The sequence below is a fragment of the Equus przewalskii genome, chromosome 4 (assembly GCF_037783145.1).
Source record: "Equus przewalskii isolate Varuska chromosome 4, EquPr2, whole genome shotgun sequence".
Classification (NCBI taxonomy): Eukaryota; Metazoa; Chordata; class Mammalia; order Perissodactyla; family Equidae; genus Equus; species Equus przewalskii.
The window spans coordinates 13,811,937-13,881,134 of NC_091834.1; the positions used below are offsets into that span (position 1 = coordinate 13,811,937).

General features: G+C 41.8%; 3 protein-coding genes across 5 annotated transcripts; 1 reads left to right on the forward strand and 2 right to left on the reverse strand.

Moving 5' to 3' along the window:
- Positions 1-24,465: 24,465 nt before the first annotated feature.
- Positions 24,466-27,505, reverse strand: C4H7orf25 (chromosome 4 C7orf25 homolog). Of its 3 annotated transcripts, none has more exons than XM_070617188.1 (3): positions 27,245-27,388; positions 26,418-26,696; positions 24,466-26,318 (listed from the first exon to the last, which is right to left on the reverse strand). In XM_070617188.1, exon 3 carries the CDS (start codon positions 26,295-26,297, stop codon positions 25,032-25,034), a length of 1,266 nt encoding a protein of 421 aa, XP_070473289.1. In that variant the 5' UTR covers positions 26,298-26,318; positions 26,418-26,696; positions 27,245-27,388; the 3' UTR covers positions 24,466-25,031. The 3 variants fall into 3 exon arrangements, with proteins under 3 accessions (XP_070473289.1, XP_070473287.1, XP_070473288.1); XM_070617186.1 differs by having other exon boundaries at positions 26,437-26,696; positions 27,245-27,368; XM_070617187.1 differs by lacking the exon at positions 26,418-26,696 and having other exon boundaries at positions 27,245-27,505.
- Positions 27,506-32,318: 4,813 nt separating this feature from the next.
- Positions 32,319-42,715, reverse strand: PSMA2 (proteasome 20S subunit alpha 2). The gene is made up of 8 exons (XM_070617189.1): positions 42,556-42,715; positions 39,735-39,811; positions 38,599-38,731; positions 37,004-37,126; positions 36,191-36,272; positions 33,872-33,945; positions 32,688-32,745; positions 32,319-32,600 (listed from the first exon to the last, which is right to left on the reverse strand). The coding sequence occupies exons 1-8, from the start codon at positions 42,594-42,596 to the stop codon at positions 32,484-32,486; spliced, it is 705 nt and encodes a 234-aa protein (XP_070473290.1). The 5' UTR covers positions 42,597-42,715; the 3' UTR covers positions 32,319-32,483.
- MRPL32 (mitochondrial ribosomal protein L32) lies at positions 42,683-47,377 on the forward strand. Its single transcript, XM_008543653.2, has 3 exons — positions 42,683-42,966; positions 44,440-44,621; positions 46,821-47,377. The coding sequence occupies exons 1-3, from the start codon at positions 42,807-42,809 to the stop codon at positions 47,073-47,075; spliced, it is 597 nt and encodes a 198-aa protein (XP_008541875.1). The 5' UTR covers positions 42,683-42,806; the 3' UTR covers positions 47,076-47,377.
- Positions 47,378-69,198: the final 21,821 nt, after the last annotated feature.

The window sequence follows — 69,198 nt, forward strand, 5'->3', positions numbered from 1 at the left end:
TCTCAGCAGCATTGGCTGGTCATACAAAGAAAAAAATGAGGCAGATCTACAGGTGGGTTGTTGACGCCTGGTCCCCTTCTCCTCATGACTCTCAGGAGATGCAAAGCAGCTCCTCTTCATAAATTGTCTGGCACACCCAGATCATGGTCCTTAAATACCATTTCTCACCAAAGGAACCAGGAGTCCAACGTGAGCCTGGGCCATCTTGCCATACCAACTAGCAACAAAGCTCTCGGTGATGACTAGGATCATGACAAAAGGACCCAGACATCAACCTGAATAAGCCCCCACCAAGCAAAGATACCACAACTGCAATGGATTGAAATACATCAAATATGTTTAAATCCGTGAATTCATAATGACAACGAAACAACAAAAACCTTATGGATCACCTTTGTTGGATACTAGGGAATTCACACATTGTTGAGGAAATTGGTAAATAAAGAGAAATCCTCAACCATTTCTCCTATCTTTTCTATGCGATTTGAACCAAAGCTAGCCATGTAGTTGATGAGGGGTAATGTCTCTTTATAGACGTATTCAAGCTGATAAACAGAAAAAGAATCAAGGTATCACTATTTTGCAACTGCTCAGTACTAATGAACCTAAGTAATGATCTGATAGGTAATCTGCATCTAACCAAGCCTATAAGTCTAAATTCTCAACTCACAGGAATTATAGGAAGTAGGAAAATGTGAAATAACACCGAAGTCAACAGCAAGATCAAAAGTGTGGGAAATCCTCCAGGATGAGACAGGCCTGGTTTATTCAACAACAACAAAAAGAACATTTGGTTCATAAAAGATGTAGAGAAATATTATTATACAACATACGGACTATATGTTGACTGTGATTGAAACATACAATCAAAAAATTTGCAATTAGGGAACTGTCAACACTGACTGGATATTTGATGATATTAAGGAATCAACGTTAATTACTTGGGTGGGACAATAGTATTGTGAGCATCTTGTCCTTCAGAAGTACATAATGAAGTATTCAGATGAAATGAGAAGATTTGGTTCAAAATAACATTGAAGAGAGTATAGTTGAAACAAGATTGCCCAGGTATCGATAATTACAATTGTACATGATTTGTATGAATAAGTAACGATATATCAGGTTCACTGTGCTATTTTCTCCATATATGTTTGAAATTTTCAATAATAAAAAAGTTTTAGAAAAGCTCAAGGCTCCTATAAAATAGCATCTTTCTCCTCCTTCGAAATGTGGGGACAAGTTATACTTACTGATCCTGTAAAATAGAACATATGCAATCTGGGGCTTATTTGCAAATTTGATCTTTTTTTTTTTTTTTGAGGAAGACTAGCCCTGAACTAACATCTGCTGCCAATCCTCCTCTTTTTTGCTGAGGAAGACTGACCCTGAGCTATCATCCATGCCCATCTTCCTCTATTTTATATGTGGGACGCCTGCCACAGCATGGCTTGCCAAGCGGTGCTATGTCCACACCCGGGATCTGAACCAGTGAACCCCGGGCCACCAAAGCAGAACATGTGCACTTAACTGCTGCACCACTGGGCCAGCCCTGCAAATTTAATTCTTCAGCTGTTACACACAAGCCATTTCCACAAGGGAGTCTTGCCATGTCTGCATTGTCTTCCTACATAACTTTAAACTGACACTAATTTTTAGTGACAAGGGCCACCTCACACGACCAGATTTTGTGATCCTGTCCGAGGGGCTATCCATTTGGTCAAAACGTGGTCCGAGTCCTGGCTCCTGGGCTATTAATATTAGAAGGACGAGTGGACGATGCAAAAAAGGCTTAAAGCACCCCCATGTGGCCAATACGGGTTACAACAAGCCGTGCCTTCTTAAAGCACAGAAGCGCCCTGGCGCCTCCTTATCCCTTTGGCCCAAAGAGGCAGATGTAGCCGGGATGTTGTAAGAGCATTTACTCTGCAGGTCTGATACGCTCTTAAGTGTTAATCCAGATCTCCCATCCTAATAGCAATGAAAAAGAAATTTCCAAAGAAATTATTCTTCTTTGGAAGGGAACAACAATAAAAAATCTTCAATAATAATATTTCTAAAAGGTTTGGATATTTTATGTGTGTCTATGGTCCTAGGTGCCAGCTTTTGCAAATGCCTTAGGTGATTTCCACTAAACTCTTTGACATGTAAAAGAGTGAAGACACTTTGTTCTGTTTCATAATAAATTATTGATGCATCCAAATACAAAGAGAAGAATCCTGGAAAATAAAGAATGTAAAGAACTTGACTTTATTGGAGAGCACAGCCATCCACATAAATGAACGGGGGGCCTCACACAGCAGAAAGAGCCCAGGGCTGGACTGCAACAGAGAAAGAGGGACCGACCACTCCGGACTCAGTCTTCCTTCCCTCTGCCCCACTGCTGGCTACAGAGGCAGCGAGTGACAAAGACTCTTTGCTTGACCAAACTTGACCACACTGACTTGCTTGACCAAGTCAGGTTCCTGAGACTTCTCCTTGACCCCTCGGTGCGCTTCCTTATAAAATCCAGTTTTAGCACAAAATCTGCTGAGTCATTTTAACAAGAAATCCAGACCGTCAACATCTGATCAGATTCCTCACCCCCCACCATCCCCCAGGTTGTGTCTGATCACCCTGGCCTGCCTTCAGCAAAGATCCTAACTCCATTTAGCAAGAGTCCCCCCTTACCTTAATGTTTCTTCCTAGTAATTTTCCAGCCAATGCCCCCGACCCTGCCCCTTGGCTAGAAATCCTCTCTTGCCCACGCTGTATTCTGTACTATACTGAGGTCTCTTTTTCCCTGTTGCAATAGTCCCGAATAAAATCTGTCTTTACCACATTATCTCCTGTCCAGCTCTAGTTTTTCTTTGACACGAGCACCTCCTTGTAAATTGATCTGGGCTAACAGCGGCTGCCCCACCTAAAGTGCTGCTCCCCTCGGGAAGCAGCTCACACCCCATAATGAAGAAGAGCACAGAGACCTGGCCCCCCTGCCCCGTGTGTGGCACTTCTGCAGGGCTGCCCCTCCTCAAGCCTCAGCTGTGACCGTATCAAATTTTAACTTGTTCCTCTACCCAATCCTACTTCTTCCCCTCCCCCATGATGTTGACCCCCCAAGGGCACACCCCAGTAGACCTCCTCATCCACACAAACCTCCATCTCAGAGGGAGCTCATCCAAGACAGCACAGAGGGACTAGAGTTGGGCTCTAGAGGCCCAGGAGCCTGGTGTCCTGGGGGCATATGTGAGACCGTTATCTCCCTGGGCAGGGTCTCCATCTCAGTGGGAGTGATACTCAGATGTAGTTTCCTATAAGAAGTAAATTGGACTGTAGGGGGAGTGAGGGGTTGGTTAGCCGGGTGCCTAGCACAGAGAGAGCAGCTTAACAACTTTCTTTGCTCTTAAACTATTATCGTTATGGTGCTGATGGTGACAATAATAATGATGATGAACGAAAGTTAATGGCTTAATGTTCCACCTCATCAGATTAACTATTTCTGTTCTTTTAAAGCTTGACCTAACCTAGTGGTTCTCGAGCTGTGATGTGTAGCAGAATCACTGGGGAGGTGAACGGCCGGGGGAGGGGGCGCGTTGCTTGTGACAAACACAGATCCTAGGGCCGGAGAGCCTCTTTTAGTGGATCGAGGACAACCCCAGGTGAGAAAATGGCCTCAAGTATACGCCCTCCTCCAGCTGAGGCTGCCTGAGCCCACCTACGGACTCAGCTGGCCCCAGGATCTGTTCCTCACCTTAATCTGAAGGGATCCAACTGGTACTTCCACACTGCCAGCCAACAGCTGAGCTTGGGCTCCATTCTAGAAAGTGGGCTTCTACATTATTCCAGATCATAGGATACAGTAAAGAGAAAACACACTCATTGCCCACATAGGTAGGCATGGGTAGGGACAGTAAGGGGTACCGTCCCTCAGGATGAGTATGCTCATTCCCCGGGATCCAGAAATCCCACTCCCCAGGATGTACCCCCAAGAAACTCTCGTGGGTCAGACCTTAAGCACACCAGGATTCTTATCCTGTTAGCGGAGGTCATGGAAATTGGAGGCCACCTAGCAGTCCATCACAGGAGAATGAGTAAGTAAACATGACAGATGCATTTGGAAACAATAACTCAAATGTCACTAAAGCAACACGGATAGTTGTTTAAAAAAGTATTGAGTGGAAACAGTAGAGACCAAAACAAGGGCTTTAGCATAGTTTCCTAGAAACTCACATACATGCCAGACAGCACAATAGAGTTCATGAGGATCCTTGCGGACCACTAGAATGGTGATGTGGGAGGGAGGGAAAATCAAGTGAGGATGGGGAACAAGGAAGATCACTCATTCATTCACTTCTTCACACGGACCAAGGATGAGAATGAATGGAGGAGTATCATTAACACAAGTCTCTGTGTTTGCAGCTGGAAGGAAGGGAAGAGAGGAGGAAGGAAGCAAGGATAGAGGTATTGGACCCAAAATACTTGAATCCCACCACAGAGGTGCAATGGGACTTGACTTAACCTCTCTGATCTTATTTCTCCAGCAAGAATGGAGAAATACTCTCTGTGCATGACTGCTGTAATTATTCAGTGACTCCGCCTCTGAAAAGCATCTGGCACAGGGTAGGAGTCCAGCATTCATTCCCTCTCTCCCCTTCTGAGACTGAGCTGCCTCCTCGTGGTCCTGGTTGCCGGGTCCTTGCCTGGCTAGGCCACCCAGCGAGACTGGGGACAAGCTCCTCCAGGCATGGTCTACTGCCAGGAGTGGGTGGTATTCAATACGCACAAATGACATATGACATCTTCTGCCGCTGAAATGGAGTGACCTCTGCAGGATGCCCCTTTGCTCCAGGCCTGTCAACTGCACTTTAGAGCAACACATGGCAAGGTTGCCTCTTTACAGGGTCCAATTCAAACTGCATCAGAATCATCTGATTTTAAATGTAGATTCCTGGGTGTGGAGCCCAGGAGTAAACACGTGTAGCCAACTCTCCAGAGGAGTTTGATGTACTATATAGTTTGAGAACCAATGTCACAGGATGGAAAGGAGAGAAACAGGCTAGAATTAAAAACATTGGGGTTTTTGCAAATGTTTGAAAATATTAATTTTGCAGGTCATTATTGATAAGAAATATGTCCGGATTAAAATGTCACATAAAAAGTAACACAGGTCCGCAGTTCCTTATCCGAAGTTCTGAGACTCACAACGCCCTTAAAACCACGTAAGCATAATTTCACATGGCCGCAGAACATGGACTGGACTGAGAAAAAACTATTAATACATGTTACATGTCCCACTTAATATGACCATATGTTTCATTGCTGAAATATTAATGTGGTTTTTTTTTAACAAAGTGCTGCCCAGACACCACTAGGGGGTACGTAATGCACACTGTAATGCCTTTTCCTAAAATCCAGAATATTCTGAAGTCCAAAATACATCTGACTGCAAAGGTTTGGGGTATGGGATTGTGCGCCTGTTCTAGGAAAAGAATAGAGCATATTGGTACATAATTTCTTGTTCTGGGTTCTTCCCATTCCTTGGGAAGGCTCTGGGGCCCCCATCCATGGAAACACGCACCTGAGCTTCGCCTTGATGAGCCCTGCAGCCCAGATACCTCATGGTATGTTGATTCCCTGTGTTTGAGTCTCCAGAGAGAAACCAGTTTATTAGGGCTTTCCCAACATTTCCCCAGAGCTTATCAACTTTCCTCGGCAGCAAGCGCTTTCTACAAAGCCAGTGGAAGCACAACCCGCCGTCCTCCAGTCTGGCCTTCTCAGACCCACAGAGCAACAGTGTCATGTGGGGCAGAGAATGCGGGGCTGCGAGGCAGCAGACCTGACCCTTGCTCAGTTCTGCTCTCAGTCCTTAGAGAAAGTACAGCCTCCTGGCCTCCATCTCCTCCTCCATGATGATGCTGCTTATCATCAGTCCCCAGGGTTGGGGATGAGGCACGCCCAGCCCCAGACCTGAGAGTCGACTAGTAAAGACAAAACAGATCTGTTGAAACGTGTCATCTGTGCTTCTAAAAGGTGCATAACCTCCCAGGTGGAATCAGGAGAAGCTAAGAGATGAAATAGATGACCCAACAGAAAAGAAAACAGACTCCAGCTAACCTTGAGAAAGGCTGCGTGAACCGAAGGAATGACAAGTAGAAAAGCCAGTCAGGGTGCCAGATTTGTCTTCTGATCCTCTCCAGGGAACAGCATGAGTCGTGACAAGCATCCAGTTAACTAGGGATCCCTCGTTCCCAGGACTCCTAGGGGTCCTGGGCTTCCTGGGTGTCATGGCCTCCTTGACACCAAGCAATCAGCTGACGAGAGCCCTCTGGCGAGCTTGACAGCCACAATCTTTGATAAAGACTAGGACTTGAGCGTCCCTGGGTGTCATCGTTTTCTTGTGGATTTGTTTATGGCAGTTCTGCCCGTGATGGAGATGAGACAAAATGTACAGATCTACAGAGTTGAGACTCAAACCCAGTGCTGGGCCTCAAGCCCCCTGGGGCCAGGCTGCCTGAACCATTGCTTCAAAACAACCCATGTTTGTCGGATTTTTCAGTGCAGTTTCCCTGGCCTTCCCCAAGGCCTCACTGTGTCAGAACTTTATTTATTCGCTTCAGTTTTCCAGCCAGAACAAGATCTGCTTGCCTCGGAACGGAGACTCAGTAAAGATGCTTTTTTCTTTCCAACACCATAAAACCAACCAAATCGTTTAGGAAGATTTACTTGGGACAATTTCTTCACAGTTTGTATCATATCTTTGGAACAACGTTAAACACATTGTAGGCACTTAGGAAAGAGTTATTGGCTGTTCATGCCTGATTTCAATAATTTTTGCATTTTCTGTGTCTGTCTCACTTCAATTTTGTAAGTGAACCTCTTCGCCCAAAAGCTCTGTAATTTTTCCTGCGAGGCCACATCACCACTTGTTCCCTACCTTCCTTCCACCCTCAGGAGAATCTGGAAATTATAGAATGTTTTAACTTTTTTTTCCCTCAACTGTCCCACTATAATTTTTTTTCTGATGCTTTGTGACACAACTTAAGGGCTGACCACCCAGGCCCTCAGTGATGTTGGAGAGTTAATTGGGATAAATTTAATTACTTGGTGTCATCTGGCCAATCTATGAACAAGAACGTTAAACCCGAGAAAGATGACACACCGGAATCCCTTAAAAGAAAATGGCGAGCAGGCTGGGGGTGTGAGAACCATTGAGGAAGAACCAATTAAAATTTCCTAAGTCAGTCTGTAAGGTCTGAGTCACTTTCTTCTAAATCTGTGAAATTTCCAATTTGCTCTCAACTTCTTGAATAATACCTCGATTCCCTGTACTTTGTAGAATTTAGCATTTTTCTTTTCACCTCCTGGAGCTGGATATACCTACTAATTTCAGTCCCTACTGACTGATGTGACCAGGATTTTGGGGTGACTCGCTTGGATTGTCTGCCACAATTCGCACGTGCGCCTTATAGATCAGTGGCTGTCTGCATACATACGGCAGTTTAAATGACCCCCCTTCTCTCTCCGAAGCCCAAGAGGGTCTCTTCCCTGTGCCCCACCCTGCTGCCTATCTGCAGACTCAAGCTCGCCACCACCGTCCTTGCTTGTCACCATCCTTGCTCTTCTCTCGCCCTAATCCCTGGGTCCTGGGGCAGGCACTCTGAGTCTCCCGTAGGCTGATCTGGTAGGAAAAGGGGTGAGGAAGAAAGAGAGAAGACAATGACAGGACAGAAGGAAGGGAAACCCTGCCTCTATTTGCCTTCCCTGACCGCCACCACTTCAGTGCTGAGCTCAGAAGCGGCCAGGAGGAGAGAGGGGAGGGAAGCAGGAAAGCAAATAGGAGAAGCGCCCACAGAGAAATCCCTCCCTTGAGCCCTATTCTATTCAGCGCCCTCTGCCTGCTCCTCGCTTCCACCTGCTTCTACCTCTGGAGCCGGGCCAGGCCAACCCCGGGCTCTCAACCAGTGTTTGGACATGGAAGTACCCACCCCTCTTCCGGGGAGGTATTCTCGGGCTCCCAGTTCCGATCTCTGATGTCTGAGCACCATCTACAAATGAACTTTTGGAACACAGTGCTTTGTAAATAGAGACTATTTACATTCCACCTTAAGTTTCTGGTATGCATATATTTATACTTCTGTACTAAGTAAAACTTTTCTCTATCATATGTTAAATATAGCTATTTGAGTTCATCAGTATAATTACTTATATCTGAAGACAAACTCAAACATTTTAACCATTTTCCTTATTTTAAAAACTAACTCTTTTTCCTATCTATATTTTTATAACATTTGGGTAATTTTATTGTTAATGTTATTAGTATTAGAAATGTGTGAATTACCATATATACATATATACACAGTGATTCTCATATATATGAAATTTACATAGAAATTATATATATTACATACAATATACTTTTTACAAATATAGTATTAAACATCAAAGACAAAAAACTGGAATGAAGTAATAAAATGTTAACAATGGGAGTAGAAATTATGGGATATTTCAAAGCTCTTTCTACCTTCTACAGTTTCCAAGTTTCTTCTTATAACACATATGACTTTTTTTTGGTCTACGGTAGAGTTGTCTACAGTAGGAAAAAATTCTAGCTAATTCTTAGAAAAACAAACCCTTGTCTACACATACATCTCAAGTAATAGAAAGTGTCACTTGGTGAAGTCTTACATTCCTGATGAATTTTCTGATTTAGAGACACATGTACATTTTCATCATTTCTGAAGCATGTATGTGTTTTGAACTCAAAATTCTCTGTAACACAAATGTTCCCATCCCGCCTTGGTTTTATCTGTCTTCAGCAGAGCTGTATTTGCAGAAGGCGGTGAGAATGGAGTGAGCAGGAATAGGGGAGCGAGTCGCCAGTCCCAGCAGCATGACTGAGGACCCTGTCACTGTGGGGTTGTCACTCACTGGCCCAGAGCTGCAGCTTCCTCACCTGAAAACTGAGTTGGACAGCCCTGAGCCCTCGGTGCGTTGCTGCCAGAGCCCCGTGTCTGTTAAACGGCGCCATCTGACCTGGTCACCTCTAGTGCAGCTGTGACTTCTCTGTCCCTTTCGCTGAGAAATGAACTAATTCTAGGGGACAGCGCAGAGACCCTGGGAGTAGACAGTACCTTCAAGAGGCTTTGAGAAGACATTCAAAGCACAAAAACCAGAAGAGCTGCAGAAGGTAACAACGTTCTGTGAAACAAGGGACTTTGATGGGTGCAAAGGAGAGAATGGAGAAAGGAAAAATGCACTGGAGGAACACTTGCTTGTCTTCTTTCCCAAAGCAGTGGGCAGTTGAAGGAATAAAGAGAGTATTGCACAAAGCAGTCCCCGATAAGACCAGCGACACAGGCAGGGCCATGGCGTTTGGGACAACGAGGATAGAACAGTGGCTGGCAAGCTCCCGGCTGAAGTTCCTGAGAAGCCGCTCAGGACGTCTGGCGCAGCTCCTGTTTCCTCTCAGTGAAGCAGAGACAGCTGTGCTCAGACAGGAGCCTGAGGGACCGTGCGATGGGGGAGGGTCTCCGGTTCATTTGTAGGTGGAGAGCTGTGGCTGCTGTGCCCGGCTCCGCAGACACCCTACTAAAATATTGTGATAAGAAAGCCGCTGGTAGGGATGCGGCTGTGTGTATTTTCCCAGGTGTTAGATGGGATTAGAGCAGAGAGAAATGTGAGACCTTTCGGTAGGACACACTGGGCTGGTCAGAGCATGGACATCGCCACTCAAAGAGTTAAAGGGTTACTATTATGTCTACGGAGCAAGACAAACCCCCCAACAACTGAGATCTTCTAGAAGGATCAGATGCACATTAGGGGCTGGTGATGTCAACAATAATCTTTCAAAGGAAAAATAAAGTACTCGTAAACCAGACTCCCTCACTCACATATCCTGAATCCGTAACCCAGATGGCTGATTGGTGAGCCATTTCACAGTGCCCGTCTTCATGCCCTTTTCAACTTTCCTTTGGTTTATTTAAAGATGTCTTGAGTAACCTCTTAAGGAGGAGATTTCTCTGACAGAATCGGCATGATCAGCAACAATCTCACAGGCTAAGTGACAGCAAGATTGGATTGAATAGATAACAAAAGTTTCAGCAAGGAAATCAAAAATGGTTTGGGTAGAATGCTGACTCTTTGCTCCATTCAGAATTCTCACGGATTCTTTCAATGTATGTGACAAAGCAGCCCGTCTGGAATGTTACCTTCCTGAAATATTTAATGATCACGCAAATGTCTATTAATTGTTACAAATTTTATGGAAAATATATTGCTACTTTGAGAGCAGACAATAATGTTTTGAATTTCTTAATGGTATCTAAAATTTCAGGGAAAGAAAAGATAAAACTTTCAGAAATGGGAGTCCACTGGGTCTGGGGATGGTGGGGGGAGTTGTTTTCAGAAAGGCTCTTACTTTATCCTTGTTCAGGCCTCGTTATCCTAGAGATAAAGGTCAGATGTACAGGGTCTTCAGTCAGCACCACGTGATGGTGAAACCCCCCAGAAACGACTCTATTTACATAACACAAAAATCTTCTCTAAAAAGGAAAAGGCACACTTCTACAGGAAAAAAACAAAATTTTTTTGCTGTGAAGAAATTGGCCCTTTTCCCTAGGATGCCTGAAGAAAGGTTTTTGCAACGGACATGATTCATGCCCAAGATATATGTATTCTAACTGGGGGGAGAAACCAAATTGCTAAGCAATAGCTACAATGCTTCCCTCTTTTATAATGATAACGTCACATGTGAGATGAACGTATAGAGGGATGTATAACCGAACAACTGACAAAAAATACCCTTGAGGGGGAGAGTAAAAGGGAACTTTCAAGGTCTTATTTTACCTGTTTCTGTTTCTCTGTCCATTTTTAAGCTTTTGTAATCAGAAAAAAAGGGAGGATAAAGATTTTTAAGTTGGAATTACTTTGAGGCCCTCTACACTATGGGCATTGGAAATAGGTTGAGTTTGAAAATCTCATTTCCAAGTACAGACTTGCCCACACAAACGAAACTAGCAGAGGAATCTGCCCACTAAGCATTTAGGCTAGAAAAGCTTGGCCCTGCGTGGAGGTACAGAAGGTGGACACTGCATGGCAAGACCCATGTGCTGGGAGGCTCGCTCCTACCATACCTCTGCTCCCAGCCCTGCTGTGACCATGCCGTCACCCATCAGGCCAGAGGGACAGCCATGGCGGTGGGGAGAGTGCTAAGCTAGGGAAGGGGCAGGGGGGCTTTGCCAGCAGGCCTTTGTCAATAGATTCATTAACTGGAGAATATTGACAAGCTGCCCAACTCTTGCCTGCCTAAGAGAGTCATGCCATTATCAGCCTCAGCTCCCCATTCTATGCCCTTATCCAACGCTCCATCCCGCTGTCATCCAGCCTCCCCTGGGCTAACTGGTAAGGTCTGCCCCAGGAGACCGGTTCCAGGGAAGGGCAGCAAGAAGAGAGAAAGGAGAAAGCAGAGGAGAGCTGAGATTGAAGGAGAATGGGAGAGAGAGTGAGAGCCAGTGGAGAAAGAGCAGAAGAGAGGAGGGTGAGGGTGGAGCATGGAGAATGAAGGACTGTGGGTTGGCCATGTGTGAAAGAATCGGGGAAGGTCAGAAAGAGGTATTCACAGTGCTTCAGGGTTGAAGAACTGAATTCCTTCAATGTCCTCTCTTGTGATTCCCGTCCGTTGGACTGTGCTTCTTTAAATGCGTGTCTCTGACCCTGGGCCGTTGCCCTCTTGGGTTGCAGAGGCAACAGGATCCAACAAGACTCAGGAAGGGTGTGAGGGGCGTGGCACACAGGAGGATGAGCCTGCTGTCCTTGGAGGGCAACCCCATTGCAGCAGATGAGGAAACGCTCTGAACACTGGAGGTGGCCTCAGGAGTGCTACTAAGGCAGGAGAAATTATTCACTAGATTTGGGAAGAAATATCCAACTTAGAGAAGAAGTGGGAATAAAGACTGAGCTCAAAAGATACACCTCATCTATCTCCCTCACACCCCTGCCTTCCGGACACATCCTCCCAGACAGGATAAATTTGGAGGTGGTTCCCTCATGCCCCACTAAGGAAAGGTGGAGGGAAAGGTAGATGATGAATGATTGCCCGGGCTGACTTAGGTCACAGACGTTATGAACGAAGCACGATATCAATTATCAGCTGCCGGAGCAAGATAATTCCTGGCAGCCATCCCTCTCGCCTACCATTGGTATCTATAAGTCCCTAGTCCAGCACCTGAACTGAGTTGCTGCCAAATTTGAATATGAATTTTTTATTTCCTACTCACAGGGAACTCTTTAGAGAAGCTGACATTTTCAGAGCAAATGAATTTATGTTCAAGACCTCAAAAAGTAGTGCTTTTACATTCTAGTTGACTTTTGGCTGCCAGACACCTTAGCTTTCTATCAACCATGTTTTAAAATACTGTAATGAGTGCTTGCTGTGTTGTCACATAGAGACTTAGCGTCTGAAAACAGGTGGTTGTCCATAATTCTTAAAATGATTAGACTTAGGCTTTGGACTTACAAGCCATGGGCTTCAGGTTCCACTCAGTATTAACTCAATATTAACTTTAGTTATCTCTCCGAGCATCAGTTTCCTCATCTACAAAAAAATGGATAAAAATAACAATTCACAGAGCTTTAGTCAGGATTAGAGGAGATAATGGACAGGAAATTGTCTGGCACTATGCCCAGCACATCCTGTTGGTTTTCTTCCCTTTCACATTATTAATTTGCTTTGCAAATCTATTTTCCCCCCTCAACAGTGCAATGAGCTCTAGATGAGATTTTAGAATCATAGGTAATTTTAAATTATTGGAGTATGTATTAATTAGACTTTTAATTATTATAATTACTTATTGCAATCAATAGCAAATTGCATAATATCAAATACTACCTCCTCTTCAACACACACACACATCAACTCAGATGCTCCTATCCGATAGTCTGCTCTCACTCCCTGGTCTGACCATAGCTTCAGCAGTGGTGTAGCCCGGACCTGTTATAGCATGACACGTGATCCTCAACTCTGGTGCTGGCTTCAATCCTACAGCTGCCTCTGAACCCGAAATGCAGACTGCACCTTCCTGAGAGGGGCTACGCAGACTTCTAATGGCCAACACCTCTTTCTCGTGATTAAAATACGCAGGAGCAAAAGTGGGAGAGCATGAAGGTGGGGCGAAGTGGACAGTCATGAGAATCCCATCCTCCTCTGCCTCTGGTGCCTCCCTGAGCAGCCAGCCCCACGAAAGTGTTGGGAAGAGAAAACCTGCGGAATTATAGCATCGGTTTTTACATTGAATGAGATTATTTTTGTCACTATCATTTACTAGTAATTTTTTTTTTTTAGTTTAAAAATTATAGCTGAAATCAGGACTGTGGCACAATGGCCATTACCAGAGATTAAAAACTAAATGGTCTGTGTCCAGTTTCCAACCTTGTGTAGATTCCGTAAGTGCTAGAAACCAATTTTTACAGGAAAAATATACAGTTTAAAATGGGGCCTTGCTGTCTTTGGATTATGCCCCACCTGTCATTGGTCTGAGCAGAGAACAGGCCCTGTTCACCAAGCCTGTGACAGGATCAGGCCCTGGATGGGCACAGCTCATTTGACCCCCACTCCTCCGGGGAGTGGTTACCTCTGTCACCTACACCTGAGGAGATGGGGTCACACAGGAGGCAGAGGCAAAATGCCGACTTTCTGGAAGCTCAGCTTCCCTCATCCATGGTGAACTGGGGCTCCATCCAGGGCATCCTAGAGCAGCACCAGCGAAGACGCCCTGATCCCCTGGCCTGCGCCCCCTCCTGGCCTTTTCTATAATTGCCATCCTGCCAGCCACCTCTCCTCTCATACCCTCTGACCTCACCCGAGCTCTTCTGTGTGAGAACTAAGTGAAACTTCCAGATTTTTCTGTGGTGATGGAACTGGAAGAAATCTGAACTTTTACTTACAAGTCTGTTCATGCATGCAGCAACATTTCAAAATGGGTGGAGAAAACTAATACTAAAGGACAAGAGTCTCATTAAATGCGTCTAATCTGACTCAATTAGCTGCCATGTGCTTCAGTTCCAATCGATTCCTCACACTTTCAAACATTTGCCAAAACACTGAGGCATTATTTTGAGCCTTTTGGGTTTAACAGCTCTGATTTGGGTGGTATCAGTAAAGGGGGCAAGGTAAATTTAATCTTTATTTGTCTTTGCCAGCTTGTATTTTGCTATGCTGATTCTGAAGTTGAAAACTTTTTGTCGTTCTCTACTTTTCCACTTGGGAGTTCATTGATAAGAAAATTTATTCACTGTGACTTTGTTTCTTCCTTAATGAAAAAAAAGTTCATTCTCCGTGTTGCTGGCCTGTCACAGTCCCATCCCCGGCAAGGCACAGAACACTTCAGTCACCTAAACCACTGTCTGGACAGATTTGAGCAAGGAAAAGCAAGGGTAGTGAGGGAAATTGTGGTGAAATTTAACTGTGTTGGGTTGACTGCCGTATATTTCTGTTGATTTCTAGATGTAGCAAAGATGATTTCTTTTCCTGAAACTTTCAAATACCAATGCTGGTTTTATGGAAGACAATGCCTTGATTTAATGTATCAACTGCCTTACAATGCACAGATTTGACAAATTCATTAATTTCCAGACCTGGTTATCTGATCACCTTGTATCGATACTTAGAGCTCAAGAGCAGTTCTTGCCAAAGGGAGGGAAGAGGGGCTTGCTTTAATCGGATCATTGTGATGCAGGCAGGATTCTTAAGGGAAAGCAAATTTTTCCTAAAATAGCTTGTCATTGTCCCTTTTCTCTTATTTAATTGCCTTGATTTAAAAATGGGATAAACTTAGCAGAATGAAGAAAACAATCTAATATAGAGCCACGTGTCACTTATTTTTCAGAGTTATTTCGAAGTTTGCCCCGTGAGAACATAAGTCCAATGCTTACAGAAGAAACAACTTTCCACCTAGCCAAAGCTCAGCAGATGATTACACTGTGGTTACCGAGCCAGTTGAAAATGAAGCAACCACGGAGGGACCACTGCCCTCTCTACTGAAGAGACCAGTCAAGAGTTGATCTGGGAATCAGACATCAACAATGTTACTAACCTGGATGACAGCTGCTCGGAGTCCAGGGACCCCACTGAGGAAACACCAACAACAGACCTACCTGGGGATTCCGTCGCCTGTGAGCACACTCTGCTCCCTAACTTTACGTGGAGACACTTGGTTGGCTTTCCAGCTCGAATTTTGCTTTTGTTTTGATTAGCTTATTTCTGTTGGTTTTCCCTCTTCATTCATGCACTTTTCTAATCTACCACTCTGCTTGGCTCCCATCTTATCCTCGATAAAGTGGAAAGAAAAACAACCACTCTGCTGTAGTGAAACCATGGCCCAACTCAGTTCTCAGAAATTCAAAAATGAGTACAATCTATTAGCATCTCCCATCTGATTTTCTTCCTGCAGGATTTTCTTTAGGGTTGTAACCTTGTCCCACTGTCACATTGTTTTCTTTTGAATCAATGTTCCGTATTCTAGAAATCACATGGAAGAGTATGATATGTTCCCTTAGTTCGGTACACATTGTGCAAAACAGAAAGAGAAGGGGAACAGCAGAGAATGCACAGACACCCTCCTAAGCCAGTAGAACAAAGTTTACTTTCTGGTCCCAACTCACGCATTGCCCATTTGTTTCTTTCATGGACTAAGATCACAAGAATCTTCAACAGCAGAAATGCCAGGAGGACTAGAATCTCACCAGATGGTGGTATTAATAATGGAGCAAACTAGAACTGACGACACAGACATCAAGTCTGAAAATGACACAGGGAATATAAATATTGTGAGATGGTTCCCCCCTCCCAAATTCTGCTTATGTACCAAAAATTTTCACTTCCTTCGTATTATTCATGGTAAAATATGGAAAATAGAATCACACATCACATCCAAAAATGCTCTGCTGGCAACACTGTATGATTCACTCTTTTTGTCATACATCTCTTTAAATAATAAATTGATGGTTATTAAAATCACAGAATATTTAGTAGGGGCTTATTTTACTTGTACCAACACTTCGATTGAGAAAAGGATTTAGGGTGGCTTATGAGGTAAGGAAAAAGGATAAACAAAGACAAGAACTTCAACTAGAATCAGAACTGAAGTTGGTCCTTAAGAATTAAATGTCACATAGTTCTCCTTGCTTTCTCCAGGTGACCTTGGCAGAGTAGGGGGCTTCATCATCCCTCCCATCACTGTCTTCCTCAAGGGCTCCAGTGTGTTTGGTCAGAGGAAAACTCAGAATCAGGTGAACAGGTGGCAAGCGGCATATGTGCAGATGACCAGTCTTGAATCTGGGGACCAAGATCTATCTGTACACCTAGGAGTGCTGGAACTGTATGCCATCAGCATTGAAACTTCCCCCCACATGCAATTTACCTGCCCACAAAAGTTCCAGCCTCCCAACGCCACACCTTCCGCCCAAAGTACACACAGACACAGAGGAAAGGTATCCCAAACCGGTGTGCTCTTCATCACAGAAACAGAAAAGAGACTTCTTTAAAAATTGTTAGCACTCCTGTTCTGGGCAGTGTATGGTCATGGAGCGTCCATTCTCAAGCCTCACATGGTCTTCTACTTGCAATGTCTGAATTATTGCCAGAATCATTACCAGCAGTTAAGGGAAGGGGAGCAATTATTTCAGGATTCAGACAATCAGAAGGAATTGGAATTCTCAAAATGAAAAGTAGTTGAGATGCAAATTGATAGAGGGTCAAGTGATGCGAAAGAAAAGGTTCCAAAAGTTTGCGCATGTGCACACGTGTGTGTAGCATATATATTATATATATATAGTATAGTATAGTACAGTATAGTATATTTATTATAAATGTTATATTGTATATTTGCAAATGTACAAATTATTCCAAAACCAAATAATTAGCATGAAAATTAAAAGCAATTACATATAAAAGGTACAGGAAGTATAATTAACAAGAACTGATGGTTACTAGGCCCTTACTTTGTGCCAGATTCTGCTTTAAATGGTGTACATACGGTATCTTATTTCATTTTAACCCTCACAACAACCTTATGAAATAGATACTATCTTATTTTATGGATAAGGAGGCTCAAGCTTGGTGAGGTGAGGTTACTCGCCCAGGGCTCCCACAGAGAGGGGTAAATGAGGAATCAGATGAGGGCCTGCCTGCTCCACGGCCAAGGTCTAAGCATTACGTTGTGCTGCCTCCCAGTGGGAAGAGCTGGTAACTAGCAAACTGAATTCTGGCTCTGTGACCCCTTCGTTTCTCTAGAACTGTTTTCACCTATAAGATGGGTTGGGCAAATATGACCTCCACAGTGCTTTTTATCTCCAGCATTCTTAATTGCACGACGGTTAGGAAAATACATCCATGTCACAAATTGATTCCTAAGTATCCTGATCTCATGAAATGGAGAGCAATTCATTCAGCTGGATTTATGAATTGTATGTTAGGACTAATTAGCACGATCACATCTTAGTCCTGAGAATAGAATTATGGGGATATACATAAAGCTCCATGAGGACTGGACCTGAGACGCCCTCGTTCACCTTTGCCTTCCTGGCATCAGGAACAGTGTCTTTCACATCGAGGGGCTCACAAATGACTAGTGGATCCTCAGGGGTTAATGTCAGATCATGAAACCATCTCTCTACTCGCCTTGTTTGGAAAAAGAAAAGAAAAACTTGAAACAATGGAGCCACGACTGAAGTTGAAGATAATTCATTTAGTTCTCTCTCTCTGTTTTATAAGTGATTAAGTTAGGCCTGGAGAGGACATTTAGGAAGGGAGGAAGGAGGAAGGGAGGGAGGGAGGGAGGGAGGGAGGGAGGGAGGGAGGGAGGAAGGAAGGAAGGAAGGAAGGAAGGAAGGAAGGAAGGAAGGAAGGAAGGAAGGAAGGAAAAGAAACTATGAAATGAATAAAAATGGATTTATGTTGGGGTGGAAAGAAAGATCCAGAAAGAATACTTTTCTGATGACTTTTAATATAGTTTTTACTCTTTTTTTTCCTGCTTTTTTCTCCCCAAATTCCCCAAGTACATAGTTGTATATTTTTAGTTGTGGGTCTTCTAGTTTTGGCATGTGACCACCTCAACGTGGCCTAATGAGCAGTGCCATGTCCGCGCCCAGGATCCAAACCAGTGAAAACCCTGGGGTGCCAAAGCCGAGCATGCAAAATTAACCACTCAGCCATGGGGCCGGCCCCTAGTTTTTACTCTTGAACTACATAAATGTTATATATATTAAAGAATAAAACTGTTTAAAAAACACTAAAATTGATAATAAACTCATACCCATGAACCTAACTATACATCAAATTAGTCACATAACCTCACAAGGAAAAAAATATTTATATGACTTTAAAACAGTACTTTAACCATATATCCTTATGGGATGTAATGAGAAGAAGAAATGTTTACATTCATTTAGGGACTTTATTGTAATCAGTAATATTAGTGTTTTGAAAAGTTTTCATATATATCATAGTATAAATCAAACAAGAAATTATGTTAGGAAAGAAGATTTGCAGAGCAAGAGAAAAGAGTTTAAAATTAATGTTAAGCAAAAATCTTACAATGCTGATTTGAGTTGAAGATACCGACATAATTAAGTACTTTGAAACATATAAACATTTCCACCTTTGTGCATTGAAAGGCCAGGAGAAATGACAACAAAGAATTGATGAGTAGGCTTCGCCATCAAAATTTTATTTTGAAATGCCATTGGCTATTAAAGTCTCCTTGAAGAAACAGCTGATTCCAGATCTCTCCGGTAGGAAAGTACAGGTAATTCTGAGAAATCTTGTTTGTTCAGAAAAGAAGAAAGCAAAGATAACGGGATTATGTCAAAAGGACACAGGGACTTCGAAGGGATTTCTACCAGTCAACATCCGCAGAATTAAAACACAAGAATAATAACTAAAAGGGCAACATGAGAGATCCTGTGGTGATAAAAATATTCTATATCTTGATATAATCAATGTCAATATTCTTATTGTGATATTATACTATAGTTTTGCCAGATGTTACTGTAGGGGAAAGTGTGTAAAGCGTACCTGGATTTTCTCTGTATCATTTCTTACAATTGCATGTGAAGTTATAATGATTTCTATTTACTAATAATAGAGAAATTAAGAAAACAAACTCATTTACAATTGCATTAAAAGACTAAAATACCTAGGACTAAATTTAACCAAGAAGGTGAAAGATCTGTATGCTGAAAACTATAAGACATTGATGAAAGAAATTGAAGAAGTCACAAATAAATGTTAAGATATTCCATGCTCATGGATTGGAAGAACTGACATTGTTAAAATGTCCATACTACCCAAAGCAATCTACAGATTCAACCCAATCCCTATCAAAATTCCAATGGCATTTTTCACAGAAGTAGAAAAACCAATGGTAAAATTTGTATGGATCCACAAAAGACCCCAAATAGCCAAAGCAATCCTCAGAAAGAACAAAGCTGGAGGCATCATTCTTCCTGATTTCAAACTATATTATGAAGCTATATTATTCAAAACAGTATGGTATTGGCATAAAAACAGACACATAAATCAATGAAACAGAATAGAGAGCTCAGAAATAAACCCACGCATATATGGTCAATGAATTTAAGACAAAGGAGCCAAAAGAATATACGAGGGGGAAATGACAGTCTCTAATAAGGGATTTTGAGAAAACTGGACAGCCACATGCAAAAGACTCAAACTGGACCACTATCTTACACCATACACAAAAATCAACTCAAAGTGAATTAAAAACTTGAACTTAAGACCTGAAACCATAAAACTACTAGAAGAAAACACAGGGGCTAAGCTCCTTGACATTGGTCTTGACAATGATTTTTTGGATTTGACACCAAAAGCAAAGAAAACTGAAGCAAAAATAAACAAATGGGAGTACATTAAACTAAAAAAGTTCTGCATTTCACAGGAAATCATCAACAAAATGAGAATGGGAGAAAATACTTGTGAATCACATCTCTGTTAAGGGGTTAATATCCAAAATATATAAAGAACTCAAGAACAAAAGTCTGATTAAAAAATGAGCAAAAGACCTGAATAGACATTTTCCAAAGAAAACATACAAATGGCCAACAGGTACATGAAAAAGTGTTTGACAACACTAATCACCAGAGAAATGCAAACCACAATGAAATATCACCTCACACCTATTAGAATGGCTATTATGAAAAAGATAAGAAATAACAAGCGTTGGCAAGGATGTGGAGAGAGAATAGAGAAGTCTTACGCACTGTTTATAGCAATGGAAATTGGTGCAGTCACTATGGAAAACAATATGGATGATCCTCAAAAAATTAAAAATATAACTACCCTATGATGCAGGAATCTCACTTCTTGGAACATACCCAAAGGAAATGAAAACAGGATATTGAAGAAATATCTACATTCCCACGTTCATTGCAGCATTATGCATAATAACCAATATATGGGAACAACCTAAGTGTCCATCAATGGATGAATGGATAAAGAAGATGTGAGGTACACACACACACACACACACACAATGGAATATTATTCAACCATGAGAAAGAAGGAAATCCTGCCATTTGCAACAATATGGGTGGAAACTGAGGGCACTATGCTATATGAAATAAGTCAGGCAGAAACAGACAAGCACTACAGGGTATCATTTATATGTGAAATCTAAAAAATAGTCAAACTCATAGAAATAGAGAGTAGAAAAGTGGTTGCCAGGCGCTGCGGGTGGAGGAAATAGGGAGAGGTTGGTAAAAGGGTACAAATTTTCAGCTATAAAATGCATAACGTCTGAGGATCTAATGTAAAACATAGTGACGATAGTTGCTATAGTTAATAATATAGTGAAATTTAGTAAGAGAATAGAACTTACATGTTCTCACCAAAAAAATAAATATGTGTGATACTGTGTTAATTAACTAGATGGGGGTTATCCTTTCCCATGTACACATATATCAAATCACTACGATATACACTTTAAATATATTACGATTCTATATGTCAAATATACCTCAATAAGTGAAAGAAGCAATCTGATAAGGCTGGATGATTCCAACTATATAACATTCTGGAAAAGGCAAAACTATGGAAGCAGTAAAAAGATCAGTGGTTGTCAGGGGCTTGGAATGGGAGGGAGGGATGAGGAGGCACAGAAGATTTTTAGGGTAGTGAAATACTCCGTGATACCTGTGATATCATGATGATGGATACATGTCATTATACATCTGTCCAAACGCATAAAATGTACACCACCAGGAGTGAACTCTAACATAAACTATGGACTTTGGGTGATTATGATGTGTCAATGTAGGTAGGTTCATCAGCTATAACAAATGTACCATCTGGCAGGGGATGTTGATAACGGGGGAGGCTATGCATGTGCCGGGGCAGGGAGCATACGGGAAATCTCTGTACCTTCCCCTCAATTTTGCTATAATCCTAAAACTGCTCTAAAAAAAAAAGCCTTATTTTAAAAATAAAATAAAATGAATTAAATTATTATAACAAAAAGAGAATAATAAGTGTAATTGATTTGGGCACATTTGAATACTGTCATGCATCCCATAATGACGTTTTGGTCAACATTGGATCACATGTACAATAGTGGTCTCATAAGATTAGTACCATACAGCCTGGATGTGTAGTAGGCTACACCATCTAGGTTTGTGTAATACATTCTATGGTATTCGCACAACAATGCAATCACCTAACAACGCATTTCTCAGAATGTGCCCCTGTCGTTAAGCAATGCATGACAGTATGTAATTCCTAAGTCTGATACGGTACTCACAAATAGAATCTCTTTCCAAAAAATTCACTGCTGCTATTGGAGGTGACTATTACACCAACCCCTTACTCTAAAAATCACTTGTGAGAGGAGGAATTAAGGATATATCCTGCCACTCCAGAAAGAGCTGTATTACATGGGAACCACATGGCCTCAGTTCATAGGGGAAGCTCTTTGTAATGGAAGAATGATAGCTAATAAGTGTGAAGGAAATGGCAGTTAGGGAAATCATCATTTTGTCATTCTGAATGAAATAACTGATTCAGATTCAACGCATGCTAAAATCACGAGGTGAAAAGGCAGTGAGGAGCTGAGTATTCACATTGGTACAAAAATATTACTTCCTATTAATTTACTAGTCCCAAGGGGAAAAACATAACTTTACAATGGAAAGCTCTGGCTGTCACCACCTTATTCACGGGACAATACTTAACATCACTAACAGTGGAACAACCAGATATTATACGGTCCCTGGCGTAATTAAAATGAGGAACACAGTATCACGTAAAATATTCTGGCCTTTCAACGGTCCTGGCTTCATGTGGGGGTCTTGGGATTATCTCTTTATCGCAAGGAGGCCTCGTGCCTCTGATTCTATCCAGCATGGAGGTTAAGCCCCGAGTCCCTCATACGAAGGTTGGGGACTCATCTCTGCCTTTTATCCTCTTGGGAACAAGATTCCCACAGGGCGACCGGGACCCATTTTATCTGGGATGTTTGCATGTATATTCTTAAACTGAATTTTTGCTGCAGCTTTTTTTCTATGCCACAGGGCCTGGCCCCATGCTACAACTTTTTTTAGGCTGCCTCATTGGATTTTAACATCAGAGTTATGCTTATATTCCATAAAACGAATTTGAAACCCTTCCCAATACAGTAACGACCTGAGATGACCAGCCTGCAAGTACACAAACTGGGATATACCCCCTGTCCCCAAACAACAGCATGCCGAAGTTCTCATCTTGGGACAGAGACGGGGAGTAAATGGAACACATCTTACCATGTTAAATACTTTCACAGTACTTATGGTGTTGTGCTCCATATTATTTTTTAGAGCAATGGGATTGATATTTAAACATAAGAAAAAGTGGCCCAGCTATGGCCACTTCAGGAAGCAGCTTCCTCAAAGACTGCTGTGCTGTACACAGTCCGGTTGGCAGATTCCAAGTTCTTGGGCATCACTTCACAGTGGGCAAGGACAGCAAGCTACCTTCTTCCTGCTACTCCCTGAGAGCTCAGCCCTTCATTCCGTGTCTGGCACGTGACGGACACTAATGACTATTTATTAAGCGAATGAACGAATGAATAAATATGTCAATTCTGCCTTGAAGAAATGTAGCATACACCCGTGACTTCACATCTCGCTACTGCTCTACCCAAGGCCATTATGGAGTCTCATCTTTCCTTCCTTTAATTTTCCTCCACACTACAGGTTTTTGTTTTCCTAAGCAAGCTGGTCACTGCCCATTGCTTCTTGAGAATTGCCAATGGCTCTCGAATGCCAGACTCTTCAGAGAACTCTGTCTACTTTTCCAGCTTCATCTCCAGTTTTACAAACTATCCATGTGAGCCTCGACTCTGAATAGGCCCTGGAATTCACACTCGCTTCTGCACTTTTCCATCCACTCCCTGTACGCATCTTGTAAAATCTCCCACTACAAACCCTCAAATGTCACTTCCTCTCTGACTTCCTGACCCCATACAAGACTTCCTTCCTTACTCTCTCCCCATAGTATTTTAAACATAATTCTTTTAAAGTTTAGTTCTAGTTTAGTCTTTACATTAATTACACTTGAGTTGTTTACCTCCATTTCAGACTAATTCCTTAGAGCAAAGATCAATTATTCATCTTTCACACTAAATTATTATAATAATGCTTGGTACTCCTTAATGGGAGCTCAAAAAGGCCTAAGTCCAATTTCTAACACTAGACAATTTCAGTTGCTATACAAATATACCTCTCCACACTAAACTGGAACCCCAATCATGGCCTTCTCCCCTAGGAAATGTGTTCTGAGTTAGTAACAGAATCTCTCCCAAGAGGAACTTCCCAGACACTTAATATCACATTCATTTCTGGGTGTTTATGGACCCCAATAATCAAATTCCACCTCCCCAACAGTGTGGCTGGAAATTGAGTTTCCCTTCTCACAAAATAGGAAAATTGGCAGAGGAGAAAGAAATCAGGCTATGAGGACACAAAATCAAGTTCTAATACTGGCTCCCACCCTTAGCTTAAGTTAAGTTAATACTTAAGCTCTAAGGCTCAATTTACCAATTTTTAAAACGTGGTGAATGCATAGGTACTTAGCCAATTCGTTTCCTTGCTTTGTTGCAAATTAATAAAGCACCTAATGCAATTGAGACATAAAAATTTCTTTTTAATTACAACTTGGGTCATGCAACAGGCAAGGAATCTCCCCCACCACTATCTCATGAAAGTCAGGTAAGGCAGTCGTCACCTGTCACTTGCAAAAGGAACAAGGCAGTATTCATAATTCAAATACTTGCAACATGGAGACTCTTTGTCCTTAAAAGTAAACTCTGAATTCTTTTAAAATGTTTTATACATTCTTTATCAATTTATTCAAATCAGTATTTTACCTTTAATGTCCTACGTTCATAGTAGTGTGACTGTTGGCCTTCTTTTCACAAGTGTATCAACAGATTCAGGAGACTCATGTGATCAGAACTCACTTTATTTCCTTCTATATGAATGGACTCTTTGGGAATACATCCACCAGATTGTGCCTGACATAGCAATAAGATTCTTTTCATTAATAATGGCCATAACTTTAGAATCTAAAATCAATTATAAACTATTACCTTCCAGCTTCAACTCCTATCAACCGATAAACCAATATAACGAAAAACAAGCTTCAGTTTTCTCCAGATATTTAATGCAAGATGCAGTGTAGCCATATTCCAGAAAATGCGATTATCAGTAGGGGGATTGCAGCCCTACTGAACCAAACAAATCAAAGTATTGTGATACAGCCTTATATAGAGGCATTTACGCTCTTAATTGCTATAATGCATACAGTTTGGTAAGCAAGGTCATCTCCGGTGCTTTTTTTTCACTTCAGGAGATTATATATTTTACAGATGAGACACCCAATCAACTCCACTGGTTTCAGAGTTCTAAGTATTATTTTTACTATAGAACTTCTTTTTCCTTCCAATTAAGATGGAAAGACCCAGCCTTTGGTATAAATAACTTATTCCCATTACAGTATTTAAAGGAGAGCATCAGTGTTCATTGTCATTTGTGTAGCCTTTTGGTAAGGGGGTGGCTAGAGCCTCTTTGCTCTCAGTGAGTGCTCTGGGCTGATGGATAAACACACTAAATTTAACACCTTGGTTGTTTGCAGCTCTGACAAAACCACTATTGGCAGTCATCGTGATGGCTTTTAGGGTGTCTCCCGTCCCAAAAATCGTTAATGAACGGCTATTGATTTTTGAACTGGCCACGAGTCTCAAGGCACGTTCAGAAGGCTGGTCTGGCACCACATTAATTCGCTTAATTAGCACAGTGGCCCTCTCTCTCTCCCCAGGTCCTCCTAAGGTATCTAGAATAGACTGAAAGTCCTTGACAGCAGATTCACAAGCAAATAACTCCTTGTCCTTCATGAATGCCTCCAGCTGTGGGAGAACCTGCTCTTTCCTCTCCTGCTCTGCTTGTTCTGTGAGGACTTTTTCTTTGAAGATAAAGTGGCAACCTCCATAGCTGAGGGCAGACACATATGTGATTAAAGTAGTAATGTCCAGATTTACTTTATTGCACACATCGACCTTAATCTCTGTTGGAAAGGCAACGCTTGCCAGTATATTTTCTCGGTCTACCCTGGTCACCTGCCAAAGTTCAGGGCCCTCGTCATCGGATTCGCTCTCACTGGGCTGCACCTCTTCAGGGTGACCTAACAGGGAGTTAACGGCCACGATGTCTCCCCTCACAGATATGCCCATTTCCTTCAGCTTCTCTGCCATGGGGCTGGAGACACTGTTGTAAAATGCAAAGATGATGTGCGGATTGCTATACTGCACTGGCTGCTGGCGACTGGCCTGGAGGAAGTCTTCAGCCTGCTCAATGATGCTTTTGTCCCCATACTGGCCCCTGCCCAGCCAAATGTTATGCAGAGCTTCAGCCTTTCGGCCAATGGCTTTCACCCAAGTATGACCACCATTTGCAACTACATCCACCACAAGGGTCTGCTTTTCTCCCAAGGTATCTGTGTAACCAAAGACATGAAGAACACTAATAACTTCTTCCAGGTTTTCAGCGGATTCCACTATGGCTCTTAGGTGTGTTAGATTAGTGCTCTGTAAATGGGATTCCTTAATAGCTACTTTCCCAGCTTCTACTTTCTGTAAGAACTTTAATTCTGCCTTCAGTTTGCTACACAGTTTTGCACCCCCTTCTATGCCACCTTTCCTTGATCTAGAAAGTGATTCTGCTCTCTTGATCAGTTCTTTGGCTATGGCGATTCGTTCACAGAGCATGGAGTGTGCAGACATGCTGAGAGCATTATTTCTTCCCTGCAAAAAGAAAAGAAACAAGGCAAATTGAAACAGTCCTCAAAAATTACGGCAATTCTTCTCTGAGGATTATGAAACCAATGTAGCCACAAAGCTTACAGAGCCCAAGCCTATGAACCTGGGCTTCTGCAAGTCTGATTTTGGAGTGCCTGCCTCCTCTGGCAGCTAAGGAGAAGATGATGGCCATCCTTTTGAACTTTTCTTTAGGTAGGCTGGACTCTGACGCACTTCAGATCTTCACGTCTTCAGTGTGAAGATCATGGGGTCCACAGCACGCCCCAGCTCAGGACACAATACAGGAGTTAGCAATCTGCTATATAAGGAATTCCCTATCAGCGGCCTTGCTCTTTGGTTATAAGGAAATTTTGATACAAGGCTCTGAAAGTAAAAGACAAAATAATTAAAAAAACATCCACAGAGACCAGCTGGTTAGCAAATTGTCCAAAGGCAGAGCGGTCCCCCTAACTGAGCACGCGAAGCCTGTCTCCCCCTTCCCGGTTCAGGAGTGGGGCCCGGGTACCCGGCCGCCTCGTGACGGCCCAGGGCCGCGGCACACCCGCCGAGGTACCGAGACGGCTCGTCCCTGCACTGGACGTCATCCCGGCACATCCGGAAAGGCCGAAGGAGCCCCCGGCGCCGCGCCCGCGCCCACTCAGGAGACGCCCGAGGAGGCATGAACTCCCCGGGCGCCCGCGGCCTTCCGGGAGGAAATCGGCCCTCGCGCCCTGACCGGTGCGCCTGCCCGGCCGGCCCTCGGCAGCTCGGGCTCCGGCAGCCCCGCGGCCAACGTCCGGGCGCGGAAACCCGGGCCTCGGCAGGGGCGCAGGCCCGCCGACCCCACCCCCAGGCCGGCCCGGCCCCCGGGGCCTCGGCAGCGGCGCCCCGCTCCCCCGACTCCCCCCGCTCCCGCGGCCCCGGCTCCTCACCGGCAGCGCCCAGGACGGCGAGCGCGAGCAGCGGGCACGTGCGCGCGCGAGGCCCGGCCCGCTGGGAAGCTCGCCCGGCGGCCCCCACCCCGCAGGCCGCTGCGAGCACCGCCCCGTCACGTGACCGCGCGGGACGCCGGGCCCGCGATTCCCAGGCGGCAGCACGGCCCCCGGCGGGCGGACGCCGGCGCGGCGGCCATGTTTGCTGAGGGCGCCTGGCCGCTCCGGCTCGTGCCCCGCGGTCCCCGGGAGGAGAGGGGGCGGAGCTCACAGGGCCGGGCCGCCGCGCCCCGCGCCTAATCCTGACTGGCCTTTGCCTGGGGCTGGAGCCGGGGCGGCATTTGGCGGAGAAAATCTCCCGGTTGCGCCCCATCGCCTTGCTGCGACCCAAGCACACAGTTCTGCTCTCAAACTCAAACCCCTGCCGGGAACCAGGCCCTGCTAGTCTTAGAAAAAATTTTGGCTTATTGTAACAGAGGAAGAAACAGGCTGAAGAGGCTTGTCAGTTACACAGTGCTAAGTGCTGGGGCCGGGGTTTCTGACCCCGAGCCAAAGCACCTTCCTCTGTACCATCCTGGGCTCTCCCTAGAAAGTGTGACATTATACAGATGTGCTGCCTTTCCGAGGAGGACAGACGATCCGGTGGCTTCCGAGAAGCTGGGAGCTTTATATTAGCCTAGTGGAGTGTCCAGTCACCCAGAAAGGTTAGGGCTTTGATAAAGCAAGACTAATTTTAACAAAGAGGACTTCAAATTACAACGAATCCTGTGTATACCTGCTGCTACTTAAATGACAGTAAAGGGATGAAAAAGGAATACCCCCCCCCCGACACACACACACAAACCACACAAAAACACAGGAGATGACTGCACAAGAGATATGTCAACACATTTGTGGAAGACAGACAGCAATAATACCACTTATTCAATGCTTACCATATGGAAGGCATTGTTTTAAGTGTTTCTCACATATTAATTTCCTCAATCCTTTTAACAACCTAAAAGGTAAATACATTTCACAGGTTATTCCGCCACAGAGAGGTTATTTGAACGCAGGCAGCCTCTGCAGCTGGAGGAGCTAGCAGAGGGGAGAAAACTGTCTGCATCAAGTCACTCACAAAGCAGACGCCCAGAAAGGCTTTGGAGCTGCAGGTGCCTGGAAGGCCGAAGGGAGAGGAGCAGAGCGGCAGAAGTGAAAATGGGCATTGCTTAAGCCTGGATAAGGAACAGACACTCAAGTCCTCTCTTCCGTCCAGGGCAGCTGAGCCGTTACCCATCCTTCCCCAGGCAGAAGACTCGAGTTTATTATGCTAAAGATAGGGAATCAGCGAGGTTCTAGACACATGAAAGGAGTGGAAGTTTTCCTACTACATGATGAAATGCTATGGGCCTCTTCTCTGCCTCTCCTAGAACGCTGGCGCTCCTCCTCGCGCCCCGCTCGGCCTCTCCCAACCCTATTTTTCTCTGGAGAAACTGAGCAAAAAAGGAGAAATGGTTTCAGCATTCAGATACTCAGCATCTCCCAGTAAGTAGGTTCGGGACTCACAACTCACAAATACAGTACCTTCAAACATTTTTCTGTTTGGAATTTGAAAAAAACAGAAAGGAGAACAAAATGGTTTTTAAAATTATTCTTTAACTAGCATCCTCAGATAAAAGATATTTCAGCCATGAATCAAGAGGAGGATTTTTTTAAGAGGTGATAGAGTATAGGAAAGAGTTCTTCAAAATTAAAAATGATATCCCAAATCTTAAAACATCAATAGAAAAGTAGCAAGAGTGGGTAAGAATCTACTAGAAAGTAGAATAAAAAGACAGATGAAAAACACAGGGGAAAAAAAAGGGTCCAGTATCGAATTAATAGGAGTTTTAGAAATAAAAACAAAATGAAGCGGAAATTTCTCAAAGAAATACTAGAAAATTAACCAAAAGTGAAAAATCTGTTTCTACTATGAAAGGGGCTGAGCGCTCAGCACAGTTATTCAGAAACCTACACAAAGGCACATCCTTGTGAGATTTCAGAACACTGCAGACAAAAGATCCTAAGAGCTGCAGAGGGGGAAAAGTTATAAACAAAAGATTTAGCATCACACATATATACTAGCATTAGGCGTCTCATCAGCAACACTGGAATCTAGAAGGGACTAGAGTAATGCCTTCAAAATGTGGAGATAATTATTTCTAACCTAGAATTTTTAAACCCAGCTAATCAAAAAAGAGACAATAAAGATAGTTTCAAACATGCAACTAGCTTGGATTAGAGCAGGAGGACAAAGGTTCCAAGAGAGAAACTTCTTGGAATGGTGTGTGGAGGGGAGGGTTGGAGGGTTGGGGCAAGGACTGTTAATTTCATGAAGAATACGCAGAGGGTTTTACACTCCTGTTGTAACTGGGAAAAATTAGTGACAGCTACACAGACAGCAAAGCAAACAAAAAAGTGAGGCAGTATCACCTCCAGGAAAATTTAGGAAACATAACCATAGTATACTTACACAGCCATAACCACCTTTTAAACTGAACACTGCGATCTAATTACATTGATGCAGAGAGCAGAAGTGGGGGCGGTGTAAGAGTTCTAAATTCTCATCGTGCAGAATAGTCAGTTTACATGGTGGCTACACTTCAGGAATCAGAAACCACCATATGAAACGTGGAGGCCCGTACCTGATAGAATACCTAAAAAAGTTACAAGTGATGAAACTCAGGGACATGGCCTTTGATAAAGGGTTAAAGTTATCTAACTTTTAAAATATGTTCATGTTTAGGAAGCTATCACTTTCTCGGCAGCCAGGTATTGCTGGTTCTATAAGGTCCTTGGGAGCAGGGTCTGAATTAAAGGAACCACGCAAGGGAATGTGACAATACAGGACCCTGGACTGGGTTTCAGGAAATTAGAATTCTAAACCAAGGGAGCTACCAACTCTTGCAGGTTCTCGGGCAATTCACTGAGTATCAGTTGGCATTTCTTTACGAGCGCTGAGAGCTGCCTACAGTGCAAGGAGACACCTGATAAAGAGGTGAGGTCAAAGACTGAGAACTGGGGTTTCAGTCCATGCACATAATTGAGCCATCAATGAAAAGTCCTTTGATCACCCTCATCACTTAATCAGTGCCCAAGGAATCAGCACTCGATAAAGGTCACTGTTAGTCTTCTTCTGTATTTTCCCTTTCCTTTCTGACTCCCTCCTGCTCCCACATCTGTGAAGTTTAAACATTTCCATGTTTCATTGCTTATAACTGTTTTGCAAACTTAAATTCAAGGTTCAGTGAGGAACTGGAAAAGAGAAAGGAAAGAACAAGTGGAGGCAAAATCTTTAAGAGTAAGAAGATATAAACTGAGCCAAAAATAGAGAGGGGCCACAAACATTAGGGGCATTATGAAACCTAAGTAAGATTAAAAGCAGCTAGAATCCGCAGGCTAGAAACGACTGAAGAGTTTTCGAACGTCTAGGGACGCATGCAATGGGGGTTGTGAGACGAAAGAACTGAGTTTCCCAGGAACTGGGACAAAAAGCAACAGCTTAATTTTAAGGTCAATGAAAAGAATAAACTGAGAACAAAGGGAGAAGTGTTCTAGGCAACTTCAGTGAACTGGGCTTTGTATTTAATGGGGCAAGAGACAGGGAAAAGACACAAATCAACTTCAGCTAATCTTCCCCCTTTGATTCTGTAGGACTTACTCTTAGCACCCAGTAAGCACCTCCACATGCTTTCCTTCTGTCTTAAGTATAAAGGCCTTTACTGCTCCCTTCGATTTATAGACTTCTGGCATCCTCTGGTTTTTTAACACTGGACATTACAGAGGGCCTAAGCAAATTCAAAGGGAGCTAAAACTTAGAGTACTTACCGATTAACCATGTCAGGCCTTTCACTTGTCTTCTCAAATTTAGCCCTTAGAAAATCCTCTGAGATAATTACCTTGTGCAGTCACTCAGGCAGCAAGCGAAGAGTTGAGACCTGACTCCAAAAACCATTCCATTTTCCCAGTACGCTCTCGTTCTAGTGTGCTGGATTCCCAACATACCAAAAGCCCATCAAGAATGATTATTAGAGGAAGACTTCAAGACAAACCTCTTGAAATAGAGGTCAAGTCGGCGTCTCCCATCTCTCATAATAACGCTTCTGTCACCTATAATTTTAGATAGGGGTGATAGAGTAATAGTGGGTAGAACTGGGAATTCTGACAAAAATGCTCCAAGATAAGGCTCTTTTCCCCTAAATTTGGCTAAATCTTAATCAAAATCTTTTGAGCTACATTTAAATCATGGGAATGCCTACTATCTCTTTGTTGATAAGAATAATTATGTTCACAGACTCTATGTTTTGTGAGCGAGACCAAGGACATGATTTCTCTTATCCTAGGATGCCTTAAAAAACACAGAAACAAAACTAAGCACCTCGTTATATGCCTTCACATATAACGAAAAGAGTTCAGACACCCCATTATTTGCTTGCTTGTATGGACTTCATGTGCAGCGAAGGTTCTGATTAAACTGAGACTACACGAACGAGGGAGAGCCTTAAGCCATAGTTTTGACGCTTAAGTCTAAGTATTTTGCTTCCAGCACTCACGTTCATCCTCGAGTTAAAAAGGTCTAGTAGAATCTAGGGGGCTCTTTTTAAATACATTTACCTAACTGTGATGGAGAAACCAACGAGAAGCAGACCACTTTCTATTCACTTACATAATCTATCTCCAATAGGAGACTGTTTGGCGTAGCACTCTTCACAGCTCCAGTGCAGGCTCACAGAGCATCCTAGGGTCTCACTGATCCACAGCTAATGGTGCCTAAAACACACCTATGCTTCCTCCCGTGTCTCAGGAATCCGCGGGAGCCTGTGGATCCTCCCAGCTCTGAAAGCAGCCACGTCTACCCAAATCAGCATTTCGCTCTACTGAAGCACAGACAGTATCTGGTAGTCAAGAGGGTAACGAGATTTGATTTAACCAAAATTGCAGGAAGACTAAAGAGGGACTTCACCATTCTGCTTTGCAGTGTAGTTTCCAGACATCAACCGATAAAAAGCAGGACATAATTATGTTACAATTTTACTAACTCCTAAAAAGCTAGAAGTTGGATTTAACAGTTTATTATGATTTATAAGTGTCATTTTAAAAACATCAGTCCATTAAACCATGTAGAAATAAGTATGCAAAAAGTCTGCAAAACAAAACATACTTTAAACATGTTTAAGTACAGAGATCATCTGAAATTCCAGATTTTTCAGTCACTTCATTATTATGCTATGGCAGCCAAGTAATCCTTCACTTCAGTTGGAGTAAGCCTCCTAAATCCGGCTTCATTACAGATCCCAACTTCTATGTTATCTTCTGTCATCTGCCCTTCAAAGCTTTCCTATCGAAGAGGGAGGAAAAAGGGTCAACTTTCTAAGCAGTTAATTATAAAATCATTATAAATCCAATTGTTAGATAGTAAACTAACCTTTAGGGTTAATATGGCTGTATGAATGGCATCTTCAAGTTCCAGATCTTCGTTATATCTAAAGAATTTTTTGAAGAAAACAATGATTTATGGCACTATTTACATTATTCATGACTACTTAAACACAATGAAAGCAACAGCATTAAGATCTTTTAAACAACTAAAACACTCTTGAAAATACTAAGTTACAGATTCTTTTAGTCACCTCATTGAGATAGCTGTCCCCAAATGAGAACTTGACAATTATTTGGTGTGCATGCCAACATCATGAAGAGTATAAACTTAACGTGAGTTTATTTCAGGAAACGTCCTTAAGTATAAATAATTTAATATAATCGGAAGGTGGTGGCAATATTATATTAATTTTTAAAAATAAGCAGAGAAATTGAATCTTTGCTAAAATTTCTTATGTTTGTTCTTATAACATCATGTGAAATGTTCAAAATATTCACTAATAATATGTACTAGGAAACAGAAAGTACTTTAAGATCTTAAGAATATTTAAGTTTACCAATTAATCCCAAGTAAAAGTTTTTAGTAACCTTAACATTAATATTATGTGAAAAATGTACTGAGAAGATTTTTCTGTTGGTTAAAGTTGATTACAAACTTTTCCCATTCAAAATGTAGGGCATTTTTGGGTGGACTGTAGTAATAACGCTCAGTCTAGAATGCAGCTGGAAATAAGTGAGAGCAATCTGCTGTGCTACGGCAGGGACAGAAGATTTTTACACAGCGCTCCACTTTTTATCCAGCACATACATCTTATATTTAATCTACCATCAAACCAAGTATTTGGCTTTACAATTTTTTTTCTGTAACTGTCATAATGTAAACTGTTATCACTTAAATCATTTAAAAATTTTCCTCCCGAAATGTTTACTCCAAATCCAATGGTCTTTTTTTCTTTTTTGAGATGGTAAGAAAAATGAAGTAAAAATAACATTGAGAAAACAACCATATGAATGTAGAAAGAGAAGTTCTTCAGAAGTGAATAATATTACCCCTTAGTATATTGAAGGCTAGGGATCCAGGGGGGAGAGAAGTTTTTTGTTTGTTTTATCTGTAACTAGGCTCAAATACAGAGTAGTAACAACACATCTGTTTAGACTCACGGTATTAATTAAAAAGAGCTGAAAACCATAAAGTAAGTTTGCTAAGCAATCTAGCCGCCATGAGCCCACCTTTTCTCCAGGAAAGTTTTCCCGTTCACGTAGTTCTTGCCCATTGCTGTGGCTTTCCAGGCAAAGTAAGCTCCCTAATCAGGAAGGGAAGAAGAAAAACTCTTTTAAACACTAATCTAATCATCTCGCCCTGCCATTTATGTTTTAGCTCCATAATTTGTCTCTAGACGGTCAGAGAATATCTACTGGAATGCAATGGAACATGTCACAACATAGGTTATTTTTTTTAAAAGGTTAAAAGGATAAATAACAAAGAGGCATGAAGAAACTTTTGGAGGTTATGGAAAAGTTCAGTACTTGATTGTGGTGATAGTTTTCTCAGGTATTTACATACATCAAAACTCATCAAACTGTACACTTTAAATAGGTGCAATTTACTGTACACAATTTATGTAAAAAAGCCAGTTGAGAGAAAGTGAGATTAACTTAAAGCAAATAATCAAGAGTATTATTTCAGCTTATGAGGACTGGAGGGCTCTAACAATCTGTCATATGTATCTGAAAAACGGTGAGCAACTCTTCATCATCATTAGTGAACAAATTAAGCAGAGACAGCTTTTCATTAAAAATATTCAAAGATTTTTTTTTAAAGATTGGCACCTGAGCTACTATCTGTTGCCAATTTTTTTTTTTTCCTCTTCTTCTTCTCCCCACAGCCCCCCAGTACATAGTTGTATATTCCAGTTGTAGGTCCTTCTGGCTGTGCTACGTGGGACACTGCCTCAGCGTAGCCTGACAAGTGGTGCCATGTCCGTGCCCAGGATCTGAACAGGTGAAACCCTGGGCCGCTGAAGCAGAGCGCGCAAACTTAACTACTTGGCCACAGGGCTGGCAGCCTCAAAGGTTTTGATAATAAAAGCAGCTACAATGTTATATATTACATGGCCTCATCTGTTTAAAAAATACACGTGCACACACACAAAAAATACTGAAAGACACATATCAAATATATCTTAAAAGAAACAACTGTCTTTTAGATACAACAGGGAAAAAAGGGCAAAAAATGAGACCTGGATTCCAGTGAAGGTGGCTTCTGCTACCCACTGGAAAGGAGAGTAAGAGGGCTTGTCACTTAGTTTCAGAAGCTCAGGGATGGGGTATTGGACACGGTCAAAGTTTCCAAAATATTTTATTTTTCTGATTTAAGTAACAACCATATATTTTTCTTTTGCCTTTTCAGATTACAAGGTTAGATCATTTAAGAGTTGAATTGAGTGAACTTGCAATTATCTAATGACTCATAAACTATGAAGATCAGTTCCTACTCATGGATTTTTTCTTCCGGCTCTCCTCACAGCAAATGAGACAGATGAGGAGCAGCAGTATCCTCTATGAACAGCTTCTAACTCAGATACCAATCTTCTGCTTTAGAGCAGACCACTCACTCATTTTGCAAAACACTGAATTCAAGACAGTTACATCAATGTGTGTGCGGGAAGAGTCACACTCAAGTCAGCCCCAAGAGGAAACTGATGGCAAAGAGTACATAAGTGCCCCTTTATCCCTGGTTTCACTTTCCCAGGTTTCAGTTGCCTGCGGTCAACCTCGGTCTGAAAGTATTAAATGGAAAATTCCAGAAATGAACAATTCCTAAGTTTTAAATTATGTGCTGTTCTGAGTAGCGTGAAGAAATCTCGCACTCCATCCCACCCAGGACATGAATCATTCCTCTCTCCAGCATATCCTGCTACCCGCCTGTTAGCCATCTTGGTATCAGATCCACAGTCCCAGTATTGCAGTGCTTGTGTTCAAGTAACCCATATTCTAATTAATAGTGGCTCCAAAGCCAACTTTCTTATTAGTTACTGTTGTTAATCTCTTACCGTGCCTAATTTATAAATTAAACTTTATCACAAGTGGGTATGCATGGGAAAAAACAAAGTATATATAGGGTTCAATACCATCTGCGGGTTCAGGCATCAATTGGGGGTCTTGGAAAGTATCTCCCCCTCCCCGAGATAAGGGAGGACTACTGCACAACTCTGTCATCTAGACCCGTTATCTGTCATTAGTCGTTCCCAAAGTAACAAGGTTCCATAGATTTAAAGAGATTTTATAAGTATTTCAACAATCATTCAAGTATGTGAAGTTAATGAACAAGACAGAAGAACAGAGGGCAGGACTAATGTAGCTTCCACATCAGAGGACTCAATTACCAACATTTTAAATGTGCAAATGAATATGCACTACTTATACTCTCTGAAGCCCAAAAGAAACAGAGAAATAATGCTAAGTTTTAAAATTTTTATGGTTATTGCTTTTATTAGATACTCAAAGAGCACTTTAACAAAGCCCTCAGAGACATCCGATGATACTTACAGATGGATCCGACTGAAATAAATATGGTCGTCCCTCATTCCAACCACAAATTAGTAAAGAAACTCCAAATGGACGAACACCACTGAAGAAAGGAAAATGAAAATTACTTGGCATCTTCATGGTGTTAACGTCAACTTAGGGTAAGAATTTATTAATATTCTCAAGTAAAGCAAATTATCAGGTAAACTGAATTAGACTTGTAAGTTCCTTAAAAAGTATTAACACCCTTCTGAACAAATTAAGTCAAAATGAGTTCTCTTTATGGTACTAAGAAACAGTAGTCAAATCATTTTGGTAAATGGAGTGACACAAATGTTGAGGTTAATAAGTGTGAAGTAACACTAAGTGTCCTAACAAAACGACAAATGCAGCTTTTCCAATGGATTTACAGATCAGCAACAACCTTTATACTACCTTTTCCATGTTCACCCCAAACTCAAGAGAATTAACATGAATATGGATGTGTCAAAGAATGATTGCCTTCATCATGTGCTTACCATCACTTCTGACTGGAAAGATACAAATTTGGAAGCAGCAATGACTATTTGCCTGAAAAGAAGCACTTAATCACTGGCAAAAGGACTTTGTCTATCTAGAAGCTGCTTTCTGCTGTTATATGAACAGCAAGAAAACATTCAAATACCTTCCCTTAAGAAAATATTCTAAGATCACAAGTATTCATCATTGTGATTTTCTTTACTTGTTAAGCAAATACAGGAAAATAGTTAGGTCCTCTTTTTTTATACATCTACTCTTCTAAAATGACTTTTCATCCTAATTCAGGACAGATTTCAAGTAATAAAATCAACTTACCCTGACTGGGTGTATTCTTGCATCACAGAAGCTACTCTCTGTACCAGCTGAGCTGTGGGAATGGGTTCTTGGTAAACAAGATAGTACTGCTGAGCTAGTTTCCGAGCTCTATGTACGAGCACTCTGACAAACAAGAAAGTAAGGAGGTTTCATTAAAATTACGATGCTCTACCACCTAAGATTCGTTCTCCTAGAGACGTATACGTACAGCTCAACTTTTACATGTATCTCTTTAAGAGTAGCTATCAGCTCAAAGTCAGTCATCTGATTCCAGTTAATTTATAAGAAAATATCAGAGCATCACAGAGGAACTGAGCCATAGCAGATGGACAAGGCAAAAGAAAGAAAATTAGGGAGTAGGGGTACCAGTTAGCTTAGCAGTAACAGATTTAGCATACATACACAGGAGAGCTTTATCTTCCTCTATGGCCTCTTCAAGACTGTGCCACCTTATCCCAAGGGCAGCCACCCTGTCTTTTTAGATCCCAGTTCAGCAAACGCACACACACACAATTTCAGGCGTTTTTTCCTCATTCTGCCTCAATCTTTTCTATAGACTGCACTTTAAAGAGTACCTTTTAATAGAGATTAACGAACAGCAAGAAACTACCTATGACTTAAAAAACACAAAATCTGTCAAAAGATACTAAAAATATACTATAACAATCAAATATATTAGCAAGACAAATAGGATCCTTTACCTGCTCAGGTACTACTGATCTGAACCATGCACGTTATCCCTCTGTACCACACTCCCGTGCTGTCCCTCTCAGTTGATTCTGTCAGTGGGAGCACACTGCAGTATCCCTCCTATAGGGCAGGACCAGGATCCACCGCAGTGACACCTGACCCCATTCCAGCAACACTGTTGCTTTTAAATTCATTAAAGCGAAATTTGGCTCTACAGATGATCGTGTTCCACAAAATCAAGAATGAAGTAATAATACTCCCTTCACTTGTTAAATGATAAACACAGAAAATGATCTATTGCCTTGAACTTGCTGGTACCCTGATGTAACAGGATCACTCTCTCTTTTCCTGTGAAATATAAAGGGAGTGACTCTATGAGCATCTGGATTCTGACTGGCTGCCATACTGAGCAACTTTCTGTGGCCTTTAAGAATTTTGTCCCATTGCTAAGAAAGAACAGAAATAAACATAATGAAGTTAACTCCGGATGGTGATGCTTCCTTTTGCTGCCTGATGACTTTTTTATATAGTTTACTATAACTTGTACTGCTTTTACCATTTTTAAAACTCATTTGACAAGAGCAAAGCCCTTGAAGCCCAGCCCTTGGATGGTAGAAGAGGGATCGTAATCAGAAGGGAAAAACCACTACATAGAGATAAGAGGAACCAGTGCTACATCTATCTCCTCTTACAATGGAGTCGCACTGAGTCCTTAAAGCAACCCTCAGTCTGTCCAATAGAGGCAAACTAAATCCCACTGCTCATGATGCTGCTGCTGCTCAACAAAACACAAAAACGACAAGTTGGGAGATTAAAGAAAAGACACCTCTCAATTTTTCTACTCAAAGTATAGATTATGGGCAATTCATGAGATGGTGAGAAAAACAAGAAATAGGATAAAGTACCTGTAATCTGGGCCCATGCCACTATACACCAAGCCTATATGCTTGGTAATTGATTCCACTTTGTGTACACTTCGCTCATCATACAGAATGGATTTCTGTTTCTTCTCAGTTGCTAATACCACACCATTTGCAGCTTTAAAAAAAAAAATTATGTTTAGTCATTTAAAGACTCTGCTTCAAGTTTTCTAATTATGAATGCACTTCACCCAAACTCTTTTATTTCCTCTTATTTATAAAACCTTTTCTTCTGGATTTCTGTATCAAAATTACCTAAGGAATGGGATATCAATTTCTCCCTTCATTGGTCATCTATACTGCACTAAGAAATCCCAACAGCTAAAGGTATTACATTCTAGGACACCTGAGAGTCCACATGCTTTAAAGAAATGGAATTCTGCCTACTTGGCCTTCTCTTCCTATAATATGAAATTTAAAATCAATAATACAGACTTTCTTCTTAAAGGGTCTTAAGATATGAAACAATTATAATATCTTTAAGTTTTTGGGTTTTTTTAATAGGCTATTTTCTTCTTTGCTGGGAAAGATTCACCGTGGCCTAACATCTGTTCCCAATCTTCCTCTCTCTTTTATACCCCTCCCCAAAGTCCCAGTGCACAGCTGTATATTGCAGTTGTAAGTCCCTCTAGTCCTTCTATGTGAGCTGCCACCACCACAGCATGGCAACTGACAGACGAGTGGTGTGGTTTCACACCCAGGAACCGAACCCAGGCCACCAAAGCAGGGAGAGCGCTGAACTTTAACCACTAGGCAATCAGGGCTGGCTCTAGTTTAAGTTTTAAAATTAACTTTTTCTAAATTATAAGAAGGATTCTCCACCAGAGAATAGTGATATATAATCAGTGGAAAAACAAAAGAATACTCAGTTTTTTGAATGGGAAAGACTATTTATGGATTATCACAACTAATACATAAAGGCACTACATTTTGAAAACAAATTTTAATCAACTAAAGCTTATTACTTTCTTTAAACCTCAGAATCCTGTAAATTAACAAAAAGAATTATTAAAAATCATGCTGCCACAGCTGTTTATTTATAAATTAATTACTAATTAATTCCAAAAGAATGTTGGGATAACTATTACCAGGCATCCGAAATGAATGAAGCATTTAATTACCTTTAATTCCCACTGAAGGGGCTCCTGCAGCTACAGCAGCCAGGGCATATTCAATCTGGACAAGTTTACCAGACGGGCTTAAAAAGAAACAAAGGTAAATTCACACATTCTCAAACATTTGTTACAGGACCATCTCTGAGACAAGGCAGATATATAGGTCAAATGCATTAATCAAACACCAAGGAAAAGGTGAGCTTTGAAATTTATCATGAAGTTGGACAGAAACTAAGTTTATCAGGAGATGTGAACATATTCACAGTGAAGCACTTCTTTCCTTTGGTGGTTTTTTCCTAGTCTGTTACTGAAAGCAGCAGCATCACTGTTGCCTGTCACCACTTACCAACCTTGTGACTTTGGGCAAGTTACTTAACCTCTGTCTGTTTTCTGATCTGTAAAATGGGGATAATAGTACTACAGTAGTTACCTATTTCAAAGGTTGTGAAGATCAAATGAAGTGATGCTTATAAAAGTTCCTAGCACAAAATTAGCACTGACGTAAACACTGAATAATAGTATTATTAAGAACATGTATGTATTTGTTAAAACCCAAGCAATAGCATATATTTCATGTGGGGAAGCCATACATTTCAGAAAGTACACATGGCCTATGATGTAAGACCTAAATGTCAGTCAAAACAAAGTATTTTCAATATAATATATAACTATTTCTAGAAGTTGTGAGCTGGTTATACTTGACAAATCTGGTTCCATGGGTTTGCTGGTCAAATGCTAGTCTCAAACTGGCCTTTTAAGTCATACTTATTTCAATCAAGTTGAGTTAGAATCATCATAAACGTTGCAGACCAAGTTTCTTATTTCATAGATAAAGAAAAAGTCCCTGAGTGAAGGTAATTTGTCTAAAGTGACACAGCCAGGTCTATATCTCCAGTCTCCTACTAAAAAGATAATCTTGAGTTTCAGAAGGTCATCTGTTTTATCTTCATCAAATTATGGATATTCCCTTTGTCACTCAAGTCTCAACTCGGACAACGCCACCTTGCTCCAGACACACAGACTACTCAGATTTCAAAACATGCTTGACAAGCCCGTCCCTCTGTCTGGAACGTGTTACCCTACTGCCTAGTGAACTCTTTCTGGTCACCCTCCAATCCTTAATGTCCTGTCCTCAGGGAAGCTGCCCTGACCACCCAGACGAGGTCGAATGCTATATATTCAGGTCTGTGGTGTCCTGTGCTTCCTCTTGGGCTAAGGGTCATCATACTTGAATTATTTTTACATTATTTGTCTTCCTCAATGAAGTATAAGATCTGTTCAGTCAGGATTCCAGCACATAACCTAGTACCAGGAGCCCAGGAAGCTTCTGACTCACAGAGACATATCAGATCTATTTAAGAAATAAGCCCAAAGGCGGCAGTTTAAACACTCTTAAACGACAAAAGTAGGTGACTAGACCAGAATAACATCAATAGGCATTTAAATTAAAAATTTAGGCTGTCCTTGATTTCCTTTAATGGTCACTATTTCAATAATCATATCATGACTTTCTGGGTCTAACCAGCTGTCAATTATTATTTAATACCTAGTTCAAATACCTCTGGGGAACACACTTGCTTTGTTCAAAGATGAACAGTGACTCCCTGGGGCACAGCCTGTTCTCTGGCATTGTATATGATGAGATCTTTTATTACAGAATTAAATTAATTTCACTCGAGAGATAAAAAAACACTATTGCATACTTATTAATGAAAACCGAGAGTAAGGAAGGTATTTTAGCATTTTAAGAAGACAAAGTAATGGGAAGTGTTTTAATTGTCGTTAGAGAGAACCCAGTTTGAATGTTAACTCCGCTACACACGATGACCTTGGACAAGCTGTTCAATGTGTCCGAGCTGTGGCGAGCTCACCGCTAGATGTTGAGATAACGTGTATCACACAAGGTAGTGGAAGGAGACGGAGAGGTTCAGCTGCATCCCACACACAAAGTACTCAACAAGTTAGATCCTGCCTGCCTTCCGCCGTCAGCTGGGACTGCATTTTAACTTCACGAGGCATTACTGATCCGCAAGAAAATGGTCAAAGGAATCCTTCCCGGTCGATTTATTAAGTCCTTCGATGACAGTTTCCTCACGTTGGGGACGATGGTTCATCTCAATTGTATTTTGAAGACTATACTTATTATTTTAATCTCTTGTTCTAAAACAGAAAAGCCTACAATGTTTTTAAAACATATACTCCTCCAAAAAAAAAAAAAAATGGCCAAAACGCAACTGTAGTCTTGTAGTTTAGGGCTCACCATGGAAAAATCAGCGCTTTCATTTTTAGACTTCATGCTCCTTAGTAGGAGCAACGAAGAAACCGAAAGCGGGAGGAGGAGGTTTCCAAAGACACCAGTGCCAAAGGGAGACTAAGACTCAAACCCAACTGTAAAGTTGAGGCTTTTCGAGAAAAAGGGATCCCACAGATCTGACCAAGATTCCGAGGTCCAGAAGCTCCCGAATCAGGCCTACTTGGGTCAGGAAAGATAGCCTAAGTTCTGAACGGGACAGCCGGAGAACCTAATATAAAACTGCCTTCTTCTCTAGTCTCCAAAGCGAAAGCCTATCCTGGCTGAGGGCCTGACCCTCCCGCAGCTCCGAGGTCGCCCCGGATCCCCAGATCCGAGGTCCCGCGGCCTCCCGGGACCGGGGCTCCCGGAACCCCGGGCGGGCCAGGCAAATGACTTTGCAAAGCCGCATTCCCACCTCCACTTCCTAACAGGCCCTCCGAAAACACCAAGCCAGAGACCAGGACGGAAAAAAGCGAGTCGGCAGAGCTCCTGCAATCTCGACTACGCGGAGGACCTCCAGGGCCCATTCCATACCTGAATGTAGTCAGCGAAAAGCTGTAACCGCGCTCCGCCATCTTTACCCAAAGAGCCAAAGCACTTCCGCACACATGCGCACTGCGGCTGGTTTCTTCTCATTTCCCCTCCCCGCTCCTTCCTTTCTCTCTCTGTGATTGGAGGAGAGTCGGAGCCGCTCCAGGGGCATGCTGGGCGATGTAGTTCCAGGAGTGCAGAGTGCCTGACTCTGCGTCAGTGCGCATGCTCGAGGTAGAGGCTGGACCCAGCAGATGGGTGGGAGCTATCTTCGGGCGAGGAAGATGGCGTCGGCCATGCTGGTGCTGGTGGTTCCGCCGTGGCCCGCAGCTCGGGGTCTCCTCCGGAACTGTTGGGAGCGGCTGCAGCGGAAACTTCAGCAGAGCCGGCCAGGCTTGTGCAGTCCTCCGTGGGGTAGGTAAAGAAGGCCGCCGTGGAGAAGGGGTTGGATGAGGGGACCCCAGGCAGCGTGGTGGCCACAGCGCATACTGTGCCCTCCTCCCGCGTTCTGATCCGCGCCCGCGCGTAGGGGACGTTGTCCCAGACCTTGACTTGCTTAGATGCAAGAGACAGCTGCTTTTGTTTCCCCATCCCCCGCAAAAAAGAAAAAGTCGTTTGATTGCTCCGTTCGTACACAGACTGTAACCCAAGCGCGTTAGCTTGACATCAAGGGCCGCCACTACCTGAATCCTCTTGTCTTTCCTTTCGGGGCCTCCCGCTTCCTAAAGCAATTTGTCCTCCTGTGGTGGTTGAACTCTGCACTTGAATCCTGATCCCCGTGTTTCTCCCGGGAACTCATTTTAATTGGAAGTGTCTCGGATGTTAAGATTGTCATTGCTTTGACGTTTACATTCTACTCGATTTCTAAGGTTCCGCACGTGATAATACAGTGTGAACAGAGAGCCCACTGTATGCCAGAGCCTTCTACGTGTGCTTCCTGGGATAATCTCCACAACAGTCCCATGAAGTATCTCCACTTTTCAGCTGAAGAAGTAGGCTCAGAAAGGTTCCAAGGTCACCCAGGGCATCCAGAGTCCGTGCGGTTAACCACTGGGCTATGCTTAGCGACGCTTTCAGGTCTATTGAAAAGGAATATCAGTTGTCAAGTGTTAGACGGCTCTGTATAGTTTTAAGAGTTCCTAAAATCAAAAGAAGTATTGCAAGTCTGAGGAATAGCAAGGAGAGGGGAAAAGACTCTGATTTTATAAACAAGACAGAAAAACAGAAGTGAAGCGTTGATAGTCGTAAATAGAGAGTGGTGAATTAGTTGTTTTCCTTAGAAAACAGACAGGAATCAAGTTTAATATTATGAAGAACTAAGTGACTTCAAGGGCCACCACGTTATGTAACAAAGGAGCTAACTCAGTTTGAATGTAATAAAAAAGAGCCAATAGGCAGTTATCTCAGTGCAGGTCGGAAGTGCATTTTGGGAATCTCAAGCTTAGATTTACTTGTAAAATAATTAGGTAGTGCCCCCAAGTAGATTGGACAATTGAGTGGTTTAGTTTTTTTGGTTTTTTTTTTTTTTGCTTTGTTTGTTTGTTTTGTTTAAATTAGGTGCCTTTCAGACTTTTATTCATGTTTGCTACTAAACCCCTAAGTTCTGTTTTTCATAAGGTGAGAAACTCTTGGTAGAATTTCACTGATTTCATTTCAGCAGGTGCCTCTAAGAAAAAATTCTGTGTTCCTTGATTGCTTTATGTATGAGCTTTAGTATATTTTATAGCTAAGGTTTTCTGTAAATGTCTATTGAATGTAATATTCTAAATTAACCGTTTGTATTATGTCTGTTGGCCTGTCACTGTTGATTGTTAAGGAGAATGACATCTATAAATAGTCATTTAGAAGCTAGAAACCGATTCTGTATCTGCATGTTTTCTTTTGTAGGACCAGCTTTAGTGGTCCAAGGTCCAGGTGTATTTACAGAACCAGCAAATGATACCAATGGAAGTAAGGAGATTTCCAGCCTTTTGGGTAGTATCTTTTGGATGGCAGCTCCCAAAAGCAGACGCAGCATTGAAGTTAACCGGTGTAGGCGAAGAAACCCTCAGAAGCTTATTAAACTTAAGGTAATACATTGATTTTTGTGGGCGTGCTTTTCCTCATGTCCACCGCTGCATGGTGTATCTTGGTATGTTCATATAGCCTATGGGTAAATTATTCTCAGATCTTCTATGTCTGCTTTTCCCTGCCCTAAATAAAATACAGTGTTCTTATTATGTATGTCTATCTCCTATCCTGTAGCCTAAATTTAGGAACACAGTCAAGGAGGGAGTTTGGAGTCTGGACAGAGAGCCCGGTTATGAAAAGCCTACATGACTTTGAATTGTGAACTGAGTCCTGAGCTATGTGATTTTGAACCATATATGAGTAAATCTCTTAACTATGGCAGAGCCTAAAATTAAAGTCAGAAGCAGTAGACATATTGGATCTTGGGTTTTACTAGCCCTTACATATTTATTCTATTCTTCATGGTGTCCGATAAAATACTGTGAAGGAAAATACTTAGAGAAGTATTAATAAAAGCTAATATCTGTTGAGTGCCTCTGATGCATCTAAGTACTTTATGTGAATTATTTTGTCAAATCCTCACAACAACCCTCCAAAGTAAATATTGCTTTGCTAATTTTTAGGATAAAGAAACTGAGGCAGCAAGAATTAAGTGGTGGAGTCAGGAGTGAGCCCTGATGGTCTGATTCTTGAGCTCAGGTTCTTCTCTTGAAACTTTTGTGTGTGTGTTCCTGTCCTCAGACAATTCCAGATTCCTCCCCTGCCCCACCCTGCCATGCGTACACTCTCTTCATTGGTCTAACAAACAAAAATTATAGTGTTTATTACCTTTGATCTGTTACTTTATGTCTTTAACAGCCATGCTTTGAATTATGGTTTCCTCCGTAGCATTCCACAACAGCAGTGCAAGAACACAGAATTGACTTTCACGTGCTTCCACGTTTAGTATCAAACCAAACTCTTAGAACTTAAACCAAAAAGTCTTACTGAGTCACAGTTGGGACTTAAAATCTGGAACCGAAAAATACTTCATTAATTAAAACAACAATAACTCATAGAGTTGGTTAAGAGAATTTAAGATTTTTGGGAGTGAGGTCTTGTACCAATCTATCACATGATTTCCCTGACTCCATTTATTCTGAGGGAAAAGAACAACTCTTATCCTGCGCAGTCATTTTCTCCACTGAATTGTTTTTTACCTCATAGTGTATATTATGCTGGGGCCTTTGATCAGGAAAAGAGCACCAGCTGACTGTGGCTCTTATTTTCTATACCTCCAGTTGGACATGCTGTCAGGTTTCCTCTGTAGCAGAGTAAAGTGACAAGTTGCTAAGGCAAGTAATTTGCAAGGAATTTCTGTTCCTTTCAGAAAATGAAATTCTTTTTGTTAATTAATATAAATATAATATATTAGTATAATTATTTTTATTTTTAATAAAATAATTTTTATTATTAATATAATTGTAATGTAATTATTAATAATTAATATATGGACATCTGCCTCACAGATGTCCATATAGTAATCTTATGAAGTGTTTGGAGTTTCTTTGATGCTCCTGTTTGCCATTTTTCTTTATATTTCAAAACTACCTACAAAACATATCAAAAAGATATGTTTCTTTAGAGATTATAATTGTCTTATTAAAGTTGGATAGACATATATAAAAACTTATTAAAATACCCCCAAATTGTAACATAACAAGGGAGTTTTACATTAAGGGATAATCAACATTTGTGCATAACAAGAAAAATAACACCATTTATCAACTATACTTCATACAGGAATTTGACTTACACTGATAAATCAGGGGAAGCCAACCTGTAATGTGTTTGTCATCTTGTTTTCCCCAGGATAGATTGAAAGAAAAAGTAATTCCCTTTTCCTTAGTCTCTTGTTTAAGATGCTGCCTGTAGGGATCTCCCCATCGTGGTGATGGAATCCTTATTATATGCTTAGTATTTGAAGGTGGGGAGTAGAGTACCATTTTTCATAGTATGACCACTGTGTTTAAGTAAAAATGTACCAGATTCAGAGTCAGTAGACCTGAGTTCTAGTCCAATTTTTCTACTAATTCAAACTCGTCATTTGTCCTCAGTGTCCCTATTAAAGTGAGGTTGAACTAGACGGTCTATGACCTCAAGTAGCATGAACATTCCAAGAAAATTCAAATATAAGCATCACACTCCTGTCAGTGATGATTTGTGCATTATTTTGCCTCTTGTTAAATATGTTTTTGTTTGTTTGTTTGTTTTGAAAGACCAATATAGATGTTTGTCCTGAGTGTGGTCACCTGAAACAGAAACATGTCCTTTGTGGCTATTGCTATGAGAAGGTGTGCAAGGAGACTGCAGAGATCAGAAGACAGATAGGGAAACAAGAAGGCGGCCCTTTCAAGGCTCCTAACGTAGAGACTGTAGTGCTGTACACGGGAGAGGCAGCGTCTGAGCGAGATCAGGGCAAGAGGATCATCGAACGAGACAGGAAGCGACCGTCCTGGTTCACCCAGAATTGACACCAAAGATGTTCAAAGAGGATAATTTCACATGAAATGTTTCTCCTGAAATAGTGGAAGATTCTTGTTTTTATGTTGATTTTGTGCTTGTTTTTAAATCATCAATCTAGTTTGAAACAATTCTTTGTAAGCAGTTAGTTTTGTATGGGGAATTTGAAGAATATGTCATGAGTAAACTCTGAAAATGTTTGTCTGTGCAGACACTCAGTGAATTCATGTCTGTTTCCGTTATACTATAAGGTTCTTCTAAGTGAACATAACATTTCCAGGACAGAAAAATAAAACAAATAATTTAAAATTCATCACAAGAAGTATGTGTTTTGGCTCTGGTTTTGTTTGTTTGCCAGTGGTTCTTACACAAGATACTTAACACAGATATCTTCGTTTAAGTAGCGCCTAGCAATAGATTTTTATTTGAATCCTGGTATTGTTTTTTAAGATGGTAGTTGTGGTAGTAAGGAAAGTTCATTCTGTGTTTTTCATTTTAGCAAATTAAATGGCCTTTGGTGGAATTCACTTTCTACGGAACGTGTTGTGTTAATTTACTTAGATGATAGAAATGGTTCTTGACATTTTACGTTAAGTCAAAATGACATCCAGAATTCATTGCATGGCTCATGAGATTTGTGTTATAGTTTTGGGGGAGAGGTTTTTAAAAGGAGTTATGAATGAATTCAGTAGTACACAGAAAATGTGCTAAGGATGTTGTATTGCTTTTTCCTTCCAGTATATCCTCTTAGTTTATTTTATATTTTAGCATTTTTATCTCTATAGCAGTGGCCTTTTAACTTAACACAATTCATTTCACATTTCTTTCTCCCTCCCCCATTCCTGTGTTTACCCTGAGCCCAAGGTTTGCTGTTTTCTTTCCTGCCTCATTAAAAGAATAAAAGTAAGACAGCTTATGAAAACACAAAGGTAAATATGTAAGGGAGGCTCAGGGATATATTTAAAACAAAATGCATGCCAAGATAACCTGAATACTTATTAAAATTAGGCAGCAAATTCAACTTTGAGCTTTCTTTTTCTTGGAAAGCATTTACACAGATAAGTCTCCACGAGGTAAGACACATAATCCAGAAGTGCGCCACTATCTTGGTACCAAGGCCTGAGGACATTGCTCCCGTGGGGCTTTATAGCGAGGATTCTGTGATGCTTAATCCATGTTAACATTGCTAGAAGGAAAATGACCAATTTCATAAGGCACAGTATAGACCAGTAAGATGTTGCAGTGCAATTCAGTAAAAGCAAATCTTTAAAACTTGCTAAGTATTGGAATCCCAGTAAACAGCTCTTTCAAGGCTGTGCTCAGTCCAAGCTTAAAGTTGAGATTCTGGAAGAACTGGTCATCTGAATATTCGTATTAAGACAATCCTCTGCCAATAATCATTTCTTACTCTGACAAGCCTTGGAAGTGCTGTATGTCAAACGTAAGGTCGATATACTTGACGTGGAATCAATGATTCATGGAAAAAAAGGCTAACAAGGTAAGTGCCTGAATCTCTTCCACTGCCTACTCGGCATCTCAGTTGACTCTAGCAGGTTGCAAAGTGTCCCCCTCGGTTCGTCACCTTTGTCCTTTGAATTAGCAGAAAGCTGTACGTGCAGGTAGACCTAGCGAGAATATGTGGGCAGGGTCACTTGTCTGTTTGCTATTCGTGGACAGAGAAACATTAAGAAATGCCTCCCCAAGTTAGCCAAAGCAGATGTCTAGTTCTTGTCGGAAAGCCATGTCATAAAGGAGAGTCCTTAGCCCTTTTTTTGAAAAGGTTGTCCCCTCAAAGTTACCTTTATATTTTATCACTTCATACCTCTAGTTTTTACTCTGAGAAAAAAAAAGCATCATGAGTTTGAATTAAATGATTTATGCAAGTGATTCATTCATGTTGTCAGCCTTAGAAATGAACCGCGTCCTCGCTGTCAACCCTACAACAACAGGGTGTGGAGACACTTGCTAGGCACTTTTGGAGGGAGGGGCTCAAGTTAGGTTGTGGTGGGAGAGGTGGGTGAGGAGGTGCACGTGCTCTCTGAGCTCGATAGCACCACCCTCCCGCTTGTCTCCTTAACCAGTCCCTAGCAGAGCACCAGGTTCTGAAAATCTAAAGTGTCTGACTGCCTTCCATCTCCCTGCCAGTGTCCTTATTCTTACCCCAATCATATCTTTCCTGAGCTGTTAAAATGCACTTTCCAATTATTAGTTTCCAGTCTTCTCGTATTTCTAATTAGCTTTATTTAATTTTTAAATTAGAAAAGTAACACATCTTCAGTGAAGTTGATGAAGCAACTCAAAGTATATAAGCAAAAAGTTAAGAATCATTTCTCTCGTACAACTAGAAGGACCTACAACTAAGATATACAACTATGTACGGGGGGTTGGGGAAGATAAAGCAGAAAAAAAAGAAGATTGGTAACAGTTGTTAGCTCAGGTGCCAATCGTTAACAAAAAAAAAAAAGAATCATTTCTCTATCACCACACCACCATGGCGTATATGCTTCTAAAGGCCACACTGTCACACCATTATTTCTGAAACACAGTTCTGATCATATCACTCCCCTGATCAAAACCAAGCTCCTAATTAAACCCCCTCTGGTGTCCTCGTGATCTGGTCAATCTTTCCGCCCCCCTTCTACCACAGTGTAGAAGTACACAGCCCACCCCTCAGGCTGTTGGAGTCATGACCACGTGTAGCAGAGATTATTGACCACGTTCGCAGCATGGATCGCTCCTCTCCCGCTGTCTTCACTTGGCTTCACTGTTTTCCTCCTACCTCACTGAGTCTCCTTCTCAGGCACCTTACTGATTCCTCCTCTTCTCCCCAACCTCTTAACTTCAGAGTGCCAGAGACTCCATCCTGGGTGATCTCCTCCAGTCTTATGGCTTTAAATAGCAACCATATGTTGAGATCTTCCAGTGTGATATTTCTGGCCTGGGCTGGGCCCTGAACTCCAGACTCATATTCAACTGCCTACTTGGCATCTCCGGTCGAATGTCTAACAGACGTCTGAAAGTCAGTATCTCCAGCTCAGAATCTCTTCTCTCCCAGTCATCACCACTGCGCTGCTACCACCCCAGTCAGAGCCTCCATCATCTTGTCTAGAACACCGAAGCCCCCCACTAAGTGGTCTCCCTGCTGCCACCTTGGCCTTCTTAGTCTAGTCCCAACCCAGCAGCCAGAATCTTTTCAGAACAGGTCAAGTTATGTCTCTCCTTTCTTCAAATTCCTTAATTCAAAACCTGAACTCAGAGGAAACATGCAGATACATGCATGAGGATTTTTGTTCTATGCTCTATATGTGTGTGTGTGTGTATACGTATATATATATATCACACATACACACCTTGTGAATAAATTGTTTTGGTAAATCAAAAATATTTTGTGTACTATGGATGACCCCCATTTAAAGAAATTGTGATAAATCTTTTAAAAATATGAATACTCTTTTCACAATTTGTGTGGCGTGACTTTTAAATTCCCTATTGCTTCTTTGAAGAAGAAGAAAGGAGAGCAGGGCCTCTCAGACTCTCCTGGCGTGGGGATCACTGTAACAGGCCTCAGAGCTGTCTCCTCTCCCTGCCCCGCCCTCCCATGTGCAGTTGTCATGTTTCAGGGGCAGCATTAGTCCCTCAGTATTTCTAAATCTGTGCTAAGGAACTCTGCTGTCTATGATTAGCTTTTCTTTTCCTGACACACACAAAAATAGATGCTCTGTCTTTAGCTGCAACTCGTAAGGAGCAGTGTCATTCCGTGGCCTATATTGGCGCATAACATCTTCATCCGTGCCTCGAACAGAACGCTGTCTCCTCCAGTGCTGTCTTCACTCGCTTCTGCAGCAGAGGGCAACGGAGAGCACGTTCCTGGTGCAAGGGGCTGCCCGGCCCACTCTTCACGGGGCTATCTTTACCTTCCCGCAGTGGCCCGTGCCTTTCTGTCACCCTGCCCTGCTCCTCTCCTGTCCGGTTGACCTCCTGTGCCTTCCCCTTCTCCACGTTTGTGAAGTCGCCAGTGAGTGTTAGGGATGCAATCTGGAGCAAGGACGGGAGGGAAGCTAGGAGGCCCACGTGTTCTGATCTCCGGGGCGCTCTTATTCAAGCTCAGAGCCAGTTTGGCAGTTGCAGCCTGGAAACCTAAGCCGGCAGGGGCCACAGCGGACCGGGCAGCCCCCAGCCGCCTCGCTAGGGGGCAGCAGGTGAACTGCACGAGGTCTCCAACGAAATCGGCGCCCGTCGGGGCCAGCAATGCTGGAACATTGCGTCTGTTTCTACAGACGCGGTCCCCTGGGGAGGGCGGACAGCATTCCCGCGGGGGAAGGAGGGACCTGCAGGCGGAGCGAAGGGGTTCAGCCTTCTGTCCTCTGCCCCGGGGCTCAGGGTGGCTCTCCTGCAGGAGCTCCCCTCCACGACCCTCTTAATTCCCCACCCTACACCTTTGAGGTGCACGCTGCCACCTTAATTATCAAATCCTTTCAAGAGCTTTCTGCTGGACAAAAGCTCAGAATGCTACTGCCTTTGTAGGTATTTCGTCAATATTCTCGAATAGTAGCGTTTCAGCGGCTAAAAGGAAGTACCGGTTTTCTCATCGCCATTCTTCTAATCCAGTAGTTCTCAACTGAGGGCGGTTCCTGCCCCACCCCAGGAGACAGGGAGCTGTCTAGAGACATTTTTGATTGTCACACCTGGGGGGAGGGGGAGTGCTACTGGTTTCTAGTGGGTAGAAGACAGAGATGATGCTAAACATTTTCCCATCGGACTCAAACTAATTATATTTTGAATAAAATATGTGACATGAAAATACGTTTTTTTCCTGGAAGTTTCCCCTCCATCTTATCTTTTCCATACTTCAAACTCTCGGGCCGACCCTCAGGTCTAAGCTTCCAGGTCTAATTTTGCTATTGATCTTCTGACCTGTATATCCAAATAGTACTACAGATTTCCATTAGGATGTCGCCTCACAGCTTAACTCTTCCAAATCTTTCCCTAAACTTCCTTGTCTGGTAGCCTAGCTTGATTAACTTCTTCACTGGACAAATATCTATCCTGTCTAATATCTCTATCCAACTATAGCACCTCTGCTTGGCTACCTGACATTTCAGGTTAGCACATTGAAAACTCTTGATCACCCCTCCTGACCATCTCCATCAGCCCAACCTGTACCTGACCCAAACTTTCCCACCTTGATAAAAGTCATCACTTCTCCTGAAGCTGCTTTAGCAAAACCCTAGTCATTCTTGATTTCTCTTTCCTTCTCATCATACGATGCATAAGCAACCTCTCTTGACTTTACTCCTATAACATACCCTGAGTCCTGAGTGGCATTTGGTTTAGAGTGATAGGCAGGGATGCTGCGAAGAGAATGCATGCGGGGTGGGGGCGAGATTGAATCTCAGGAGACAGGCCAAGGGTCTCTGGCAGTAATCCAGGCCAGAGATGATATAGCACCGACCAGGAAGGTGGCAGTGGACATAGAGAGAACTAGAGGAAATTGAGATATTTCAGAAGCAGAACAGATGGGACTTGTAAGGATGCGATAGAGGGGAAATCAGGGAAGATTCCTAGGTTTCTAGCTTGAGCACCACAGGGGATGTTTATTAGGAAGCCTGTGTGAGGTGAAGGCAGGTTATGGGGGAAACTCAAGATATCCATTTTCAACGTTATATTCGAAATACTTATTGGACATCCAAGCTGAGAGAGCAAGAAAGCGAATGGCTATGTGAGTATGTAAATTTGGAAACCATCAGCAGATGGAGTGTATTTAAAGCCATGGAAATGAATGAGATTATGCAGGGCAAGTACTCAACAAAAAGAAGAGAACCCAAACTGAAGAGGAAATCAGGAGAATGTCGTGCCACAGATTCCAAGAGAGGAGAGCGTGTCAAGAAAAGGGAGTTATCCATTCTGTCAATGGCTGGCATGAGGACAGAAAAGGGCCCAATGATTGTGGCAAATGGAATTCATTTGTGACAGGACAACAGCGATTTCATCTGACTGTTGGTGGCAGAAGCCAGATGGGAGTGGGCTGAAGAGTGGATGGACTGAGAAGGTGGAGGCAGTGTTCCTAGACAATTCTTTCCAAAAGTTTTCCTCTGCAGGGGAGTAGAGAAATGAGGCAATAGCTAGAGGGGGATAGCGGATTAAAGGGCCTGTGTGTGTAGGCAGGTGTGTGTGTGTGTGTGCGTGTGTGCTGAAAACTGAGAGATCAAATATGTCTTTATGCTCATGGGAATTATCCAGTAAAAGAGGAGACTGTTGACAAAATGACGAAGGAGAGAGAGCAAGCTGTCTTTAATGAAACAAGAGGATGGGGCCCAAGTATCACTCCTATTAGAAAAAGAAATGCACCCTCTAACATAGCGCCTGAGGGTTAAACCAAGAGGAAGACGTGGGACGATGTTGCACCAAGTTGGTATCAGAGGAACATCTTTGCTCATTAAAAAGAATGAGTGAAGAGTAAGTATAATATTTATGGGGAGAAAGTAAAAATTGATTTTGGAAAAGAAACAACAGTTTCAGCTTGACTCTTTTGGAATTCTCAGGCTGGAAGCCAGATGTATCATAATTTTTCTTTGGAATTTCTTATTTTGATTAAATTTTTATGATTATAACCTTATTCCATGTTGCCAAATTAACAAAATAATTTCTTCAATTTTTCTATGATTTGATGTTTTTATGTGCAATTCTTTACTCCATCTGGAGTTAGTTTTGATATGTGATATATGGGCAGAGTTTTAACATGATTTTTTTCCCTCAGGTACCTCACTAACTTCCCTAATACTATTTAAGTTATTTACACACATTTGCATTATAAATTCTTACATCTGCGAGGGTCGGTCTCAGGCTAGTCTTTCCCATTATCTGTCTTTCTGTTCATGAACCAGTTCGATGCCATTGTAATTATTGCAACATTGGAATGCTTTTTACTACATAGTGAATGAAGCACCTCCTCATTACTCTTTCTGTTTCAAAAAATTAGCTCTATATTTATTTTTAAAAATTGTCTTTGGAATCATTTGCCCCAGTTCTGAACTCACGGGAATTTTACTTGGGACAATGTTAAGCCTAAAACTTAATGAATTTAGCATATTTAGTCTTTCTACGTAGCAACATTGTATTTTTCTGTGATTATTCCAATCTTACTTCCTAGACTTAATTAAGGTTCCTTGGTTTTCCTCACATAAGTCCCACACATTAGTTACAGGGGCCAACCCAGTGTCCTTGACCCAAACCATTGGCAATGGCAATAGGATTGTGTCCTATTAGTTAACCAGAGTGGCTTCCATTTCCAGCAGACACATCCTATTTACGAAAGTAGCCCCAGAAACCGGAAGAAATCTGAGATGCCTGATTCATTTTCATACTTTTCTGGAACATGCCCAGAAGCCTAGGTCTCTGAATCTACCCTCACCGCAGCCCCATCTATAATTTTCCTTTTCCCGTTTTCTTGCCATTACATTTAGATGAAGGAAATAATTTCATTCAGCCCAATGTATTGATGATTTAATGGCCGGTGTTGTATGTCATGTGTCATTCCAAAGGCCTAATGGTTATTTTTGCTGATACAATCTTCCAGAATAGAGGTCAAGGGCAGTTAAGTATATACTTTGAGTTAGCATAGGATGTGGTTTATGGAAGGTAAAAATGAGCAATGGAAAGACAAATTCTCAAAGCTTCTTAAAAAATTATTATTTCTAGTTATCTTCCTCATTCAAACCAATATTAGTTTTTATATTAAGCTCAAAACCACTTTTCTTTAATCTGACGGGTGGCATTTATTGATCACTTATATATGTCAAGCATTTTGCATATATTATAAACAATGTTTAAAATAGCACTGTAGAGCAGATAGTAATCATCGCAGCTTCGGTTTGTTGAGTGTGTCCAATGCATGAGGCACAGTGCTGAGTGTTGTACATAGATTACTTATTAACTTTGTATATGACATATGTTGCTGTAAAATTTTAACTGACTACTTTTTCTGTGATATTTCCTTGTGTCTTTTGGCCTCCATCTGATCCAGAAAGCCAGAGCATTTTATTTACTTTCTCAAGGAAGGGAAAGCAGAGAGAGAGAAAAAGAAAGCTTTTCAAAATCCTGGCCTTTCGAGAAGAAAGCAAAGAACTAAAGGCATGGAAATAAGATTGGGGAAGGCACGTGTTTATTTGGTAGGTGGAGTCCCTGCCCCAGAGAATAGATAAAATGCCCTGGGCCAGCGGAGGGGAGAGTAGGAGTCTGAGAAAGTTTCCTGTGCCCTGCCCCCTGCAGCCCAGCCTCAAACTCTGTCCCTGGGGGGACGACTGGAATCTTGCTTTTTGGGTGGAGCCCCGGGGAGGCAGAAAGAGTCCAGGAAGAAGCAGCTGTGTGGTGTTTTTATGCAGATGGGGCCTTTTGCAGTATCGTGGAGAACCACAGAATGTCTGGTCCTGCCAGGGTCTGGGAGACAGGAACCAAGGTTGACGCTCCACGTGGCGTGGATAGAAGACCAAGGGCCAGAGAGGATGATGGCTGCTCAGAGGGCCCCCCAGCCCCTGCCTGCCCCCTCTCTTCTCACACACCAGTAGGTATGCCCTCCAAAAACTAACGAAGAAGAAGGAAAGGCATCTCTGGGAAAGGCAGTGTGCCGGATGTGTGTGTAGTAGGCGGGTGAGACCCATTAACCCTGAACTGGCAGTTGTGTCTGTCACCTGGTGGGATGGAGCCTCACAATAAAAATTAAGCAACCCCGTGAGGTAGACCTAGGTGCAAGAGCAGAGCCTTGCCAATGTCAAACCAGCGAGGGGGCTAAAATCTGAGCCTAAACTGATTCTACTCCTAGATCCTAGGGACTTTATCACTGTGACAGACTGCCTTGTGGTCTAGAGACGGCGAATACATCACACACTTGCCCATGGCCCGGAGCTCCTGGAGGGGAGCTGGTGTCTGAAGCCAGCCCGGGCTCTTTCTTCTGTGTGCCTCATTGCCTCCTTAGCATTGGCATATGCTAATCTTAAAGCTGCACTTTTTAATGCTATAGAACGAAAGTTGGCCAGCCTCCCAGATGGCGAATGGATATTTATAGTAGAATAGGTTGTTAGAGCTTGAAAAGAAATGATTGTCCAATGGCTTCATTTGGGAGCTCAGGAAATTTAGGCCTAGAATGACTAGATCTCAAAGCTAGTGAGTGGTCAAGGTGGGTCTGGAACTATCTACCTGGACCATAATCCCAAGCGTATTTGACTTTTAAAAATGTTGACTCTTTTAACAACATAAATACCAAGATTCATTGAAAATTGAGATAATGACATGTTCTCATTGTAACTTCTGGAGATAACAATACTTTTTCCCATGATTACAGGACCAGTATCTGCAAAGAGTAGTAAATAAAATAGCCCTTGTGATTTTCTCCTAATGCTAGGATTACCATATACTTTATCATCCAAACCAAGTCACTTTTGAAAGTGAAATAGAGGGATATATTAATAATTATACCAGGACAACAGGCATAAACAGGGATCATCCACCCTATCTTCTAAGCCGCCATTGCACCCAAACCCCATGACGGAGCAACCATTCATTTCACATGGATGCCAGGGCTGGGGTCTGACTAGTTTAAGCAATTTAAGATCACGTCCTCATGCTTGAACACGAAGTTGGCTCAGGGATGGTCAAAGGATGGTCAAGCCTGAGCCCATCAGATCGTGGCATTCTCCTGGCTACAGAGATTCCACATGTGACCCAATGAGGTGTAAGGGGAGATTTCCAGAAGACTTCCAGAAAGAACTTCTGGCTCTTGGGACAGCTTCCAGGAGGGACCTCCTCTTTCCTTTTATACGTTGTTTGCACACTTGAGACCTAGAATGCTACAGCTCCTGCTCTCTTTCCTCTGTTTCTATATCTGTCTCTCCACATTGCCATGTCCTTCTCTGTCATTTCTCACCCTGTGTGCATCTGTTTCTCTGCTTCTGTGTCTTTTTATATGTTTATCTTGTTATTTATATATCTTTTTCTCTCATAAAAATTCTCACAATTTTCTTAGTCTAAGAAATAATCATAAACAAGTAGTCTTTTATTCAATTCGTAATGACGATGTCTACTCTAAAAACTATTAAAATAAAACTGACAATTGAAATTGCAAAAATAATTTTTTTTTTTTTCCTGAGGAAGATTCACTCTGAGCTAACATCTGCTGCCAATCTTCCTCTTTTTGTATGTGAGCTGCCACCACAGCATGGCCACTGATAGACAAGTGGTGTAAGTCTGTGTCTGGGACCTGAACCCATGCCGCCAAAATGGAGTGTGCTGAACTTAACCACTAAGCCACCAGGGTGGGCCTTAAATTTTGTTTGCTAATAAAAATTAATTGAAGAATTAAGTCTTCTTTATAAAATATAGATCTTAAAATTTTTGCTGGGAAAAAGTCAACTTGGTAGAAAGAATGACTTCAAAAACCACACAGTGGCAGAAGCTATAATGAGTAAAATTTGATAGAAACAAATAAAGCCAAATAAATCAAAGATTTATTTTAAAATACTAATGGAAAATAATTCATCTGTATTAAAATTATTTTAGCAAAATAAAAATAAATATTCAAGTAATTGGTAATGGTTTGACTATAGCTGTCTTGTCCAATGTGGTAGACGTGAACCACATGTGACTATTTCAATTTAAATTAATAATGGCTAATAATTAACTTACTAATAATAATGAATCAAAATAAAATTAACAATTCGCTTTCTCAGTTACAATAGCCACATTTCAAGTCCTCAATTGCCGTGTGTGACCAGTGGCTGCATATTGAAGGGTACAGATACAGAACGTTTCTATCCTCTCACAAAGTCCTATTGGACAGCACTGGTCGATAGAAAATTGATCAAGGAATTAAATGGACTTAGAGTTCACTTTGAACACTACTCTATGGAATATCTTTAAAAACTTCTTAGTGTCGAAATGCTGGGATCAAAATATCTGTACCCGTTTCTCTATCTTATACATAAGACGATATGGGTTAAATGAAAATGAGTGACAATTTGAGTTCACAATAATTAAATGTTTACAGTTATTAAAGTGAGTTTACAATTCCCCAGGCTTATGTGTGAAAATTCATCTTACTGTGACATCACCAACACTGAGTACATTTTACAGATGTGTTTCCATGGTATGATGCTTTCTTCAAAAGAAGCAATTTCTCTACTTATTTGTAGATTTTACCCTCTTTTGTTTGTCCAAGTCATTAAGCAGAATTTTGCCTTTATTATTTCATAAATACCCATTGATCCAAACCATAATAAAATTAGTCAAATCTAAATGTTTTTTTTCTGTCGTCATCGACCAGGAGTAATATATTAGAGCTTCCCATGAAAATTTGGCTTCTGAAGTTCTCTCCTTGTATTTTGCATATTTAAAAATTTCTTGTGATGATATGCTATTTCACCTGAATGTCTAGGGGACTGCTATTTACGTTTTGAACAAGTTTTTCAAATATACATAAAAGTAAAAAAAAAAAGAGCATAATAAAAGTTCCCCCATGTGCCAAGTATCAAGATTTTGCTATACTTACTTCATCTTTACTTTTTTTAATTTCCTTTTTTCCTAAAGTATTTCAAGCAAATCCCAGACATTTTATCATTTTACCCTTAAAAATATGGACATTTTTATTAATAGCCACAATGCTATCACCACATCCAACAAAACATGTAATTCCTTGTTATCCTCAAACACCCAATACCAATGAAAATTTCTCTGTTTGCCTTAAAATATCTTTTTACAGTTGGGTTGTTTGAGGCAGGAAACAACCAAGCACACACACTACCCTTCATCATTAGGTCTCCCACACATTGCTAATCTAGAATGTGCTAATCATGCCTTGGTTTGTTGAAGAAACTGACCAGTTGTTCTGTGGAATGTCTTACATTTTGAATTTTTGTGTTTACTTCCTTTTGATGTTATTTAGCTTGTTTTCTGTACCCCTCCATGTAAACAGGAAGTCAGCCTTAAAGCTTGATTAGAGGCAGATTCAATTGTATGTGGTGCAATTAATACATAGATGGTCATGTGTCCTTCTTAATTCATTACATCAGGAGCAAATCATGTGTGGTCGGCCCACTCTCAGTGATGTCAGGGGTTCAAGTGGTGACAATCTGATCTTTCCACTGCCATCCCCATTAACTTTTCATCTAAGGGTTTCACCTATTGATGATGTTTGCCTGAATCAATTATTTCATTAGGATTTGCAAAATAGTGGGTTTCTAATTCTATCGCTCCATTCACTTTGATTAGTTGGAATTATCCTGTAAAAAAACAAACAGATAAACTTGTCCTTATCAATGAGAGTAAATATTGGTCATACAGGAAAGGAAGGATAGATGTGGAATTCTTTCCCTTTACTGGCCAATTTTCAGAAAGAGTTGGTGACCTAGCTGTCAATAATGGTGATCAGTCTTAAATCATTTTTTGAATATCATTATGAATACACAGGGTTTTATATATTTAATGTGTTTCAATCAATTTTTGATTCCTATATGCTTTTTACTCCAGATTTTATTATGAAAACTTTTACAAATAAAGACTATTGGAAGAATTTTACAGTGCATATCTGTATAACCATCTACTAGAGACCACCATTAACGTGTTAGTATATTTGCTTTGTCACTTGTGTCCATCCATCCCTCTTATACTGTTCCATTAATCCTTATTATTTTTCTGATGAATTTTGAAGTAAGTTTCATACATGAGTATATTTCGCCTTAAATAGTTCATTGTGGATATTACTAACTAGATTTCAATATTTGTTTATAATTGTTTTATGTTCTTTAGACATTCGTTCATAATACTTTAAACGTTAGTATTTGAGAGCTTCCTTGTTTTCAGGCAAAAAAGTCTTAGTCTCCTCTTGTATATTTCCTGCCCCAGACCTGGAATCAACCCTTCTTCCAAGGAGCCCATGGAGTGCTTGTGTCAGATAGCTTCTGCTGTGCAACTAACCATCTCAAAACTTAGCAGCAGAAAAAAACAATTTTTTGGCTCATAATTCTGTGGGTTGCTGGGACAGCTCACTTCATCTCTGCTGAACCCTCTAATACATCCCTGAAAAAGCAGCGCAGGTGGCTGGATAATCTAGGGTGGCCTTATTCGCATGCAGGGCTAGGTCTGTGACCTCTGCGGGCACACAGGGCTCCATGCTCTGAAGGCCTCATACTTGTTCCCAGTGCTCTGCTATTGCTTTTTTGAAATTATTGGTATTTTGAACAAAGGGTCCCACATTTTTCACTTTGATCTAATCCCATAATTCACATAGCTTGTCCTGCTCGTATGGCCGGCCCTTGGTGAGCTGTTGACTAGGGCACCAGGGGCAAATGCACCCTGTTTCTCCCATTATCCAGTCAGCTCACCTGTGCTTCTTCACATGGTGGTGGTCACAGAGTTCCCAAGAGAAGCAAGAAAATAAACCTCAAGGAGAAAGTGCTTTCAAGCCTCTGTTTGCATCATATTTGCTAATGTCCCATTGGCCAAATCAAGTCACGTGGCCAAGTCTAGACTCAGGGAGCAAAGGCAACACTCAAGCGTGTGACTCCAAGGGGAGCTGTGGTGACCACAGTTGCAAAAACTCTCTGAGAGGAGTGAATAATCTTTAGAGACTCTAATCTGTTTGCTTAGGGTGCTCATTGCTCCCAGGTCGTCATTGCCTCCAGGACTTTTAAGTGGAAAAAACTAAGAAAGATGTAGCTTTTGAAAAGAAAATAATGAGTTCATAGTGTTATTTTCATTTTAATGCAATGCTACTCGACTTTTACTTAACTTTTTTGATTCTGTACTTGCAGCTTTGTTGTTGAATGCTGAAAATCTTGGCTCCTGACAAAATTAACACAGTAACTTAGTTGCTTTAACATAACAATTTAGAAAAATTTATTCTGAAACCATACTACTATTACTAATGATGATAAGCTTACTCAATGAAGTTTAAGATTTCCTTATAGCTTCATTTGCCCTTATAATATATTTCACTAAGGCTAGTCAATCAAAATACTATGTTCTACAGTTATTTGAAATAATTGTGTTCTTCCTATGATTATGTCACTAACTTGAAATACAGTTGGATGGTGGCATTCAATTTGCTTTCAAGACTTAGGGAATGCTTTTTATTCTTCTTGATTTATTTTGACATTTAATTGAAACTTTGATAAAATAGTCATAGATTTGCATGCAGTTGTAAGAAATAATAGAGAGATCATGCATACACTTTCCTCAGTTTCCCCCAATGGTACCATTTGTCAAACAATAGAACAACCAGAATATCAACATTGATGCAATCTGTGGATCTTATTCAGATTCTCCCAGTTTTACTTGCACTCTTGAGTGTGTGTGTGTGTGTGTGTGTATTTAACTCGACATAACTTTATCACAGTCAACATACTAAATGGTTCCGTCACTACAAGGACACCTCTCTTGATTTTCTTTTGTGTTTTGACTATGGAAGATAATTTACATGATTCAAAAGTAAGAACTGTATATTAAGGTATAATCAGAAAAGTCTGGCTTCCATCCATATCTTCTTAACTCCGCTTCACCCCTTTCATTATTGATAATTTTTTAAAACTTAGTTTTTACTTTATTCTTCCACTGTTTCTTTTTCAAAATGTAAGCAAATACATATATCTGCTCATATTCCTCTCCCTTCTTTCAAATAAGGAAGCATAGAAATATAGGTTTCCTGGCACTTGCCTTTTTTACTTAATAGTTGTTTCTGTCAAGATAGGCTAGGGTCTGCCTATGCTAAAACCACTGAAATCTCAGTGGTTTGAGACAAAACAAGTCCATTTCTCATCTCACAGTCCATGCCCCTCTCTGGGCAGTGGGGTCTCTGCTGGGCCATTGTCCTTCTCCCTCTGGCCTGGGCTGAGGGAGCAGCTATGCCTGGTGATTGCCAGTCACAGTGGCAGAGGGAAGAAGATGGCAGAGCCGGCCCTGGCTTTCAAGGGACTCACCACGCTGCTGCTCACATTTCATTAGCTGTAGAAAGTATCATGGCTGTAGCGAACTTCACGTGGGCAAGGAAGTTCAATTTTATTGCGTGGTTGGGAGAAGAGAGAGCCAACACATCTGTAAACAGCCATAACAACTATCACAGCCCACTTTTCTTGGCACTAAATGTTTGACTCAAATTCTTTCCTGCGTACAAAATGCACTCATGTAACCTGAGGATGCTAACCCATTCCTGGTGTTAGTCTCCCAGTCCAGACTCTGGATCATGGGTGCTAGCCCTCACACCAGAGGGGCGGGTGTGTGTCTCTACATTAGATCTAGATGTGGCATTTCTTGTTTCATTTATATTTCACTTTATTTTAAATTTTTTGTTGAAGTGTAACAAAACATTTCTCGCACCCCAGAAGATTTCTTTGTGCCCCTTCCCGGGAATAACCCCACCAGAGAGATAGCTGCTGTTCTATGCTATAGATTAGCTTGCCTGTTCGGAACTTCATAGAAGTAAAATCATAAAGTATACAACCTTTTATGTTTGGCTTCTTTCACTCAACCTCATACCTGTGAGATTCACCCATGTTATTATGTAGTAGGGGTTCATTCCTGTACATTGTTGAGTACTATTCTACTGTATAAATACCACAATTTGTTTATGCATTCTACTATTGATGGGCACTTGGACTGTTTCTTATTTTGGATTATCATAAAGACACTGTGAACATTTTTGTACAGGTCTTTTGGTGACTATATGCACTCTTGGATTTTTTATCTAGGAGTGAAATTGCTGGGTTATAGGATGGGAGTTTGTTTTCTTTTTCATATCATATTTGTATTTACCTATTAAACAACTCTCTAAAGTGGTTGTATCCATTCACATTTGATCTGCTTTCCTGGATTCAGAGTTTTATGAACCAAAAGACAAGTTATCTCATCCTCTATCCCCCTTCTCACACACAGACACCCAACAGCATACCATGAGTGGATGGACTGAGATGATCACAGCAGACATTTCCATTTGGAGAGTGGACGAATGGGAGGAACACAGCAGTCTCTGTAACAAGGCCGACACTCCACTGGGGGGCTGTTGTGAGGACCCGCTACCCTGGGGTCCTTGAGTGGGACTGCTCTGCTCTCTGCAGGGGCTCCCCAGGCCATTGCTTTTATGACTCTTTGGCTCAACCTCTGCAAGGCCCTTCTCTTCCCTTTATCCTCTTTGACTAAATATTTCACCACTGCATAGCATGGATCACCATTCTTCCAGCTTCTGCTCAGTTTCTGAACCATTTACTGCTGGGACAATACCACAATTTCTTTTTTTTTTTACCACAGTCCCCTACTTCTGGCTACAAGTTTATGTATCTGTCAAGATACTGTGTTAAGCTGCAGAAACAAACTAACACAAAGTCTCAATGGCTTTATACAACAGGGTTCACGTCTCCTCATGTTACATGCCCTTTGCCAGTCAGCTAGGAGCTCTGCTTTGTCTCACCATCTTCCTGACTTTGGGACCCAAGCTAAAGGAGTAAGCGCTGGCTGAATGATTGCATAGCCTCAGCAGAGGGAAAAGAAAGAAAAATGAATCACGCACTACCTCTTAACTCCACGCAGAGCTGAGCATATCACTGCCACTCACATTTTGTTGGCAAAAGCTAAATTCAAGTGGGCACGGAAAGAGAGCCTACCTAAATGACTGCTCCACGATATGTCCTGAGAACAGCTCCACAGCAGGAGAGAGACCCTCATTCTGCTAAAGGCCCAACAGGCATGCAGTGCTCCACTGTGTGGCTGTGCCAGAGTTCATCCAACAAGTGTCCTGATGATAGATGTTGGTCACTAGGCTGCCTTTGGCATTATTAATAATGTCATGATGAAGCAGCCTTGTCTATATGTCATTTTACCATTTTTGCTAATGTGTTTGTCTTTTTGTGTGTGTGTGAGGAAGTTTGGCCCTGAGCTAACATCTATTGCCAATCTTCCTCTTTTTTTGTTGAGGAAGATTGGCCCTGAGCTAACATCATTGCCAATCTTCCTCTATTTTGTATGTGGGATGCTGCCACAGCATGGCTTGATGAGCGGTGGTGCTAAGGTCCATGCCCAGAATCCAAACCTGTGAACCCTTGGCTGCCAAAGCAGTGTGTGGGAACTTAACCACTATGCCACTGGGCCAGCCCCTTCTTTGTCTATTTTTAAAAATTTTCTGTGTCGTAATATTTTGTGTTCCTTTAAACTAGAATTATTAGCCTAATCTGATATTTTTGCATTTTAACAGTTTTAATTGACTCTTACTTAGAGTCAAATTGGTATATTTTCCTATAGTTCTGATTTCTTTAATGTTTCCTGTTTTTTGTTCTTCTTTGCTGTATAATTTGTCTCTATCTTGCACAGGCTGTTTCATTTATTTTCTCTTTTGAGATAACATAGATGTTAGCAATCATGCTTTAGGGGGCTGGCTCCTTGGTGTAGTGGTTAAGTTCGGCATGCTCTGTTTCAGCAGCCTGAGTTCACGGGTTCAGATCGTGGGCACAGACCTACACCACTCATTGGCTATGCTGTGGTGGCAACCCACATACAAAAAGAGGAAGATTGGCACAGGTGTTTGCTCAGGGCAAATCTTCCTCAAGCAAAAAAAGAGGAAGATTGGCAACAGACATTAGCTCAGGGCCAATCTTCACCAGCAGGAAAAAAAAAGGAACGAAAGAAGAAATCATGCTTAAAACCATTTGCTTTTAAGCGTATCAAGTAAATAATAAACATATATTAGGATAAAACAGTAACTTTTGTTATTCCTTAAATATAAGTGTACCTTTATTTCTGTGATTCAATCTTTGTTCATTTTATTTGCAATTTATAGTTCTAGATTATTCTTGTAATCCTCCCTCCTTTATATAACAGCTGCCCCCTCCCCCAAATCATTCTTTGCCTTTGCATTCGATTTGTCAACCATACCTGCAATGGTCGCTTTTACTTAACAGTAAAGGCCTTCCCAGTAGGCTGTAACTTCTCCTTTCTCAATTTTTCGGTTTAGGTTTATCAATTACGGTGTATCCTGTGGGGCTGTTATTTTTCTTTTCTTTGGCTTCGTTTCTTCAGGAAGGGGGCAGGCAGGTTATATTGAGCTTCCGTCACTCACAGTTTCCTCATTCTCCTCCGAAGTCTCTGGTTTCCACAAGCCTTCCCCTCACAGGCTGTGTCCTCCAGCGCCTGTCCTCAGCCCCCTTCCCTCCTACACCCAGGACTCTAGCCATTTCCCACCTCTGACAGGACTCCGATACCTCCGTCTCCAACCAGAGGCACCCTCCCGAGAAAATGTGTCTTTCCCAAGGCCTTCCGGGGATCCTGTCCACAATAGTCGGAAGATAATGCAACTTGCCATCTCATTCTTCTCTAAATCTGCTCTTGCTCTTGTCTTACTCTCACGAGGATCACCACCATCCTTCAAGTCACTCAAGCTGAAATTCCTGAAAATTTTTTAAAGTCCTTTGAATTCTTCTTTAGTATATCCAGCGCCCAAATCCTGTCGATTTGCTCCTTGGTGTCTCCCAAAACCACCAACTCCTTTCTGTTCCCACAGTTGGCACCACGTTGGGTCTCTCTTTACCTTCCCTTGGATCCAGCAATAATCTTTCCATTTGGTCTCCCTTTCGCCACTCTTTCTCTGATCTAATTTTCTATAGCTAGAGCTCTACTTAAGACATTCATGCATTAAAAACTTGCCAGTCTGACATGCAAGGACTTCCATAATCTGGTGCCCACTTGCATCTGAAATGTATATTTCAAAAGCCACCTCCTCCATGAAGCCTTTCTTGATACCACTCATCTACACATATGGTGTTTCCTACATAGAAACCACTCTATCACTTTTTCAAAATATAGTTTTTATTTTAGAATAGTTTCAGAGTTCCATAAAATTTGCAAAGACAGTACAAAGAGTTCTCATATACCCCTCACCCAGTCTTCTCTTTTATTAGCAATTTATATTAGTATAGTGCATTTGTCATAATTAATAAGCCAATATTGATACATTGTTATTAATAAAAGTTTGTGCTTAATTCAGATTTCTCTGGTTTTGCCTAATGTCTTTTCCTGGTCCAGGATCCTATTTAGGACTCCGCCTTACATTTAGTCGTCATGCCTCCTTAGATTCTGGGATGGTTAATTTTATGGTCAAACACTATTCTGGGTGGGATTTTTCTTTTTCTATTTTTGGTTCCAAAACCTGGGAGTGAATCCTCTAGGTGTGTCTGTGAGGGAGTTTTGGGATGGGATTAGCATTTAAATCATCAGACTAAGTAAAGCAGATTGCCTTCCACAGTGTGGGTGGGCCCCATTCAATCAGTTGAAGGCTTGAACAGACCAAAAGGCTGAAGTTCCCCCTAGTAAGAAAGGATTTTGCCCGCCCAACAGCCTTTGAACTGGGACATCAGCTCTTCTTGGTTCTACACCAGCCTGCTTGCCTTTGGATTTGAACTGGGACAAACGTTGGCTCTGCAGATTTTGGACTTGCCAGCCTTCACAATCACATGAGCCAATTCTTTGTAATAAATCTGTAAATATGGTGTCTTACTCTGTTTAGGCTGCACTAACAAAATGCCTCAGACTGGACTGGGTGGCTTATAAACAGCATAAATTTATTTCTCACAACTCTGAAGGCTGGGAAGTCCGAGATCAAGACATCAGCGTGGTCGTGTGGTCATGTCCTGGTGAGGGCCCTCTTCCTGGTTCATAGCCAGTGCTTTCTTGTTGTGTCCTCACAGGGCGGAAGGAGTGAGGGGTCTCTGTGGGGACTCTTTTATTAGAACACTAATCTCATTCATGAGGACTCCACTCTCATGACCTAAGCACCTCCCGAAGGCCTCACCTCCTCATAACATCACCTTTAGGGGTTAGGATTTCGACATGTGAATTTGAAGAGGACCCAAACACTCAGACCATAGCACACGGGTTCTTTTTTTCTGGAGAATCCTGACTAATACAGGCTGTGACCATTTCTCACCGTCCTTATTTCTGATGACATTTGAGGAGTAGAATACCCCTCAAAAAGGGTTTCTCTCATGTTTTTTTCCTGGTTAGACCAGGCTTATGGGTCTTCAGAAGGAAGACTGCAGGAATAAAGTGTCTTTCTCATCACATCACATCACGTCAAAAGGACATGTTTTCAACGTGTGTCGTCACTGATAATGTGAACCTTGGTCACTTGGCTGAGCTGATTTTTGCCAGGTTCCCCCACTGTTGAGTTACTTTTTTTCCCTCTTTTCATACTCTACTCTTTGGAAGCAAGACGTTAAGCATACCCACCCAAGGGGTGATGACTTAGACTCTATCTCCCTACATAGATTATTTGGAATTCTTCTGTATGTGAGATTTGTCTCTTCTTCCCATTTATTTAGTTATTCCAACATTTATTTCTGTCAGTGGACTCATGGATATTTATTTTATATTTAGGATTATAAGCCAATACTTATTTTTGTTGCTCAAATTGTTCCAGCTTTGGCCATTGGGAGCTCCCTCAGGTCGACTTCTTACTCTGTTCCTTTAAAAAAAAAATGCTATGTTGCATTTGGTCTTGTCCTTATTTGTATACTTGACTGAGTCTCAGTATTACTGCTTAATTCATTGTATTCATCTTTGTTCTCTGCTATGCTAATTACCAAAGCTGGCACGTATTCATTCATTCATACAACTAATACCTCCCGCCATGTGCTGTGATGACTAGGGGCTCTGCAGTGACAAACAAAACATGCATAGTCTCCAGTCACACAGAGCTTACTATCTAGTGGAGAATTAAAAATAGACACACAGAAATATGTACTATTAGAAATTATAATTTGTACCGTGAAAGGAAACGAACAAGGTGTGATGAAAGAAAATGATGGGGGAAACTGCTTTCAAAACAGAGTCAGTCAGCTCTCCAGGGTGCCTCTTCTCCGAGTGGTGAACCCAGGCATTCTGGTCCCTTCCATCGAGTGGCTCCAGATATCGGAATCTTCACCTGTACCCATGGAGGGAGAGGAGAGAGAAGAGGTGATGGGAGAACCTCCAGGAGATTTTAGGGGCCAGCCTGAAGGTGGATGCATCGCTTCCACTCCCCCTGCTAGAACAAGTCACACGACCCCACTTAGAAGTGAGGGTTCTAGGAAGTGCGGTTGTTTTGTACTAAGAAAAAGAAAATGGAGAAAAAAGAAATGGAAGGCCAACAGAGAGCGTCGTCTCTGACATGTGTTTCACAGGGCAACGTGTAGAGTCTTGAGGAACTCTCCTGTAAAAGTACTTTTGAAACGACTGAGGAGTGAGCTGCTCTCATGTCAAGCTGGTACTGCTCCTTCCTTAGGGATGGAAGAGGCCACTTTCTGTCACCCTGAACATTTCCCCTGCAACTGTCCTTGGCTTCAGAAAGCCTCCGAGCCCTGCTTATTGCTCACCAGTCAGGCTTCCCTGTTCTCATTCACTGTGTCCTCAAGATCCAGTCTCTCACAGGGACACAAGTTCAGCTATTCCTTTCAGAGGGCACGGTGCATCATGCCTCTAGCAAACACAGAATGCACCAGGACCTCTGCAACTGCCCCACCTGGCCTGCTGCTGAGTTAGAGGCAGGGAAGCAGAGAGGTGAGTAATTTCTTGCAAGCAACCATCACCACTTATCCCAGACCTAAGGGGGGGAGTCAGACCCAGAAAGTAGTTCTGCCAATTATGTCTTGGAAAGATTAGTGGCTTTAGAGTGAGAACAACGAATTTGACATCTGGCTCCTCCACCTATGGAGTGACCTTGGGCAAGTCACTGATGCTAAAAATTTATTAAGCACCTACTGTAAGCCAAGCATAGAAGGATAGAGATTGTAAAGGTAAATTATGGGCAATCAAGAAACTTACTGCATGGGCCAGCCCAGTGTCTTAGTGATTAAGTTCTCACGCTCTGCTTTGGCAGCCCAGGGTTCACAAGTTTGGATCCTGGGCACAGACCTACACACTGCTCATCAAGCTATGCTGTGGTGGCGTCCCACATGCAAAATAGAGGAAGATTGGCACAGTTGTTAGCTCAGGGCCAATCTTCCTCATCAAAAAAAAAAAAAAAAAGAAAGTTACTACAATGTAATATAGGAAATGTTCTCCCATCCCCCACTGTGTCTACCTTGGCTCGCAGTGGGGGTCGGGGCTGGGGGTACTTATGTCTCCTCAGCC

Excerpts from the sequence above, each read along its gene's own strand:
- C4H7orf25 (XM_070617186.1), bottom strand. The coding sequence starts at position 26,505 with ATGGCCATCATCTTCTCCTTAGCTGCCAGAGGAGGCAGGCACTCCAAA. Across the intron at positions 26,319-26,436 it reads TCAGACTTGCAGAAGCCCAG|GGAAGAAATAATGCTCTCAG; the intron begins GTTCATAGGCTT and ends TTCTTTTTGCAG.
- PSMA2 (XM_070617189.1), bottom strand. The coding sequence starts at position 42,596 with ATGGCGGAGCGCGGTTACAGCTTTTCGCTGACTACATTCAG. Across the intron at positions 38,732-39,734 it reads CCCTTCAGTGGGAATTAAAG|CTGCAAATGGTGTGGTATTA; the intron begins GTAATTAAATGC and ends TTTTTTTTAAAG. Across the intron at positions 32,746-33,871 it reads AAAACTTTCCTGGAGAAAAG|ATATAACGAAGATCTGGAAC; the intron begins GTGGGCTCATGG and ends AAAATTCTTTAG.
- MRPL32 (XM_008543653.2), top strand. The coding sequence starts at position 42,807 with ATGGGTGGGAGCTATCTTCGGGCGAGGAAGATGGCGTCGGCCATGCTG. Across the intron at positions 42,967-44,439 it reads CTTGTGCAGTCCTCCGTGGG|GACCAGCTTTAGTGGTCCAA; the intron begins GTAGGTAAAGAA and ends TTTCTTTTGTAG. Across the intron at positions 44,622-46,820 it reads AGAAGCTTATTAAACTTAAG|ACCAATATAGATGTTTGTCC; the intron begins GTAATACATTGA and ends TTGTTTTGAAAG.